The sequence below is a fragment of the Elephas maximus genome, chromosome 22, assembly GCF_024166365.1.
Source record: "Elephas maximus indicus isolate mEleMax1 chromosome 22, mEleMax1 primary haplotype, whole genome shotgun sequence".
NCBI classification, from domain to species: domain Eukaryota; kingdom Metazoa; phylum Chordata; class Mammalia; order Proboscidea; family Elephantidae; genus Elephas; species Elephas maximus.
In genome coordinates, this window is record NC_064840.1 from 32,449,777 (window position 1) to 32,510,724 (window position 60,948).

The window sequence follows — 60,948 nt, forward strand, 5'->3', positions numbered from 1 at the left end:
TGAACTCTATGTAGTCTTTCCTATCTACAAAAAAAAAAAAAAAACCTAAGGGTGTCGAGTCGATTCCAACTCATAGCGACCCTATACTCAGTGGTTAAGAGCTACGGCTGCCAACCAAAAGATTGGCAGTTTGAATCCATCAGCTGCTCCTTGGAAACCCCATGTATGGGCAGTTCCTACCTACACTTCTTCCCAATTCTCCTGCCACCCTTCATTCTGGCTCTTATTGAAAAGTCCTGACCAGTGTCTTGGTCTCCAGCCTCTGCACCTACAAAATTCATGGTAAGGAAGTGTTATGATTCAAAACCTGGCAGTCTGGCCCCAGATCCCCTGCTCTTAATTACTATCTTGTGCTATCCCCCTGCATGTTCAACAGTGGCTTCCAAATGCCAGAATGCAAATCCTACTCCTACCCCTTGCTGTGTGACTAAAGGCAAGTTATCTGACCTCTCTGTACCTGTTTCCTGATCTCTAAGAGAGAATGTTAATGATAACCCCTTAATAGGACTGTGAGGGTTGGGTGAGTTAATATGTACAAATTAGAATAATGTCTGGCAATGCTCAGAAAATGCTAGCTATTTTGAATGTTGTTATTCAAAACTCAGAACCAGTTTCTTTCAAGTCTACATTGACTCATGGTGTCCCCATGTGTGTCACAGTAGAACTGTGTTCCATAGGGTTTTCAATGGCTGATTTTTGGACGTAGATCACCAGGCCCTTATTTCGAGGTAACTCTGGATGGACTCAAATCTTCAGCCTTCAGTTAGCAGGCAAGCACATTAATCATTTCCACCTCCAGAGATTCTAAAACCCTACCTACAAGGCAGGTGTTATTAACTCCGTTTCACGGGTGGGGAAAGTTAGAGCTTTGAGGGGCTTAACAATTGCTCAGTGATAAAGGGTTAACCTCACCACAGCAAGCCAATTTGTTTGTCAGAATTAGAAAAGCCTGAAACAATAGCAAACTACATCAAAGAAGTGAAACAGAGTGCTCCAGTAGTTTCAATGGACAGTGGACATGCCTACCAAAAACTAACCATTTACTCAATGAAGGAGTTAAAGATCTACCCCCGGAGCCCACATAACAAATCAAAAAACAACCACCATATGACAGACCCGGGACCCCTGTGTAAAAAGACTAAATTGTTAGAAAAGAAAAACAAGGAAAGGTCACCCAATCATGATCTCAGTTCTTTGTCTTTAACCAATCTCAGCCTCTAAGTAATTTACTCATAACGAATCAGCACCTGTCAAAATTGTCTAAAAAGCGCTTGTAGATTGTACTTCTTTGGATTTTGGTCTGTTAAATAGCCTGAATGCTTGCAGTCAGTTTCCCATTCTGTTCTTGACATGTCACAATTTTTGTTGTAGAAGGCTTTGGTGAAAGTTGTTTCTCTGCAACCAAGTTTATACAGACATTTTACTCACTGTTCGCTCTTTCTAGTATATCCTTCCTATGTCTCTCAACTCCCTCCACAGGCCTTCCCCCACCCCTAATCCAGCCATTAAATGTCTATTCATTTAAAGCCTTTCTCAAATACCCACTTCACTCCAAAGACGCGTTTTTTACTTCCCTGGAGTTCTTGTTTACCTTGTTCATGATTCCGCGGTAGTACCATCTGGTGCCACTTCTCTCACTTCCAGACCAGACGGCAAGGTCTTTGAGGACAAGACGAGTGTCTAGTTTGTTCTTTACCCCCAGGATCTGTGCATGTCCCTAACACATAATCCCCATAGGTGTTAACTGAGATTCTAGTGGCCACTTCTGATTCCAAAACAGGTACTGCTACATCTTCAGGCAAATGAGCAAACAGGTGTTGGCTGTGTTACCATTAGGATTAATAGCCAATCCCTTAAAACTGTACTTCTCAAAGTGTGGTCCACAGAGTTGTAGCAGCCCATGAACTGTTACCCTTTGGTAAGAAGACAATACAGAGATTGGGAGTAAGCGATCAGACAGTGTGCCTTATTGTCTCTAAGTTTAAACATTGGGCTTGTAGTTTACACGTCTTCCTTTTCCTTATTGTTCCAGAAATTTATTTTCCTTGTGTTTCACAAAAGTAGCAGGCAGTAGCACATTGGAAGTAAACAACAACAACAAAACTGGACCTTCCCCACTGACAGTGTGGGAAGCATAGCTTTAAAGAGTCTTTGCATCTCATCTTCACAGAACCCCAAACAGTTCTACAGATGAAACATGCGACAAAGTGGAGACCAGCAGACGGTCCATGGATCATGGCAGTGAGAAAGGACTGTGCTCACATGAAGTGCCTGTTGTGTGCCAGGATCTTTACATATGAAGGACCTACACAATCTAACCAATGTGCGCATAACAAACTGAGGCTCAGAATGCTGAATAAACCACCCAAGGACTCAGATATGGGAAGCAGCAATGACAAAATTAAAACTGGAGGCTTCTAAACCCAGACACCCACACTCTTCCCATGTGACAGTGAACTTTGGGGGAGGAACACGAGATTGGGGGGGCTGTCTTGCTTACCAATGAGCACATCCTGCTCTCTCCACCCCTCACAAAGCACATATGTAGTCCAATCACAGTGAGCTCACAGATGCCATTTATTTATTTATTTATTTATTTTTAAACCAGGGCACCCTCTCAAATGTTAAGTATGAGAAATTGAAACATTCCAACAGCCACTAAGCAACTAACCAGAACTAGGCTAGCTAGAGGAGCCTTGGTGGTGCGGTGATTAAGCACTCAGCTGCTAACTGAAAGGTTGGCAGTTTGAACCCACCAGCCACTCCATGGGAGAAAATGTGGTAGTCTGCTTCCATAAAGATTACAGCCTTGGAAACCCTATGGGGCAGTTCTACTCTGTCCTGTAGAGTCACTATGAGTTAGAATCTACTCGATGACAATGGGTAGGGTAGCTAGAAAAGTCAGCTTTTTAAACCTTGCCCAAAGATGCCAGTCATCTTTCATTTTTTGAAAGTGACAAAATGTAGCACAGAAATCCAGGGCTTGGGAAGCCTGGACTCATCCTGAACAGCAAGATGGCATTTTCCCCAACCCAAGCCCATCTGTGGATTAAAGGAAACCATTTCAAAAAATATTCCACTTCTTAAGGAAACATACTTCAACAATTACTGTTTTCTTTTCCGTGTAACCAAATTCACTACACATTACAACTGAAAGCCAAGATCTAAGGTTCAGATCAGTTCTTTAATCCTGTCTGTGGCTTTGGGTACTTCCTGCTCTTTATGAGAGGGGCTCCAGGTTTGAAGTTGCCTGTGAACAATAAAAGGAGGAGAAAAGGAAAAGAAGAACTTAGCTAGCTGGGAACAAAGCTCTACAGCATCAGGAAGGTTAAGCTATGGCATTTTAAAAAGCCTGACACTCGAGGAATACATAACTTAATGACTCAGCTCAACCTTCGTGCTCTTCAAAGCTTTAGGTCAAATCAAATAACTCAGGAGAGAAGTGGCATTTAATCTCCTTGACAAGTATTTAGCTTGATAAATCTATTCCATACCAGGAGCCCCTAACCTTGTTTTTGTTTTTAATTGTTTTACTGTGATAAAAATATACATAACAAAACATTTGCCAATTCGACAGTTTATACATGTACAATTCAGTGACATAGGTTCTGTTCATTATTTTGTACGACTATTACCACTATGCACTTCCAAATTATTTCACCACCAGTAACAGAAACTCAGTGCCCCGAAGCAATGACTCCTCCTTTCCCCCTCCCTTTCACCCCAGATAACCACTAATAAACTTTGGTCTCCATGCATTTGCCTATTCTAGGTTTTTCATATAAGTGTGACATATGTGTCCTAAAGTTGAATCCATTTTTGTCTTAATTTAGCATACATGTAGTCCCCAGCTTATGATGGGGTTCTGTTCCAATGACCCCATTGTACGTCAGTTCTGACATAAGTCAAATGCCTCATTTTTTTTTTTTTTTTTTTAGTTTTCATTATTTTTTCCTTTTATTATCCATATCTTTATAAATTCAATCTTTCTTTGTCTTTGGGGGCTGGAAACATTACATATGAGCTTACAGATTTCATGACAGCAGCAAATTACACACTACAACATTGTCTGCAGTACATATTACTAATGATAAGATGTACGAAAACAAAAAAAGAATGATTTTAAGTGTGGTTTGTCTTAACTCAAATAACATCGTAATTTGGGGAGACTTTTTTTACCTATACTACTTTCCAGATTCAGCCAACTTTTTTCATTCATTGGTGTTCTGTATCACCTTAGATTTACTCTGTTGTTAGTTGCTATCAAGTCAGCTCCAACTCATAGCAACCCCATGTACAACCGAATGAAGTGTTACCCAGTCCTTCACCATCCTCACAATTGTTGGTATGCTTGAGTCCATTGTTGCAACCACTGTGTCAGTCCATCTCATTGAGGGTCTCACTCTTTTTTTTCTGACCATCCACTTTACTAAGCATGATGTCCTTCTCCAGGGACTGGTCCCTCCTGATAACATGTCCAAAGTAAGGGAGACAAAGTCTAGTCATCATCGCTTCCAAGGAGTATTATGGCTGTACTTCCTCCAAGACAGATTGGTTCATTTTCCTGGCAGTCTGTGGTATGTTCAACATTCTTCACCAACACCATAATTCAAATGCATCAATTATGCTTCTGTCCTTCATTGTCCAGCTTTTGCATGCATATGAGGTGAGCGAAAAGACCATAGCTTGAGTCAGGTACACCTTAGTTTTAATCTACAGTACATTAAAATCAGATGATATAGTTGCAGAGGAAAGTCCAGCAGACATTGCTAACCCCGGAATCATACTTCGTGATTCAGTACAGAATCTTTGTGAAACACAGGCTCATGCACATAGATTTGAATTATGACTCTGAAACTTACTAGCATGCGACCTGGAGCAAGTTACTTAATCTCTTTGGTTCTCAGCGTTGGCATCTATAGATACTACAAGAAAATCTACTTTGGTAGATTATTATGTGAAAGAAGTGAGATAATAAAAGCAAACACCTTGAAACAACACTTGGCACAGAGACTTTGCTTATTAAATCATATCATGTAGACCACCACTCCATAATTCAACATGCTGTACCTAACTCGGAAACCCTGGTGGCATAGTGGTTAAGTGCTACGGCTGCTAACCAAAAGGCCAGCAGTTCAAATCCACCAGGCACTCCTTGGAAACTCTACGGGGCAGTTCTACTCTGTTTTATAGGGCCGCTAGGAGTCAGAATCTACTTGACAGCAGTGGGTTTGGGGTACCTAACTCTGTTATCCCACCACCCATCTGTCAGCTTGTTGCACTGTGGTGGCTTGTGTGTTGCTACCATGCTGGAAGCTATGTCATTGGTATTTCAAATATCAGCCGGGTCACCCTTGGTGGACATACTTCCTCGGAGCTTGCAGACTAAGACAGACTAGGAAGAAAGCAATACTCAAGCCTCCTCTGACAGATGGTGGCTAGACATGAGGTGCATTGGCCAGGAATTGAACTTAAGTCTCCCACGTGAAAGGTGAGAATTCTACTACTGAACCATCAATTGTTGTTAGTTGCTGTTGAGTCACTTCCAACTCATGGCAACTCCACGTGTGCAGAGCAGAGCTGTTCCATAGGTTTTTCAAGGCTGTGACCATTCAGAGGCAGATCACCAAGCCTGTCTTCTGAGGCGCCTCTCGGTGGGTTCAAATTCAAATTGCTAACCTTTCCACTAATAGTTAAGTGATTAAGGGTTAGTGCCACCCTATGCAAATGTCTGTTATTACACAGTGAGCTAACTCCTACTGCTAAAGCTGGATAAATCATATACTTACTTCTGCTAGCAGACATGTAACTTAAAATAGCAAGAGAAAGCAGAATTTTTCTTTGACACTCTCCTTGTACACTCTACAACTTCACCAACTAATCTATCTCCCCAAATGCTATGGACAACATGCACTAACAGCTGTCCATTGGAGCAATTCCAGCCTCCACAGGAATCTCTTTCCTGTTTACACTTGTACATCAAATCATCAAATGTGCCTTTGGAAAATTCCCTGATTTCTTTTGTCCTGTTTTCTTTGTTCTGCTTCCATGCAGGCTTTGCTCTGTTTAGGGATGGCATGTATGGGAAACAGCTAATTGCAACAACTGGAGATGATAAGAAAGGGAGCTGAACTAGGAAAGAAGCAGGGCTCCGAGAAAGCAAACCTCAAAGCTTTCCCAACTAGCCACCGTCCACTGCTGCTCACATGAGGTCAGGTATGGTGGGTTATGGGTTTCTTTGGGAAATTTTTGTGAAAAACCTCACGTTACAAGCAATTCTAGAACTTTCAGCTAAAACACTGCTTCATTTCCTAATACCACTGAAAACCAAACCCATTGCAATGGAGGTGATTCTAACACATGGCAACTTCATGTATTACAGGGTAGAACTGTGCTCCACAGGGTTTTCTTGGCCATAATCTTTACTGAAGCAGATAGCCAGGCCTTTCTTCTGCAGTGCCACTGGATAGGCTCAAGCCATCAACCTTTCAGTTAGTAGTCGAGAGCAAACCGTTTGCACCGCCCATGTACCTTGATTACCACCAGGTAGACTTAAATATCAAGCTGATTGCCTCTTGGCATTCCCTGAAGATGCTGACTTCAGATCTCTCTGGAAGCACCGCTTGTGATAAGAAGACCTGAGGTTACATCATTCAGAAATAAGTGGTGCTCAACAATCAGGACGGAGGTAGAACTTAGTACCCTCCAAGCCACCCTAAAGGAGCAGAGAATGGAAGTCAAAGGGCTTGATTGATATGCACAGGGTAGCCTTACTCTCCCCAAACCCATGCCCCCTTAATCCCCTCAAGGACAACCTGGAGCTGTCGCTGTTTGCCCCAGTGCTGTGACAAATGAAATACCTAAGAAGAACAACATTCATAAGCATCTATTTCACCTTTAGCATGTAACAGAGGGGGGAGTGAGGCCATGAGAAAACAACTTGAACAGTTCCAAACTGAGAATAATTCGTGTTTGTTTGGCAACCAATGTCACAAAACAATATATGTATTAATTGTTTAATGAGAAGCGAGTTTGCTCTGTAAACCTTCATCCAAAGTACAATTTTAAAAAGTAAAAATAATTCAAATCTATAAATGCAACTTGGTGGGAGGGGCGGGCCTTAAAAAAATCCCTTAACATTTCAAGAAAGTGATGCTGGTGTTTACAGGTTTGGATTTGATTAGATTCTCTAGCCCTGTTCCTCACTCCTCCCTCACGGCAGGGCATTTTTAAAAAGGCTTTAATAATCCTTCTGTTTATCTTTTCAACAAAACTGAGCTCCTGTGATTCTCAAATCCTTTTCCTGTAGCTTTAACCCTCTGACCTACAGGAGGGCTCAGCAGGCTACTATATAATAAAATTCCCCAGCCTGGGTAAAACCACCCAGGGCAAGTACAGTGCTAAGCAGGAGAGGGCATGCTTTGCATAATTGTGCTCTGTTTTGATGAAATATTCATCTACATTGACATTATGGCAATAAAAACTAGGGCTGGAAAATTCTGTAGCCTCTCAGTGAGCTCAGTCTTGGCATGTTAAATGTCATTCTTTCAAAGGGTCACAGAGATTTTGATTTGTCAGGATCCGTTCCACCCTTTACAATGAAAAGGAAAACACATTTGAAATCTTTGATCCAATAGGGCTAATACCAAGAGCATATATTCTTTTCTTTTTTAAGGGAAATAAGCTGTTTGTATCATTTTTGAAGTTATGTATACTCAAATGATACAAAAATGTATAAAGAAAGAAATTTTTTTAAATGACTAAAATGGTCACTGTGCAGAATATCTGTCTTTCCAGATCTGTAGACTCAGGTGCAGTAAACACACACCAACAGCGAGAGAGAAGACAACAAGAGCATTCTAAATACGTGGAGAAAGAGAGCTAAAGGGAAGGAAAAGGGGGTGGGGGGGAGGGGAAGGAAAGAAGAGAGAAGGGAAAGGAAAGAAGGGAAGAACAGAAAGAAAGGGGAAGGGATGGGGAGGGGGAGGGAGAGAAGGCAGGAATCCTAAAAAGAGATCATATTATACAGGCTAGTTTGCAACTAGCCTTTTCCAATAAAACAATGAATTATTTGCTTTTTGTATGCCAATAAATAGACCTACACAAGAGTTTTTAATGACTGCATAGACGCCTACTCTATATTCCACATTTATTTAAACTTTCTCCTACTCTGGACATTTCTTTTATATTTACACTGCATATATTTTAATGACATTTTCTCTTAATATTTTTTAACTAAAGATTGACTCATATGCAGTCATCCTTAGACTGAATTAATAGGAGTCAGATTTGAATAGTATTAATAGTTAACTAAGGGGCCGTAGTGGCAAAACTGTTAAGCACCCAGTTGCTAACCAAAAGGTTGGTGGTTCAATTCCACCCAGCAGCTCTACAGGTGAAAGACCTGGTCATCTGTTTCCGTAAAGATTACAGCCAAGAAAAACCTATGGAGCAGTTCTACTCTGTCACATGGGGTCAATACATGTTGAAAATGTCAGTACCCAACAACAACAAAAATAGTTACCTAATTCTGAAATGTCATCAACTTAGTTTTTAAGAATGCATCTCCTTAATTCAATACATTAAATCCCCTTGGGAAAAAAAAAAGGATAGAGATATATAAGAAATGAACTCAATCCAAAGAAGAAGAAAAGAGTAACTATGAGAATTAATAAAAAAAAAAATAAGGTCACATTTATTCTAAGATCCCAATAGGAGTTGTATATATGATAATACAATTACATATAGCTAAAATTAGCATATTTTACATATGTTGATAACTTCCACTTTCAACAAATGGCATATTTTCTTCATTATGGTATCATATATCTCAAAAGTGTTATTTTTTAAAATTGCACCAAATTAAAAATCCAGCCATTTGTCATGGAAGCCAAGAAGTAAATATCAGCAACATTAATTGCTTTATGCCAATCTACAAATATTTCATTGTATTAATAGATTCATACAGAATACAACACTCATCAAACTATTAAGCTGAGAATTTTGTTAACATAGTTGCAACGGATTGATTTATGTGCACTGAAATACTGTATATATATATAAAAATATATATATATTTAAATAAAGACAAACATGCAGGCTCTTTGCACTCAGAAGGACTGTTGTTGCTGTTATTGTTGTTAGGTGCCGTCAAGTTGGTTCTGACTCGTAGTGCCCCATGCACAAGAGAATGAAACACTGCCCCGTACTGCGCCGTCCTCACAATTGTTGCTATGCTTGAGCCCATTGTTGCAGCCAGTGTCAGTCCATCTCATTGAGGGTCTTCTGCTTTTTCACTGACCCTCTACTTTACCAAGCATGATGTCTTTCTCCAGGGACTGATCCCGCCTGAAAACATGTCCCAAGTATGTGAGAGACAGACTCGCCATCCTTGCTTCCAGGGAGCATTCTGGTTGTACTTCTTCCAAGACTCATTTGTTCGTACTTTTGGCAGTACATGGTATATTCAGTTTTCCTCATCAACACCACAATTCCAAGGTGTCAATTCTTCTTCAGTCTTCCTTATTCGTTGTCCAGCTTTCATATGCATCTGAGGTGATTGAAAACACCATGGCGTGGGTCAGGTGCAAACTTGGTCCTCAAAGTGACAACTTTGCTTTTTAGCTCTTTAAAGAGATCTCTTGCTGCAGATTTGCCCAATGTGATGTGTCTTGATTTCTTGACTGCTGCTTCCATGGGTGCTGATTCTGGATTGTGCCCATGGAAAGTTTCAAAATTGCAACTTGAGGCTTGAATTTTTTCTTAAGTTCTTTCAACTTGAGAAATACCAAGTGTGTTCTTCCCTTTTGGTTTTCTAACTCCAGGTCTTTGCACATTTCATTATAATACTTTGTCTTCTTGAGCCACTCTTTGAAATCTTCTCTTCAGCGCTTTTACTTCATCATTTCTTCCATTCGCTTTAGCTAGTCTATGTTTAAAAACAAGTTTCACAGTCTCTTCCGACATCCATTTTGGTCTTTTCTTTCTTTACTGTCTTTTTAATGACCTCTTGCTTTCTTCATGTATGACATCCTTGATGGTATTCCACAACTTGTCTGGTCTTCAATCATTAATGTTCAATGTGTCAAATCTATTCCTGAGATGGTATCTAAATTCAGGTGGGATATACTCAAGGTCGTATTTTGGCTCTCATGAACTTGCTGTTATTTTCTTCAGCTTCAACTTGAACTTGCACGTGAGCAATTGATGTTCTGTTCCTCAGTAGGCCTTGTTCTGACTAATGATATTGAGCTTCTCCAGCATCTCTTTCCACAAACGTAGTTGATTTGATTCCTGTGTGTTCTATCTGGTGAGGTCCACATGTTTGATCACCATTTATGTTATTGAAAAAAGGTATTTTCAATGAAGAAGTCATTGCTCTTGCAAAATTCTATCATGCAATCTCCAGTGTCGCTGCTGTCACCAAGGCCATATTTTCCAACTACCAATTCTTCTTCGTTTCCAACTTTTGCATTCCAACCACCAGTAATTATCAATGTATCTTTATTGCAAGTTTGATAAATTTCAGACTGTGGAAGTTGGTAAAAGTCTTTGATTTTTTCATCTTTGGCATCAGTGGTTGGTGTGTAAATGTGAATAGTAGTGGTATTAACTGGGCCTCCCTGTAGGCATATGGATATTTTACTATCACTGACAGCATTGTACTTCAGGATAGACCTTGACAGGTTCTTTTTGATGATGAATGCGACACCATTTCTCCTCAGTTGTTTTGTTTGTGTTGATATTGCCTCAGTGAAGAAAATACTCCTGACGAAGGCATCTAGCTCAGTGGCTTATATCTGTGTGGACCCCGGACCAGTAGCATCAGCATCACCTGCACCTTGTCAGAAATGCAAATTTTGAGCCCCACCTCAGACCTGCTGAATCAGAATTTATGGGGGTAGAGGCTGGCAATCTGGTTTCAACCAGTCAGCCAGGTAAGGCTGATGTGACTCAAGTTTGAGAACTACTTTTAGCACCTTACACATTAGCATATATGACAAATAGATGATTTGTTGACTTAAAAAGTTAAACGTTTAGGTATACAGCCAGCTGACACCCTGGCCTTAGCATGCATTTTTATTTTCTTCGGGGACAAAATGCAAATCTCCTTTCTAGATATCATCGTGAAATGGGTTCTAATGCTAAGGGCCAGCCAGAGATCAAGTCAACTTTTTTAAGTAGGGTGCTCCAAGCCCACCTGTCACAATTTCGATGTTTACGAAGTGCCTGTTCGAGCCTGCCCTGCTCCACGTGTTGGGAATGGAACTACCAGTCCCAGCTGCCTGTGGGTCACACTCCAGAAACATCTCGGCGGTGAGGCGGGGCTTCTGTGGCCCCGCCCCGTCGTAAGAGCCTCTCCGTGTGGCAGCCAATCAGAGCGCAGCGCGCATCTGCCCGCCATCGCTATTAGTGCAATTTGACTAACTCATTAGATCCTGACCTACAGTGTTCATCCGCCGAGAAAGAAAAGGCCGCGCCCACTTCCGTCTTGCGTCCGCGTCCTCCATCCCGCACGGGTTACAGCCCAACCTGCAGGCAGCGAGACAGCCAGCGGCAGCTCTGTCGGGCAGAGGAATGCGGGGGCCGTAGGGGGCGGTATTAGAAGGCTCGAAGTCGCAGCGCGGAGGGATCCCGCGGTTACTTGACCCTTGGGGCTGCGGGGACTGTATAAGCATCAGGCGGCGAGGGGCGATGTCTGTAGGTGTGCGGGCTGCAGAGGCTGCGAGCGGCGGGATCCAGGCGCTCACCCTAGAGGTTACCTGTGCCTCTGAGGAAGCGGGTCTCTCATTAAACGTTTGCTTCTGTCGCCTGCCTGGTGAGGCTGAGGCCGCGGAGGTGTGGACTGGTGGGGAGGTGGGCTAGTTAAACAGATCCCCACTTTCAGTTCTCGGAGACATAAAAGGCTTTTGGTGGTATTTCAGAACGTATGGCACAATGAAGCTCCAGCTTCTGTGCACTTTCACCTCCGTGAGGCTCTGGTGCCTGGTCGCTGTGCGTGAGTTCAACACCAGGTGGGCCAGGTTGCTATGCGGGAAGCAAATCACTTCACTTGGGTGGACAGGGCAGCGGGCGAACGATAAAATAGGCCGAGTAGATAATGTAATGACAGCGAAAGAGAAAAAAGGTAAGGGGGGTGACATTTCAGAGATTGGCAGGGAAGGCCTTGCTGGGTGAATTTTTTTTAGAGTAAAGAAGGAGGGAGCCAGTCCTGTGGTTTGGGGAGCTGGGGACTTACCAGGCAAAGAGGTGAGCGTCTATGCGGAAGGGCATTCCTGGGATGATGCAGGACTAGAGAGGAAGTTGTTGTGGCTGGGACAAGGGAAAGAAGATTCACACCATGAATTTTAGCCATCTTTTTATTTGCACGGGTGCTGTCTAAAGCTAGTTGCAGTAGTATGCAGCCTCATTTTGTTTTGTGTGGGTTTTTGTTTTTGCTACATAGCTGGAAGTCATTTTGGTATAAATCATTTCCATTTAGTGTGATTACTGGAAGCACAAATTTATATTCTTACATAATCTACATAATCTGTCAGCTAAACTGGGATGCTTTTGAAATTTAAAGGGGACAGTAATGATTACATGTAGACAAAGCTGAAAACCACATTTATATTGGCTAAGCCAGGACATAACAGTCATCACACCCTCAAAATGTGTTTGATTCTATGAATAGTGTACTACAGTGGTTGTCAGACTTTACCTGCAAAGAATCACCTGGAGGGTGCTCTACTCCGTTCTGATTCAGTAGGGGGTTGGGAGTGGGACCATCACTCATTTGCTTTTCTGTCAAGCTCCAGGTGCTGCTGATGCTGCCCATCAGAGACCACATTTTGAGAACAGCTGTGCTTCCTCTAAAGTATTACCTATTGGAGATGGCAGTTCAGTTTATGACTCGGTTTTGTTGTCTTCCCAGAGTTATTGCCATGGTGCTAAGCACGCTGAGCACGGGGCTAGGTGCTCTGGGCCCGGGGCTAGGTGCTCTGGGCCCGGGGCTAGGTGCTCTGGGCCCGGGGCTAGGTGCTCTGGGCCCGGGGCTAGGTGCTCTGGGCCCGGGGCTAGGTGCTCTGGGCCCGGGGCTAGGTGCTCTGGGCCCGGGGCTAGGTGCTCTGGGCCCGGGGCTAGGTGCTCTGGGCCCGGGGCTAGGTGCTCTGGGCCCGGGGCTAGGTGCTCTGGGCCCGGGGCTAGGTGCTCTGGGCCCGGGGCTAGGTGCTCTGGGCCCGGGGCTAGGTGCTCTGGGCCCGGGGCTAGGTGCTCTGGGCCCGGGGCTAGGTGCTCTGGGCCCGGGGCTAGGTGCTCTGGGCCCGGGGCTAGGTGCTCTGGGCCCGGGGCTAGGTGCTCTGGGCCCGGGGCTAGGTGCTCTGGGCCCGGGGCTAGGTGCTCTGGGCCCGGGGCTAGGTGCTCTGGGCCCGGGGCTAGGTGCTCTGGGCCCGGGGCTAGGTGCTCTGGGCCCGGGGCTAGGTGCTCTGGGCCCGGGGCTAGGTGCTCTGGGCCCGGGGCTAGGTGCTCTGGGCCCGGGGCTAGGTGCTCTGGGCCCGGGGCTAGGTGCTCTGGGCCCGGGGCTAGGTGCTCTGGGCCCGGGGCTAGGTGCTCTGGGCCCGGGGCTAGGTGCTCTGGGCCCGGGGCTAGGTGCTCTGGGCCCGGGGCTAGGTGCTCTGGGCCCGGGGCTAGGTGCTCTGGGCCCGGGGCTAGGTGCTCTGGGCCCGGGGCTAGGTGCTCTGGGCCCGGGGCTAGGTGCTCTGGGCCCGGGGCTAGGTGCTCTGGGCCCGGGGCTAGGTGCTCTGGGCCCGGGGCTAGGTGCTCTGGGCCCGGGGCTAGGTGCTCTGGGCCCGGGGCTAGGTGCTCTGGGCCCGGGGCTAGGTGCTAAGGACTAAACTGATTAGCAGTGTAGTGTGGAGGAGTTCTTAAGTGTGTGTGAGAGAAACTAATTACCATGCAGTGTGATAATGACAGTCATATAGGTAGAAACAAAGCTTTGTAGAAAAGGTGAAAGAATGGCATTTGGGCTTGTCTTTAAAGAATAAACTGAATTCTTCTGGCTTAGGAAGGTAAGGCATTTTAAACAAAGGTTGTGCCATGGTATATGGTGAATCATGAAATTGATTGTGGTTGGTGAAGTGGAAGGATGTAATGTTTGCTGGGTTCTAAAGTGGAGATCTCCAGATTTGATTTTGTATACCACCAGTGAGAGACTTTTGAGCATATAGAGCAATATGTCTAATATGTAAGTTAAGTATGCATGTATGTATAGCCTTGTCCAATATACATATTATGAAGCAAAGTCATTTAAAATGAGATTAAATATATTAATTGTAATATTCTGGCACCTCAGTGGATTATCTTGTGTATTTTACTTTGGAAATTCCTCTTACATGGTAACAGGCAGATTAACCAGTAAGCAAGTGAGAAACGTACAAGTGGGCTTAATTGCATTAATTTACTAATCTTAGTGAAGAATTTTCACGAGTCTCCCAACAGGTGAACTTTTGTGCTACAAATCAGTGAGAAAGCACAAGTAAGCCCATGTATACCTTGGTTATTGAGTAATCCAGCCCTGTATGGTAAGTTAACATGTTTGCTTTTGATCCTGTAAGACGCTGGCGTCAAAGAGGCCTTTAAAACGGGAAAATATCATTAGACTTGTTTTTCTAGGGAGATTACCAGGGAGCAAAGATTTTTAGAAGCTGTTAAAACTCAGGAAAGAACCTGATTTAAAGTGGAGTGATCGTAAATGTAAATGATGTCCTGTATTTCCCTATTTAAAATCTTCAATGGCTTCTCATTGCACTGAATGTCAAATCCAAGGTCCTTACTGTTGTCTCTAGGGCCTGGATAGTATGATCCTTTCATACTTTAAAGTTTGTCAGCTCCCTTCACTCATTATAAGTTAGTCACACTGGACGGTTTTCAGTTCCACAGATGAGCCAGGCTCTTAGCATTTAGGCACGAGTTGTTCCCACTTGTCTAGAGGACTCCTTGGCCCCTACCTTCTAATTCCTAATCCTTCTACATCTCAAAAGCTAGCTTCCTCACAGGCAGTCCTCTTCAGCGTGTCAATTAGTTCCTGCTTTGTTTTTGGTAAGAACATTCTGCTTGCTCATTACACTTTTTTAAAATTTGTTATAATTTTATTTGCATTTTCCACTGGGGATAATAATTGTTGAACGGTCACTATGTGCTTGTGTGTGTGTGTGTGTGTGTGTGTGTTTTTTAGTGCCTTACATGTGTTCTCCTCTGTTCCTCACAACTGCCATGTGTGGTAGGTTATAACTCCATGTTACATGTGAAGACATGCGTCACAGTTTATGTAGCTTGCTCGAGGTCACTCATGTAAAATGTAAAGAACTTGGGTCAGGCAATCTAGCTCTAAGACCTCTACCTAAAGTAAAACCTGATGATACTGCTTTCACCGCTTGGGGGAGGGAAGAAGGGCACTTTTATACACAGCGGTATACCTGATACCTAACAGCCTGGCTTATAGTAGGCACTTAACAGATGTTGAAGAGATGAGAGAATTGTTGAATCAGGTGTATGGGGCAGTAAAGGAGTAGTTTAGAGATAAATGACACAGTCCTTTGCTTTAGAGACAGTGGGTAGTGATGCCACTAATTTAAGAATGAAACTATGAGAGATGAATGACAAGGTAGGAAAATATTAGTTTTGGTATGTTGAAGTACACATGAAACTATGGGGAGATCCAGGAGGAATACATATGTATGTATCAGAATTATGTAAAGGGCCTCATACGATGTCTGAATTAAATGCCCAATTTAGTAGTAGCTTTTATATATATCAAATATAAAAGAAAAGCCAGTTATCAACATCTTAGTTCCCTAACAGTTTTCATTCCTGGATCTGTTTATAATAAATCAATTGAAAAAAGCTTCTATTTAATTTTATCGTTTTAGCCCTACCACCTAGCACAGTGCCTGGCCCACAGTAAACGCTTATTTTGTTGAGTGTAGGAACATTGCCTTAAGAAACTGTGTGTGGGTTGAGAGATCAGAAAATATGTAATTGTCCAGGGGTTGCATAGTGGTTAAGTTCTACAGCTGCTAACTAAAAGGTCAGCAGTTCAAATCCACCAGGGCACTGCATGGAAACTCTATAGGGCAGTTCTAGTCTGTCCTGTAGGGTTGCTGTGAGTCAGAATCAACTCGATGGCAGAGAGGTTGTGTTTTGGTTTTTTTGGGGGGAGGGGCTTATTTTGGATTTTTGGGGGGGAGGGGGGTAAGGGGCTTATTTTGGAATCTTAAGTAAATAATTTTAAAGGTAGCATTATAACCATGGTTTCAGGCGGCATCTAGGTCAATTGGCGTAATAACATCTGTTAAGAAAACATCCTGCATCCCACTTTGGAGGGTGGCCTCTGGGGTCTAAACGCTAGCAAGCAGCCATCTAAGGTGCATCAGTTGGTCTCAACCCACCTGGAACAAAGGAGAATGAAGAACACCAAAGACACAAGGTAATTATGAGCCCAAGAGACAGAAAGGGGCACATAAATCAGAGACAACATCAGCCTGAGACCAGAAGAACTAGATGGTACCCAGCTACCACTGATGACTGCCCCGACAGGGAACAAAGCAGAGAATCCCTGATGGAGCAGGAGAGCAGTGGGATGCAGACCTCAAATTCTCATTAAAAGACCAGACTTAATGTCTGACTGAGACTAGAAGGACCCTGGAGGTCATGGTCCCCAGACCTTCTGTTGGCACAAGACTGGAACCATTCCCAAAGCAAGCTCTTCAGACAGGGATTGGACTGGACTGTGGGATAGAAAGTGATAGTGGTGAGGGGTGAGCTTCTTGGCTCAAGTGGACACATGAGACTATATGGGAAGCTCCTGTCTGGAGGAGTGATGAGAAGGCAGAAGGGGACAGAGGCTAGCTGAATGATCAGGGAATACAGTGTGGAGCAAAGGAGTGTGCTGTCTCATTGGGGGGAGAGCAACTAGGAGTACATAACAAGGTATATACCAATTATTGTATGAGAGACTAACTTGATTTGTGAACTTTCACTTAAGGCACAACAAAAAATCATATTGATTATAACGCAAAGTATAAAATAAATACCCATGAGTCTATACTGATATAAATAAGCGATTGTATAAATAAATGCATACATAGAGACCTGGGGTAGAAGTGACAAATCTCCTGTGCAAAAGAATTCCAAATTTATGTAGATACTCTGGAAAAGGTGGTGGACAAGTCCTTCCTTAGGTGTGGGCTGGGCCTAGGGACTTCCATCCAATGAGTAAAGCATGAAAAGGGAGATACAAAGAGTGACTTCACAGTGGAGAAACCTGACAGTTAATCACGGTTCACGCTGACCTTGACAAGTCACATTGGTGATAGCATGATGCTCTTGCTATGGTATAATGAACATGGCATTTTGCCTCTGTGGTCTTTCTCCTCAAAACTCATCTTAGTCTAATGATGAGCAGAATATGAGATAAATTGAGGGACATCCTACAAAATACCTAACTGATACTCTTCAATACTGTCAAGGTCATGGAAAACAAGGAAAAACAGGAACTGTCATAGCCAAGGAGACATGACAACTAAATGTAATGTTGTATTGTGGATGGGACCCTAGAACAGTAAAGGATGTTAGGTAAAAACCATGACCTATGAAGGAGATAAAAACTGAGCAAGGAAGATAATGTTCTCTTCCCTGAGGAGATTAGAAGCTGTCAAAATTCTTGACTTTAATTGATGACTCTTCTCTTGAAGAAATTTCTTTATAAAGAATAAAATATTTAAAGGCAAGACTAATTTAGATCAGTGTTGGTTGAATGCCTTAGACTTGTTTAAGACTAGTTATTTCCTCTTTGTGACCTTGTGAAATAAAAAGAATGTTATTTATTTGCAAGTAACTACACAGTCAGCCACCTGGTTATATTCAGCCTAGACCTCAGTAGCCACCAGCAGAGGGGGAATTAGTTTGCTGGGGACTCCAGAGATGACCAGTAGGAGTAAGAGCCAAGTCACAAGGTGAAAGAAAGACTATGTATGTGGTATTAAACATGAGAAGATAGTAACTAATATACAAACTCTAGACAAGAGGTGAAGAGTCCTGTTGGTGCAGTGGTTTAAACACTCAGCTGCTAACCAAAAAGGTCAGCAGTTCAAACCAACCAGTAGCTCCATGGAAGAAGAAAACTAGCAATGTGCTCCTGTCAAGATTACAGCCTAGGAAACCTGATAGGGCAATTCTACTCTGTCGTTAATAAGGTAGCTATGAGTCAGAATAGACTCCACAGTACATAATGACAACAGCAACAGACAAGGGGACCTCCAGCAGCCTTTTCAAGTGTAAAAGGATCACTCTCAAACTGCATTGCCTACTCCTGAGTGAAGTGCCATGGAATTTTCCTTCCCCCTATAAATGAAAAAGAGCATATCCTTGCCAGGGTCCCACATTAAAAAAATTAAAAAGTGATTAAATTTCAAATTAGTCATAAATTTGTCTATTATGCATTAATAAAACATTTTAGAAAGTTTTCCTTGGCACCTTTCGTGGCTTCATCAAAAGCTGGACCAACTTGAACATTTGTAACTTTGATTTATAAAATAAAATTTTGCATGTGTTACATTGGTTAGTCGGTTTCTCAGATGTAAAAAACTGAGGCCAAAGTTGTAACAACTGGTAGAGTCAGTGTAATCATTAAGGTTGTGTGTCACATTGGCTGGGCCATGACTCTCACTGGTTTGGCAGTTGTTTGGCAGTCGTATAATGATGTGATCACCCCCATGATGGGATCTGCTGTGAGTAGCCAATCAGTTGAAAGGGCATTTCCTTGGGGGTGTGGCCTGCATTGACTATAAGTGGACTTCCTGGCAAGGCTCGAGGGCTTTTGTTTGCACTGGATCCTGCAGCTGGCTCCTGTTCAACTGACCTCGGCTTCCTGGGCCTTGGACTAGCAGCTTCCCAGTTGTCTTGCCTGCCAACTTTGGGATTCCTTGGTCTTCTGTAGCCTGTGAGCCAGAGCCCTGCTGTCTGACTTGCCAATCTTGGGTTCACCAGCCCCTGCGGCTACATGAATAAGGAGAAGCCTCCAGCCTCACCCACGTTCCAGCCTCTACAACTGTGTAATATAAATCTCTATATATTTATACACTTCATACTAGTTTTGCTTCTCTAGAGAACCCAGGCTAGGACAGAGCACCAGCTTATGGGTTTATTTTTTAATATTGCATTTAGGTAAAAGTTTACAGAGCAAATTCATTTCTCATTCAACAAATTGTACCCATGGTGTTCTATTACATGGGTTGAATCCCCACAATGTGGCAGCACTCTCCCCATTTCTACCCGGGTTCCCCGTTTCCTTTCCTCTGGTTTTCCTATCCCTTGCATCCTTCTCATCTTTACTTTTGAGCAAATTTTGCCGTTTTGGTTTTGTATAATTGTGTGTTCTACAGAGCATGTTCTTTTCAGGTGTTATTTTATAGGCCTGTCTGTTGCTTGGCTAGAAGGTGGTTTCCAGGAATGGCAGTAGCTCCAAGTCATGGGATATCTTAGGGCTGTAGTCTAGGGGGGTTCTTTCAGTCTCTATCAGGTCAGTAAGTCTGGTCTTTTTTTATGAATTTGATTTTTTCCTACATTTTTTTCTGCTCCATCTGGGACCCTCTATTGTGATACCAGTCAGAGCAGTTGGTAGTGGTAGCTGGGCACCATGTAGTTCTTTTGGTCCTCAGGGTCATGTAGACTGTGGTATATGTGCTCCACTAGTCCTTTCGGGTAATTGCTCCCTGGGGTCTTCGGTTATCTTCACTCTCCTTTACTCTGGATGGAAAGAGACCACTAGTTGTATCTTAGATGGCTGCTCAAGAGTGCCAGTTTTTATTCCAAAAATTGTGCTTTTTCATTGCATTTTTGCAAAAATGGATTATTCAGGTGCCTGATATAAGATTCTTCTACAGTTAACAAGTTTGGTTTTGGTATAGGAAAAAACTAAACAACCCGCAAACACATGGCAAATAAATGTAATAAAGTTGACATTTCAATTCTGGGGTGTGCCTGGGAAATGGGCTGTTCACGACATAGTGTTTGGGCAACTGGCTAACTATTTAGAAAACAAAGTTGGCTTCCTGGTTTATTCCTTACATTAAATTCCATGTATTCCAGATATTTAACCATAACCAGTGGAGCCCATAAGCAGTAGAAGAAACCATGGATGAATGCTAAAATAATCTTGAAGTAAAATAAATTGAATTATGACATACTATTTGATGTCAAAAGACAAAAAGAAAACTTAAAATGACCAAGAGCTAATTTCTCTTATTGACATTCTTATAAATCCATGTTATTAACAAGCTGGTAGAATAGTGAACAAAAATGAAAATACAGTGCACTGAAAATAACAAAGGCCAATGAAACATTAAGCCTCACATTGTTAGGTGCCATTGAGTCAGTTCTGACTTAAAGCAACCTTATGTACTATAGAACAAAATACTGTCCTCTCATGCGCCATGCTTGCAATCCTTGGGATGCTTGAGCCCATTGTTGCAGCCACTGTGTCAGTCCATCTCGTTGAGGGTCTTCCTCTTATTCACTGACCCTCTACTTTACCAAGCCACTATGTCCTTCTCCAGGGACTGATCCCTCCTGATATCATGTCCAAAGTATGTAAGATGTGGTCTCACCATCTTTGCTTCTAAGAAGCATTCTGGTTGTACTTCTTCCAAGACAGATTTGTTCTTTGAGCGGTCCGTGGTATAGTCAGTATTCCTCACTGACACCACAATTCAAAGGTGTCGGTTCTTCAGTCTTCCTTTTCCTTGTCCAGATTTGTATGCATAGGAGGCAATTGAAAATACCATGGCTTGGGTCAGGCACACCTTATTCTTCAAGGTGACATTTTTGCTTTTCAACACTTTAAAGAGGTCTTCGCAGCAGATTTGCCCAACGTAGTGCATCTTTTGATTTCTTGACTGCTACTTCCACAGCTGTTGATTGTGGATCTAAGTAAAATGAAATCCTTGACAACTTCAGTCTTTTCTCCGTTTATCACAGTGTTGCTTATTGGTCTAGTTGGGAGGATTTTTGTTTTCTTATGCTGAGGTGTAATCCATAGTGAAGGCTGTAATCTTTAGTTTTCATCATAAGTGCTTCGAGCCCTCTTCACTTTGAGCAAGCAAGGTTGTGTCATCTGCATTTCACAGGTTGTTATGAGTCTTCTTCCAATCCTGATGCCCCATTCTTCATATAGTCCAGCTTCTTGGATTATTTGCTCAGCATACAGATTGAATAGTTATGGTGAAAGGATACAACTCTGACACACCTTTCCTGACTTTAAACCATGCAGTATCCCTTTGTTCTGTTCGAACAACTGCCTCTTGATCTAGGCACAGGTTCCTCATGAGCACAACTAAGTGTTCTGGAATTCCCATTCTTTACAATGTTATCCATAATTTATTATGATCCACACAGTTAAATGCCTTTGCATAGTCAATAAAGCACAGATAAACATCTTTCCAGTATTTGCTTTCTGCCAGGATCCATCTGACATCAGTGATATCCTGGTTCCACGTCCTCTTCTGAATCCGGCCTGAATTTCTGGCAGTTCTGTGGCAATAAAGTGCTGCAGCTGCTTTTGAATGATCTTCAACAGAATTTTACTTGCTTGTGATATTAATGATATTGTTCGATAATTTCCACATTGAGTTGGATTGCCTTTCTTGGGAATAGGCATAAATATGGGTCTCTTCAGTTGGTTGGCCAGGTAGCTGTCTTCTAAATTTCTTGACAGAGAGTGAGCGCTTCCAGTGCTGCATCCTTTCGTCGAAACATCTTAGTTGATATTCTGTCAATTCCTGGAGCCTTGTTTTTCACCAGTGCTTTTACTGCAGCTTGGACTTCTTCCTTCAGTACCATCAGTTCCTGATCATATGCCACCTCTTGAAATGGCTGAACATTGATCAGTTCTTTTTGGTATAATGATGGTGTAGTCCTTCCATCTTTTGGTGCTTTCTGTGTCACTTAATATTTTCCGCATAGAATCCTTCACTATTGCAACTTGAGGCTTGAATTTTTTCTTCAGTTCTTTCAGCTTGAGACATGCCGAGCGTGTTCTTCCCTTTTGGTTTTCTATCTCCAGCTCTTTGCACATGTCATTATAATACTTCTACTTTGTCTTCTTGAGCCACCCTTTGAGATTTTCTGTTCAGTTCTTCTACTGCATCATTTCTTCCTTTTGCTTTAGTTACTCGATATTCAAGAGCAAGTTTCAGAATCTCTTCTGACATCATTTTGGTCTTTCTTTCCTATCTTTTTAATGACCTTTTTTTATGCCTCATAATTAAATATAAATTTAAAAAACATATTTTACCTGCTTATTCTCTATAGTTTTATTTTTTGGCTAGTGTTGGTAACTTGTGTTAAAATTGGCACTTGCCTTCCTATGGCTTGTATAATTGGACTAACATTTGGATGGGATTTGGTATAGTCTATAGCAACTGGAGTGGTACCCTTTTATCAGAAATTCTACTCATGGGAAAGTGTCTAACAGATGCTGCATAAGTACAACATGATTATATATGGAGGCTAACTACATTTTTAGTACCAAGACACTGGAAACACCTAACCAATAAGAGGCAATACTACTGAACTGAAACAATAGAGTACCATTTAGCTATTTTCTAGAATGTAAGAACCCATCTGAGTGGCATTAAATGTAAAAAAAAAATTGTAAAACGGCATTATCCTTGTGTTTTTAATAAATGTGTATATATTGCCTATCCTCATAGAAATTTTGCAGAAAAATATGTCGGAGAAGTAATTTATGTACCCAGTTACATATATTTTCTGCTACAAGATGTTTTATTTTTTAAGTCAAAGTGCCTGTGAATATTTATGGGCATTATTCTCTTCATAGGATTTTATTTTACCCTCTAAGCTTGATACCACAAGTTGCTGGAAATTTAGAATATTTGATTTGTTGATCATTTATATTCAGCATATACAACAAGATCTCTTTGAAATAAACTTTATGCTAAAAGATATCCTGAAGCTGTTTAAGAAACATTTCCTTGTAATGCCACCTTAAAATGCAAATAACATTGTAGGAAATTCCAAAAACTGATTTCTTAAACATTCTATATACCAGTCTTCACTAATGTGTTTTTTTTTTAATACCAGTTATTCATGCGTTTATATTTAATTCTATGAAACTCAGTTTCCCACCTGTAAAAAAGGTAGTATCTACCTTTATAGGTAACGGCCATTACAAGGGTTAAATAATATGTTGTTAGGTGCTGTCAAGTCAATTTCAACTCATTGCAACCCTACGTGACAGAGTAGACATGCCCCATAGGGTTTCCTAGGCTGTAATCCTTACAGGAGCAGATCACCAGGTCTTTCTCCTGCAGAGCCACGGGTGTGTTTGAACTACACACCTTTTGGTTAGCAGCTGAGTGCTTAGTGGTTAACAGCTGAGTGCTCCAACTAAATGTCAAGGGCAGCAAAATGGAGGGCCCTATATGATGTTTCACTGCTCTTGTGAGGATTATATCTGAGAAGTGCTTGTCACAATGAAGTATCTACTATGTTTTAGAAATTAATATGACAAGTTTAACAGATTTATTGTTAAGGGCCTTGATTTTCATTCTGTGAAAGCGGGGAAGTAGGTACATTGAAGAAATTTTAAAAATAAAATAGTGGCAAAGGTGAAACCAGCAAAGCTTCTGATCTTATCCATTCGGAAATCTCTCATCTTTGCGGATTGACAGTTACTCAAGCTTCAGCTAAATATAATAATAGCAGTATGAACTTCATCATTGTGTATATTCAGAAACTAGGAGATTTTTGTATCCAGAACTGAATTTTTTTTTTCAAAGCAAATTCACATTTTTCAGGAAAAAAAAATTAAACTATTCATACTTTGTGCTAGTATAGTTACCCACAGAAATGGAAATCTCTGGAATAAAAAGTTGACTAAGGGGGACATATGAACAGCACCTATTTATTAGAGGATTTAAAAATGGAGAGTCTTCAAATCATGAGGTGCAGGAGCCAATGGATTTAGCACCTTCAAAGTGCTTTTTAAGCTGTATTCTCATTTAAGACTCATTACATGCCTATAACAACTTATTACGTGCCTGTGACAATTATCTTCAGTTTTTCAGGTGAGGAATTGAAGTTCCTAACTTATTTCCAAGGCATATCAGGAATAGGAAATATCTTGTTTAAGCCACTATCCTTTAATGAAGTCCAGACATAGGCCATTCTGGGCTGGTTCTGTTGTTTGTGGTTACAAGAGAACCCATTCTTTGAAATAGGCCACGGCTTTCATCATTCATATTTACCTCTCGTTCAGATTGGCTGATTGAGCTACCACCATCCTAACCAGAGGTCAGGCAAGATTGGCAGGGCAAGGCGCGTAAAGGCCATAAAAGGCACGAGCCAGCTAGTGACTCTTCCTCTTAAGTAGTTTTCCCAGAAGCTTCACCCGGTAATTACTGCTTAAACCTCTTGGGCCACCCGAGCTACAGGCAAAGTAGAAATTCTGATCTGTTAGATACATTACTCCCAAAATAAAAAAAAAAAAAATTTTTCAATTTTTTTGAAGAAAAATGAGATTGGTCATTAGGTAGGCAGCTAACAGTCTCTTCAACACAGAATTTTAATATTTTAAAAGCCCATATTCTTTGTCTTGCATCATACCATTGCTCTGAGAGTCTTATTGTATACTTTATGCAAATCGAATGACTTAATTTTGGTGGTTGTAGCGTGAACTAATTAATAAAATAATTACATTATTACCTATCCTAGCATTTCAGGAATTATTACCAGAGGAGGTCATAGAGACTTTCATGATTTGGAGTGAATATGAGACAGAACCTCACCCATATTAAAGAATCATGGCCCATATGTCCCTTCTTCTGGCTCTTAAGAGCTTTAAATAGTGTGGACTTTACATTTTAAATCCCAGTTTTAGATTTAAATTTCATAAAATGCTGATTTCTGTGGCTGTCAGCGCATCCTAGCACACTGTGGAAAGTGCTGAGGTTTAGACTTGCTCTCGACCCTGATCAGGTTTCAAAATACAGAGAGTAATTTCCCAGTCAACAGACCTAATGTTCCTGAGTTCTTGAATCATGGTTCTGTTGTCTTGATCTTTTAAAGAAGGTCTGAATTTAGGGCTAGGTGCCAGACAAAGAGACAGTTTCTGATTTCCTAAAGAGTTCCTGAGTTGTCAACAAATAACTGATGGAGTGTGGTAAATGCTGCAGTAAAGGTGTACATGTCTTGTAAGGTAGCACTGAATTTGCTTAGGGCAGTGACAATAAAGACTTTATGGAAATTGTATTTAGTAAAGGGAGCTCTTCTCCCTTTTTGGTCAGCAAATACCTGGAACATTCTGATGACATTGTTACGCATTATCTATAGTACCTAGGTAGCCTTTGGGCTTTATATAGTAGCACTGTGGGAACTAATATTGTTGACCTGTATTTCGTGTTTCTTTTATCGTTTAGGTGTATGCTTTTTGTGATTTTTTTTTTTTTTTAATAACTCCAGGTGCCTGCTGGATTTCAGGAGTTAAAGTTAGCGAAGAGAGGAGGTCATTGCCAAGGCTTTCCCAATCTTGGAATGAATACCAGAAAGAACCTCGGTCATGTTGAAGAGTCAAAAACAGGTGGGTTATTGAGAATGCAGTTTTATGAGATTATTTCTCAAGTACACAGGACATTAAATTGAGGTATTTTACCTACTTATATATTATCAGGTAGAAAAAGCATATTTGGTCAAGAATCTTAGATGTCTTCTCTATTTTCCTCTTTCCCTGCTGGCTTTGATGAAACAGGTTATAAATGTCTTTGTTGTTGTTAGGTGCTCTCAAGACACTTATGACTCATTGAGACCCTATGTACAACAGAACAAAATACTGCTCAGTTCTGTGCCATCCTCACAGTTGTTGCTATGTGTACCCATTGTTGCAACCACTGTGTCAGTCCATTTCGTTGAGGGTCTTCCTTTTTCTCGGTGACCTTCTACTTCACCAAGTATGATGTCCTTTTCCAGGGACTGGTACCTCATGATAACATATCGAAAGTACATGAGATGTAGTCTTGCTATCCAGGCTTCTAAGGACCATTCTGGCTGTACTTCTTCCAAGACAGGTTTATTCGTTCTTCTGGCAGTCCATGGTATATTCAGTATTCTTTGCCAACACCATAATCCGAAGGCATCAATTCTTATTCGGTCTTGTTATTCATTGTCCAGGTTTCACTTATATATGAAGTGATTGAAAACACCAAGGCTTGCCTCAGGCTCATCTTAGTCTTCATGGTGATGTCTTTGCTTTTTAACACTTTAAAGAGGTCTTTTGCAGCAGATTTGCCTAATGCGATACATCATTTAATTTCTTGGCTGCTGCTTCCCGTGGTATTGATTGTGGATCCAAGTAAAATGAAATCCTCAACAATTTCAATCTTTTCTCCACGTATCACAGGTGTTGCTTATTGGTCTAGTTGGGAGGATTTTTGTTTTCTTATGTTGAGGTGTAACCCATACTGAAGGCTGTGATCTTTCGTCTTGCATCGGTAAGTGCTTCGGGTCCTCTTCACTTTCACCAAGCAAGGTTGTGTCATCTGTGTATTGCAGGTTGGTAGTGAGTCTTCCTCCAATCCTGATGTCCTGTTCTTCTTCTTATAGTCCAGCTTCTTGGATTACTTGCTTAGCATACCGATTAAGTATGGTAAAGGATACAACCCTGACACACACGTTTCCTGATTTTAAACTAGGCAGCATCCCCTTATTCTGTTCAACTAACTGCCTTTTGGTTTACGTACAGGTTCTGCATTAGCATAATTAAGTGTTCTGGAATTCTCATACTTGGCAATGTTACGCATAATTTGTTAACGATACACACAGTCGAATGCCTTTGCATAGTCCATAAAACACAAACATCTTTCTGGTATTCTCTGCTTTCAGCCAGGATCCATCTGACATCAGCAATGATATCCCTGGTTCCACATCCTCTTCTGAATCCGGCTTCAATTTCTGGCAGTTCCCTGTTGATATACTGCTGCTGCTGTTTTTGAATAATCTTCAGCAAAATTTCATTTGCGTGTGATATCAATGATATTGTTTGATAATTTCCGCATTCTGTTGGATCATTTTTCTCAGGAATAGGCATAAATATGGATCTCTTCCAGTTGGCTGGCCAGGTAGCTATCTTCCAAATTTCTTGGCATGGATGAGTGATCACATCTATTGCTGCATCCGTTTGTTGAAACATCTCAATTGGTATTCTGTCAATTCCTGGAGCCTTATTTTTCACCAGTGCTTTCAGTGCAGCTTGGACTTCTTCCTTCAGTACCATCGGTTCCTGATCATATGCTACCTTCTGAAATGGTTGAACATCGACCAGTTCTTTTTGGTATAGTGACTCTGTGTATTCCTTCTATCTTCTTTTGATTGGCTTCTTGTGTCATTTAATATTTTCCCCATAGGCTCTTTCAGTATTGCAACTCGAGGCTTGAATTTTTTCTTCAGTTCTTTCAACCTGAGAAATGCCTGACTACATTATGCTTTGTTAAGTAACTCAGGTGGATTTGAGAATGATAACAATAATGCCAAAAGTACCCTCTGGGTTTAGTATAAGTCACATCAGACAGGAGAGTCCTGGGGTTTCTCTAAAAGCCATTATAACTACCCTATGGTATTGTAGCAGTTTTGTTTTGAAGTGGGAATCCTTCCCCTCTGTACCCATGCAGATATTTGAAATAACCTTGTGCTGTAGTTTTTTGGAGCCCTGGTGGCACAGTGGTTAAAAAGCTTGCTGCTAACCAAAAGGTCAGCAGTTCAAATGCACCAGCCTTTCCATGGAAGCCCTACAGGGCAGTTGTGCTCTGTCCTGTAGAGCCGCTATGAGTCAGAATCAACTCAACAGCAATGTGTTTTGTTTTGTTTTGGTAGCCTTTTAGGTAAAAACAATATTGTTTCATCAAAAGCATGACACCTTCTGATTAAATCTTCATGTTGAAAAAGAAGAGCTGACTGGAGTCCTCTGGCTTTCATCAGTGGGGCATCATAGTGAATGTGAAACTAATATGAAGATCACTGGAGACAGGATGTCAATTGAGAATGGTTAGTGATTAACCTTACTATTCTGCCTGAAGAAACTGTAAAAGTGAGTTGGAATCCATTAATGAAATATCACGTTTATTCCTACCATGACAATGCAGACAGTCTGGAAAGAAAAGGCTCAGGACAGCAGACTATATAAGAGCTCTAGACACCTGACTCTGGGACCACTATCCCGTCCTATCTATTTAGGTGAATGCCTAAAGCAACATGCGTTTAGGTATTAATCCCCCTCACAAGAAGTAATTTACAAAAACCAAACAAATCTCCTTATGGCAAAAAGCTTTAAAGAAACAATGATCTGTGTAATACTTAATAAAATAAGATTTCAGTGCAGCTAAAGACATCTCAGAATTAAAGACATCTCAGAATACCAGAAAAATGTTTACCAGTGGGTTTGTTTGAATTAATGTAATTGACAGATTGATTTTTTTTCTGAACAAGTGCTCGGCAAACTGTCCGGTGAAGGACCAGGTAGCATACATTTTAGGCTTGGCAGACAATACCATTTCTGTTGAAAGTACTTGATGCTTCTGCTGTATGGCATGAAAATAGCCGCAAACAGTATATAAATGATGAATCATGGTGTGTTTCAATAAAATTTTGATAGACATTGAAATTTGAATTTTATATAATTCACATGTCACGAAATAATCTTTTGATTTTTATTCAATCGGCTAAGGTGGTAAAAACCATCTTGGTTTATTGGCCATACATAAACAGCAAGCAGGCCAGATTTGGCATGTCATGGGCTCTAGTTTGCTGACCCTTGCTCTAAACAACATTCCATTCTAATTGTAGTATTAGAGGTACTTATATTCACTCCTCTTTAACTATTCTGACCTTTCAATTTCTAGGCTTTTGAAGATCATGAATTTGCAACAAATTAGAATTATTATAACCAATTGATATTCCAAATGATAGGTTTATAGGAAGTGGAACATTTCATAGTCCTTAGGCTTAATCCACACTTTGAAAGTGATGCTTTAATTTGAAATGATCAAATTTGCCAACATGGCTTCTGAATGGTTCCTGTCACATTAAGTAGACATTTAACTTAGCTTGAATAGTAAGGATACATTCCTGAAGATTCGGATTAAAAAAAATAAAATTACTTGATATTTATCTGTCACTGGGTAATCATGTATCAGCCCACACTAAGCTTGTGTTTTACTCTCAGGTAATAAAATATATCAGTAGCTCATAATGATTATTTCAAAAGTTACGGGGCTGTGTCCAGATTATAGCCCAAGTAATTTATTACAGTGATTGTAGGTGCTTCCAATTAGATTGGCAAGTATTTCAAGTTTTAGGCTAGTGTAAAGAATAGGTTAATAAAACCAATGAGTATCTTCATTTAAAATAAAAAAGAGGCTATAAATTAACAGGTGAATTCATTTGTTGAGGGTCTTCAACACAGATCTTTATCTGGAACCACATAAAACCTGGAAATAATTGACTCAATCACAAATATTTTAAATTTTACCCAGTTAATAAAGGTAAAAAACTCAACTTGGTACATGTAAGACATGTCTGGATATTTTCAGAGGTCTTGTCATAACTTCTGTCTTAATTGACAGGCTGGTGATTTGGCCTGGCTTCATAACTTCGATGCTTCAGTATGAAAATGACAACATGCTCTCCATTGATGTCACCCACAAAGTCCTTCGAAGTGAAACTGTTAGATTTCATCTTCAACTTATATCATCAAATGGAGGAACATAAATTTCAGGAATAAGTTTCTAAAGATCTATTAGGTTTAATCGTTCTTACAAAGTAAGACAGCTTTCTAAAATGAAAAGTAGTCGTTTTGCAAGTCTCAAGATAATATGGCAATCTAGCCCTATAACATTAGATAGGAAGTGGGTTTTAAAGTTGCATGTCGAGTACAGCATGAAAATGGGGGAGGGATACTTGCCACCTTTCTCAAGAACTGTGTTTTGGGGAACATAGTCATCTGGAAATGACAAGTATCTGATGATTTTTATTCCATTTATTTTTTATTTTCTAATAGTACTTGCTCAGTCACTTCCCCCACCCATCTAACGTAGTCTTAAGAAATTCTTTCACCTTCCTCTTTCCATTACATTGTATATTGCTAGGTGATTTGAAACCTTATTTTTAGGTACTACATACATTCTAGTTTCTCTTTATTATTACAGTATATGAACAGGGAACTGCCAGAAATTCAAACTGCCAGATTCAGAAGAGGACATGGAACACCAGGGATATCATTGCTGATGTCAGATGGATCCTGACTGAAAGCAGAGAATACCAGAAAGATGTTTACCTGTGTTTTATTGACCATGCAAAGGCATTTGACTGTTGTGGACCATAACAAATTATTGATAGCATTGCAAAGAATGGGAATCACAGAACGCTTACTTGTGTTCATGAGGGAACCTGTACAGAGATCAAGAGGCAGTTGTCCAAACAGCACAAGGGGACACTGCATGGTTTAAAGTAAGGAAAGGTGTGAGTCACGGTCGTATCCTTTCACCAGACCTATTTAATCGGTATGCTGAGCAAATAATCCGAGAAACAGGGCTATATGAAGAACCAGTGCATCAGGATTGGAGAAAGACTCATTAACAACCTGTGTTATGCAGATGACACAACCTTGCTTCTGAAAGTGAAGAGGACTTAAAGCACTTAACTGATGAAGATCAAGGACCACAGCCTTCAGTATGGATTACACCTCAACATAAAAATCCTCACAACTGGACCAATAAGCAATATGATAAACAGAAAAGATGGAAGTTGTCAAGGATTTCATTTTACTTGGATCCACAATCAACACCCATGGAAACAGCAGTCAAGAAATAAAAAGACGCATTGCACTGGGCAGATCTGCTGCAAAGGACCTCTTTAAAGTGTTGAAGAGCAAAGATGTCACCTTGAAGCCTGAGGTGTACCTGACCCAAGCTATGGTATTTTCAGTCACGTCATATGCATACAAAAGCTGGACACCAAAGACCAAAGAAGAATTGATGCCTTTGAATTGTGGTGTTGGTGAAGAATATTGAATATACCATGGACTGCCAAAAGAACGAACAAAACGAACATAATCGGTCTTGGGAAAAGTACAGCCAGAATGTTCTTTAGTAGTAAGGATGGCGAGACTGCGTCTTACATACTTTGGACATGTTCTCAGGAGGGATCAGTCCCTGGAGAAGGACGTTATGGCCTGGTAAAGTACAGGGTCAGTGGAAAAGAAGACCCTCGATGAGATGAATTGACACAGTAGCTGCAACAATGGGCTCAAGGAGCATGGCGCAGGACTGGGCAGTGTTTCATTCTGTGGTACATAGAGTTGCTGTGAGTCAGAACTGACTTGATGGCACCTAACAACAACATTATATCTGTACATTTTAATCAGAAATCAAATATTCTATAGGGATAACAATAAGACATATAGAGTGGATGATATTGACTGGGACCAGAATCCAAAGGGTACCTTTAAAAAAGGAGATGGCTCTGAAGTCAGCTTCTTAGAGCACTACGGAAAGGTATTGAAGTTCTCTTGTTTTTATCTTTTTAATATGAAATATGAAGCTCTTAATAGAATTCTGAGGTATTTTCAGTTGTTTACTAACACTTGTTGCACATTTGAAACAAACCAAAAATCTAACCTATTGCAGAGCCCAACTCATAGCAATCCTATAGGACAGAATAGAACTGCCTATAGGGTTTCTAAGCTCTGGACGCTCAGCTGAAACCTGTCTGCCATGGGTGACCCTGCTGGTATTTGATTACAGGTGGCATAGCTTACAGCATCACAGCAACACACAAGCCCCCACAGTACAACAAACTGACAGACTAAGACTAGGAAGAAGGACCCGTTGGTCTACTTCTGAAAAGAATTAGCCAGTGAAAACCTTATGAATAGCAGTGGAATATTGTCGGATATAGTGCTGGAAGATAAACCTCTCAGGGTCATCTGGGGAAGAGCTGCCTCCTCAAGGTAGCATGGATGGAGTCAAGCTTTTGGGACCTTCATTTGCTGTTGTGGCATGACTGAGAAATAAGAAATAGCTGCAAACGTCAATAGTAATCGGAACCTTGAATGTACAGAGTATGAATCTAGGAAAATTGGAAATCGTCACAGATGAAATTGAACACATAAAGATCGATATCCTAAACATTAGCTCAAAGTTGGACTGGTATTGGTCATTTTGAATCAGACAATCACATTGCCTGCTTTGCCAGGAATGACAGCTTGAAGAGGAATGGCATTACGTTCATTATCAAAAAAGAACGCTTCTAGATCCATCCTGAAGTACAACACTGTCAGTGATAGGATAATGTCCACATGCCTACGAGGAAGACCAGTTAATAGGACTATTATTCAAATTTACACACCAGCCACTACTGTTCAGTGTGTCAGATCTATTCTTGAGATGGTCTCAATTCAGGTGGGGTATATTCAAGGTCATACTTTGGCTCCAGTGGACTTGTTCTAATTTTCTTCAGTTTCAACTTTAACTTGCACATGAGTAATTGATGGTCTGATCTGCAGTCAGCCCCTGGCCTTGTTCTGACTGACAATATTGAGCTTTTCAATTGTCTCTTTCCACAGATACAGTCTATTTGATTCCTGTGTATTCCACCTGGCGAGGTCCATGTGTGTAGTCAAGCCAATTCCAACTCATAGCTACCCTATAGGACAGAATAGAATTGCCCCATAGGGTTTCCAGGGAATGCCTGTTGGATTTGAGCTGCCGACCTTTTGATTAGCAGCCCTAGCTCTTAACCACTGTGCCACCAGGGTTTCCAAGATGAGTTGTTGAAATGACATCAAGGACATGAAGGGCATGAAGAAACCAAAAAGTCATTAAAAAGACAAAGAAAAGACCAAAATGATGTCAAGAGACTTTGAAACTTGCTCTTGAACATCAAGTAGCTAAAGTTAAAGAAAATATGAAGCAAAAAAGCTGAACAGACGATTTCAAAGGGCAGCTTGAGAAGACAAAGTATTATGATGACATGTGCAAAGATCTGGAGATAGAAAACCAAAAGGGAAGAACACACTCAACATTTCTCAAGCTGAAAGAACTGAAGAAAAATTCAAGCCTCAAGTTGTAACACTGAAGGATTCTATGGGGAAGATACTAAATGACACAGGAAGCCTCAGAAGAAGATAGAAGGAATACACTGTCATTATACCAAAAAGAATTGGTCAATGTTCAACCATTTCAGGAGGTAGCATATGATCAGGAACTGATGGTACTGAAGGAAGAAGTCCAAGCTGCAATGAAGGCACTGGCAAAAAACAAGGCTCCAGGAATTGATGAAATACCAGTTGAAATGTTTCAACAAAGGGATGCAACAGATGTGATCACTTGTCTATGCCAAGAAATTTGGAAGACAGCTACCTGGTCAACCAACTGGAAGAGAACTATATTTATGCCTGTTCCCAAGAAAGGTGATCCAACTGAATGAGAAAGTATTGAGCAATATCATTAATATCATATGCAAGCAAAATTTTGCTGAAGATCATTCAAAAGCGCCTGCAGCAGTATATCGACAGGGAACTGCCAGAAATTCAAGCCGGATTTAGAAGAGGACATGGAACCAGGGATATCATTGCTGATGTCATATGGGTCCTGGCAGAAAGCAAAGAATACCAGGAAGATGTTTACCTATGTTTTATTGACTGTGCAAAGTATTCGACTGTGTGGGTTATAACAAATTGTGGATAACATTGCAGAGAATGTGAATTCTGCAACATTTTAACTGTGCTCATGAGGAATCTACATGGGTCAAGAGGCAGTCATTAGAACAGAACAAGGGGGTATTGCATGGTTTAAAGTCAGGAAAGGTGTGCGTCAGGGTTGCATCATTTCACCATACATATTCAATCTGTATGCTCAGCAAATAATTTGAGAAGCTGGAAGAACCAGGCATCAGGATTGGAAGAAGACTCATTGATCAACCTGCATTATGCAGGTGGCACAACCTTGCTTGCTGAAAGTAAAGAGGACTTGAAGCACTTAAGTGATGAAGATCAAAGACCACAACTGTCGGTATGGATTACACCTCAAGATAAAACAAAAATCCTCACAATTGGACCAATAAGCAACATCATGATAAATGGAGAAAAAACAGGTTATCAAGGATTTTATTTTGCTTGGATCCACAATCAACAACAGTGGAAGCGGCAGTCAAGAAATCAAAAGACACCGTACCCAAAGCCAACCCTTTAGACAGGGATTGGATTGGACTATAAGATAGAAAATGATACTGGTGAGGAGTGAGCTTTTTGGCTCAAGTAGACACTTGAGACTATATGGGCAACTCCTGTCTGGAGGCAAGATGAGAAGGCGAAAGGGGACAGGAGCTGGTTGAATGGACACAGGGAATACAGGGTGGAAAGGAGGAATGTGCTGTCTCATTAAGGGGAGAGCAGCTAGGAGTACATAGCAAGGTGTATATAACTTTTTGTATGAACAACTGACTTGTAAGCTTTCACTTAAAGCCCAACAAATATTAAAAAAAAAATCAAAAGACTCATTGCATTGGACAAATCTGCAAAAGGCCTCAAAGTGTTGAAAAGCAAAGATGTCATCTTGAAGACTAAGGTGCGCCTGACCCAAGCCATGGTGTTTTCAATTGCATCATATGCATGTGAAAGCTGGGCAGTGGATAAGGAAGACTGAAGAATTGACGCCTTTGAATTGTGGCGTTGGTGAAGAATATTGAATATACTATGGACTGCCAAAAGAATGATCATATCTGTCTTTGAAGAAGTACAACCAGAAAGCCTTAGAAGCAAGGATGGTGAGACTGCATCTCCCACACTTGGACATGTTATCAGGAGGGATCAGTCCCTGGAGAAGGATGTCATGCTTGGTGAAGTATAGGGTTAGCAAAAAAGAGGAAGACCCTCAATGAGATGGATTGACACAGTGGCTACAACAGTGGACTCAAGCATAGCAACAATTGTGAGGATGGCCCAGGACCTGGCAGTGTTTCGTTCTGTTGTGCACAGGGCAACTGTGAGTGGAAACTGACTCAAGGGCACCTAACAACATAGGGTTTCTAAGGAGCGGCTGGTGGATTCAAACTCCCAACCTTTTTATTAGCAGCTGAGCTCTTAACTACTGCACCACCAGGGCATTCGTTTGAAACAAGATGCTTTTTAAAATTGTATTAAGCTGTCTTTATTAGGGTAATCACAGCATAACTAAGTTTAGCTTGTTATGGGGTTATTAAAACGCCACTTTTCATTTGACAGGATTCCCATAATGAAACTTGCCCTGCCCTGGCTCCTTTTTGCGGTAGAATGAAAGGTTGCATTTGAATATAAGCATGTGAAGGACAAATAGGATAATGGGGTATACAGTAAGAGTCATCAGCTCAGCATACTGCCCCTCATCCTGTAATCAACACTTTCTTAGAAGGGGGTTAAACAACTTTGAACCTTGAGAACTAGATGTCCTGCATACTGGTTAACTCATAACTTTTGATCTACATGGAAACCCTGGTGGTATAGTGGTTAACAGCACGCCTGCTGACCAGAAGGTGGTAGGTAGTTCCAGTCTACCAGGTGCTCCTTGGAAACCCTGTGGGGCAGTTCTACTTTGTCCTATAGGGTCACTATGAGTCAGAATCCACTTGATGGCAGTGGTTTTCTTTTTTGTTTTGAACTACGCATTGCTGAAATTCAGACAGACTTATTTCACGTAGACTAGATCAGTTCACCGTATGATCTTCCAGCCTTAGTTTTACAAAGATATTTTTTGCTTTTGGCACAGTAATCACCAAGTTGAAAAGACCACCAAAGGCAAATAGCAGTAAGAACAACTACTAACCAGAAGGTGAAATGCCTATACAAAAATAAATATATTGTTTCAGTATTCAGAGAGAAGCAGATTGGCCCGTCAGTCCTCAGAAGGCCGTATTCCACTTCATAATGCACTGTTAAAAGTGCAGGAAAATTATTTCTAGAAAATGATGAAAATCTTAAAGCTTGTCCTTGAAGTGCTAACATATCACTTTTTCTACTTTCAGTAGAGTATTTCCAATTTCCAAAAAACAATAAATGAGCTGTCGTATGTTTGTGTCTGGTGTGAAAAGTATCATCTGACTAGTGACCTTTAGAATGTCTTGTTGTTGGTTGTCTAGTATATCCTGGTCTCTGGATGCTCAGCTATGAGTGAAAAATCAGATGCCACTCCGGAGGGAGGTGACTCTGAGAGGTTGCATTAGGGATAGTCTTATTCTGGGCAAACTGAAAGTAAGCCAATGTCATTTCAGCTTCATTTCCCTGCTGCTCATTCTACCTCTTAACTCCTTAAGGTCTCCTACCCTGCCTATCTAGATTCTTCTGCATGTCAAGACGGCTCTGAGAAGTGGGTGCTAGCATCGTTCTGTGGTTTATCTTAATAACCACTGTCTGGTGTATGTCAGCATAAAGGGGACTTGGATGAAAGTGTGATTTAAACCTGAAGCAAGGTCTAGGGAAGTTCTCCCTTCTGACTGGTGTTAAACCTCACGTCCCAGCATGGCCTCCTGTAAATGGCTTCTGCCTCAGGCCCATGTTGCTCTGTTTGCTCCTTAGGAGATCTCCAGTCTCCTGCACACTCAGGCTTCAGATTACAGTATGTTAAAACCAAAAAACCCATAGCCATCAAGTGGATTCCTACTCATAGCGACCCTATAGGACAGAGTAGAACTGCCCCATGGCGTTTCCAAAGAGCACCTGGTGGATTTGAACTGCTGACCTTTGGTTAGCAGCCATACCACTTTTCTACTACGCTACCAGGGTTTCCTTACAATGTGTTAGTGATTCTCAAATTTCCAGCTCTAGCCCAGACATCTCTAAGGTCACCTGCCTGTTTTAAGTGTTTGGCTATCTCAAAGATACCTCACATGTGCGCAGCTCTGAACATGTGATGTCCCCCAGGCCAGCCCCCTAGTTACTGCTCTTCATTGCTGTGCATGTGTGTCAGTTCCACAGAAGCAGGAATGTTGATGTTCATAAGTCACCAGTGCCTGGCACTCCATAGACACTCAGATGTTTGTGAAACGGATGAACAAATAATGAAGAACTCAAGCCTCAGGCGCCATTGTCTCTTCCTCACCTGTCAAATGCCATCACTCTACCTTATCAGAAATTCTTTCATTTTTCTCCTTTTCTAAGTGGCTGTCATCTTCTTTCAGGGCTCCATTTCTGACTCATCTGACTAGTCTCTTAGTGTTCATTTCTACTGTTTTCTGATGCATTTTCAAACTCATATAAATCTTGAGGTTACCCAAAACAGTTAAGTGGCTTCCCATTGCTCCTGTATCTTGTTAAGGGTATCAGTTTTTACCCAGAGAGACCCTGCCTGCTCCTCTATCCACATGTCTTGCTTGTCCCCCGCACTGGCCTTCTTTCCTAACCGTTGGGCTTTGCCCTCACTGCTCCCTCTCTCTGAAACACTTTGCACACTTCTATGCTGTAGGTCTCACCTGGATTCCTGCTGCAGGGAAGCCCCTTTGACAACAGGGGTGGCCAGGTGTTTTTAGTAGGTATAATTAACTGAAAGGGCTTGGGGTTGAGATAATTGGAATCAAGGCATTCTTAGAACTTCCTAGTACAAATGCAATTTTGGTAATAAGTGACTTGAGATTAAAGATAATATCTACAAAAGACTCGGCAGAAGAGAGATGGGCCTTTGCAAGGGAAGCTTATGGTTAATCAGTTTTAAAAAGGTTTAGCAGTAATGTTAAACAGAAGTGTGAGTGCAGGTATTCTAGATGTAGGGAAAATATTAAAGAATTGGTAGCCTTTTTGTTTAGGGCCTAAGAATATAGAAAGGAGGGTCCCAGAGTTGTCCATTTGGGAACTATGCATTTGAGGTGTTTTGGCGAGATAGGGTGAGAGTAGGGGCATTTCTGAAATTAATACCATGCTTCTGCCATGCGTGTATGCCCAAGTAACTGACGTGGTGTAAGGAGGGTGGCTGTTGACAATTAAATGCTTAATAAAGAGAACAACATTATAAAATACGTAATTGTAGTTGTTCGTTGCCATTGAGTTGATTCTGACCGATGGCAACCCCACGTGTGTCAGAGTAGAACTCCATGGTGCTTTCAAGGCTGTGACCTTTCAGAAGCAGGTTGCCAGGCCTGCCTCCTGAGGTGCTGCTGGTTGGGTTTGAATGGTCAGATAAGAGTGTCTTCCTTGAAATTTTCTTGTTTGAAATAAGAAAGCTAACCTTCTTCTTTGATAATTGGTAAAGAGCTCAGTATAGGACAAAACCAAGAATTTAAGATTTTTGGTATCATAATTCGTGAGACAAAGTAGCCAGGACCTTTCCATGTGACAGAAATAAGGAATAGGCAGGCACCTTTTCATCTGTTGATGACAGAATGAGACTAAAGAAATGGCCATGACGCTATTTTTTTTTTTTTGAATGTTCAGTGGAGATACGCATTTTTTACTATAATAAAAAGCTATACCAGAATTAAGAAGTTAGGATGTTGTTAAAATAATACAGGAGGAGATACTAAAGAGGGTCTTTCAAATACGGGGCCAGAAGCTCTAGTGAAGATAATTCAAGAGACATCTATGGTTCTAGAATGGCAGAGTGGTGCTGGAGGCCAGAGATTTCATTTTGTACATGCATTAAATCTTGGCCTTAAAAACTTATTTTAAGCAAGTGCTTAGGATTAAAGATAACATCTAGAAAAGACTTAGGAGGGAGAAGGGTCTTCGGAAGGGAAGCTTATGGTCAATCGGTTTTAAAAGGTTTAACGGCAATGTGAGGAATCTTAAGATAGGCTATCTTAGTATCACTTTTTTTTTCCACATGCTTTGGACATGTTATCCAGAGGGACCAGTCCCTGGACAAGGACATCGTGCTTGGTAAAGTAGAGGGCAAGAGAAAAAGAGGAAGACCCTCAGTGAGATGGATTGACACAGTGGCTGCAACAATGGGTGCAAGCGTAACAATGATTGTGAGGATGGCGCAGGACCGGGCATTGTTTTGTTCTGTTGTACACAGGGTCGGTGAGTCGGAACTAGCTCGACGGCACCTAATAACATCACTTAATTGAAATTGGGCTTCTTGGAAGTGTCAGGATTTTGTAAAAAGTTTTCCTAATTAAAAGTATCTTGTAGCATGGAAGGAAACCCTGGTGGCGTAGTGGTTAAGTGCTACGGCTGCTAACCAAGAGGTCAGCAGTCCGAATCTGCCAGGCACTCCTTGGAAACTCTATCGGGCAGTTCTACTGTGTTCTATAGGGTCGCTATAAGTCAGAATCAACTCAATGGCAGTGGGTTTGGTTTGGTTTTGGTAGTATGGAACCCTCTTGCCTCCCCCTGTTACTCTTAGAGTGAGACTCCTCTCACAAGTAAGCTTTCACTAGAGTACAAGTGGTTTTAGAGGAATGAGGCTGTGCAGAAGGACTGTTTTTGAAAAGAAGAAACTAATAGAACTGTGACAATAAGTCAAGACTTTTAGGGAAAAAGGGGAGATACTCAGCGCTTATGCATCACAGGCTGTTTTAGGGGGATTAAAAATGCGTTTTTAACCTGAAACTGATACCAGCCTAGCTGTTACATCAATCCTTAAATTAAAAACAAAACAGTAGCCCACTGGCCTGTTACTAAAGACGTTTATTCTGAATGGTGCCACGTTTCTGCCTTGAATAGCAATATAATCAAGAAATCACCGACTTGAAGCAACCCCTGCTGGTCAAAGAGGAGGAGTGGCCCTGGTGGCTCATTACCGGGATCCGCCATGCTCATGCCTGAGCTCTGCTGCCTGACAGGTACTCTGGGACTGTGTATGCTGGGAGTGATGCCACTGGACTGTTAACCCGTTCTGCCTGGCAGTCCTCAAACAGCCCTCTACTTCTGCTCTCCACCCCAACCCCCCCAAAAAAACTTAAAACTGCTTCATCTCCTTGGAATTGTTTTTCACTCATCACCATAAAAAAAAGGTACACCCCAAATATTACTAAATTTGATTCTTGTTTTTTTTTTTAACACACACAATGTTTTATTTAAAGGTCTAACTGATAAAATGTGGAATGATTTTAATGTAATGAAAGACTTGGCTCTTCATACAAGATTAACTTCAGGACAAAGGCAGCACAAAGTAGGAAGACTCATTGATTCTATTCATAAGTAAGTCGTGTACATTTCCCTGGGGTATGGTTTTTGTTTTCTGTTCAGCATTTTCTATGGGTTTTGGAGGTGACTCTTTTCTGGGGGGGGCGATGGAAAGTGTCTGGGCGGGTTTGTGGTTTGTGTTTCTCAGTGAGGCTACCGTTTGTCAGGGAGTAGCAAAGTTAGACCATGTAGTCCATGGCCTTCTAATTCTTCCGCTAGAAAAAAAAAAAGGAACAGAAAAGAAATGCTCTTGCACCAACCTGTTCTGCCTCTGTTATATCAAGGGGTTTACTTTGGGGGGACGAGTTGTTTGGGCATCAGCGTTTTAACTTAAAGACACCACGAAGGAAAGCAAACAGATTTGATGAGAGGAAAGTGGATTGTACTTGCATATTTCCTAGCACACTCACTAAGAGGAACGTGGACAAATTTTGTACACTGGAATAGATCTCTGTTAAAATACGCCTTAGTTTTTGCTGTTTCTTTGAGTTGAGCAGTGTGTAAATGTTAAATTTACAGGGATGACAGTGTTCAGTGGGAGCTTCAAGACCGGGGTTTGAGCTTTGACTCCAACTTCCTGTCCTCCCGAGAAAGAATTTTGCAAGCAGAAAAGATTTCACCAAGGTGGAAAAACAGTAAGGCACTTTTTGAAGTTGGCAAGTGAAATTTGGGTTAGATTTGCAATAAAGCAAGTAGGGATTACCTAGTTCATGCCAGCATAGTCCTGTTACCACCTTCCGCTTTTCCGCTACTGTCTCGGCTCTCTGTCAGCGAATGTGAGCAACCCAGGATTTCAGAAATGGGTCAGTTCCAGGAACAGATAATGTGGAAGCACTAGAGAAATACAGACCTTTGCCTTGGTCCTCAAAATAATCTGTAACACTTAGCTAAAAGGTGGCTTAGTTATCTTGTAATAACCTGAGTTATTTAAATTAAGGCATAGAAGAATTCTGACTGCCTGATTGGGTTGACAGTTTGCCTGCGGCTAACATGAAAAACTCTCAATTTATTTGGCTTCATTTTTGTCTGGACCATTTGTTTTGTAGGGATATGGATTAAAAACTATGCTGCCTTTTATATTTTATCTTTAGAAAAGGAAAAGCAAGTATGCTAAAAATAATTTTTGTATAACTGAAACTGCCTTCAAGTGCTAAAAATTATTTTTATAGGAAACTCTTGCTCTTCCTGCTTTCTTAAATGTTCAGGGAGTTAACAGTCTAATCACGTAACTTAGTATTTTAATGGTAATTGTTTTTATTAATCCCTGTAGAAATACTAAAACTATATGGCCCTACATAAACATGGTTGGGGAGGTGGGTAGAACGTGTGAAAATCACTAGGCCCTTTCCTCTGTGATAAATATCACCAGGTTGCTGTGCCCTGAGTTCGTGTTAGTTTTCTGCTTTGCCATCAGATGTCTTTGCCACTCACTTTCAGTATCTGATACCTCAGTCAAGTTCTTAATTTTCAAAGCCTTATTTTTTCTATCTTTATCATGAGGAAAAGAAAACCTATCTTTGTAAATTCTAGAGACAGTTATGGAGAGTGCAACTTAAGTACGTAGGAGAGTACCAGACACGTGAACATTCAAGTGGTAGCTGTGACCATGACTATATTTGAGTAAAATTGCATCATCCTGTGGACGAATTTTTTTATTTTCCCCCCCTCACTGTAATTCAGCTGTCAGAGTCATATTCTAAGGTTCAAAATATGCCATGGTGGAATTATTGAAGACATTTGGCTTTATCACTGAGAACTTAAAATGGAATTTACAGCGTGTCTGATCTCTCTTCTAGTTTAATTACAATCCACAATTTGCAGACTGGTCAAAAGAAACCAGCAGAGACCTGGAAGCAGGAGATGGTGGGGTGGGCTTCCTGGCCCACAGAGAGAGAAGGCTTGAGTGCTGAGGGCCAGTGAGAGGCATGCCTACAAGCATGGCTGGGAAGAGACTGTTCCGAAGAAAGAACTGTATCCTGAGTGTTCCTGAACTGGAATTGTAACCTGTTACTTCTCTAATAAACCCCATAATCGTGAGTATTGTCTTTGAGCTCTTTGTGGCCATTGCAATGAATTATTGAACCCAGCAGAGAAGTAGAGAGTACCATGGGAGGGATAGTTGGTGTCAGAATTAGTAAAGATGGTGGAGAGAGGAGGCATGTCTGACCTCTACCTCATAGGAGTCAACCTTGAGCTGTTGATCTTGTTTCTCTTTCCGCCTTATGAAGTTAGAGGTCAGACACTGCCCCCATGCCATTTTTATGGATGCTCCGCTAAATAGTGTCAAGCCACTAAATAACTGGCTGTTGGTCTATACTGGAAGGAATTATAAAACAGCTGATTCGTTGATACAAAACCTATTTAAGGTCACGCCAGTCATGGGAATACAAATGAAAAAATCAGTAATATAAGTTTATTGAGTGCTTTCTACCCTGCAAATTGACTTGTAGTCATACGGAGGGTTGGGAGAGCTCAAAGTGATGTTGGTTATTGTTGTCGTTAGGCTCTGTTGTGTCGCTTCTGACTCCTAGCAGCATTTGCTGTCCTTATAAGCATGGCTGTGTTTGAGCCTGTTGTTACAGTTGCTGTGTCAATCCATCTAGTCTAGAAGTCTAGAGTTTTCCTCTTTTTCGTTGACCCTCTACCTTACCAAGCATAATGTTCTTCTCCAGGGACTGGTTTCTCCTGATAACATGTCCAAATTATGTGAGACCAAGTCTCCCCATCCTCACTTCCAAGGAGCATTTAGGCTGTCCTCTTGGAAAAAAAAAAAAAAAAATTTTTTTTTTTTTCCAAGAGCACAGACAGACTTGTTCCTTCTTCTGGCAATCTATGGTATATTAATTCTTCTTCACCAATGCCATAATTCAAAGGTGCCGGTTCTTCTTTGGTCTTCCTTACTCATTGTCCAGCTTTTCCATGCATATGAGGCAATTGAAAATACCATAACTTGGGTCAGGCGTAGTCCTCAAAGTGACGTCTTTGCTTTTCAACACATTAAAAAAAAAAAAAACAACACATTAAAGAGGTCTTTTCCAGCAGGTTGGCCCAATGCAGTACATTGATTTCTTTACTGCCGCTTCCATGGCATTGATTGTGGATCCAGGTAAATGAAATCCTTAAACAACTTCAGTACGATCTCCATTTATCATGATGTTGCTTATATTGGTCCAGTCGTGAAGATTTTTGTTTTCTTAATGTTGAAGTGTAATCCATACTGAAGGCTGTAGCCTTTGATTTCATCAGTAAGTTCTTCAAGTCCTCTTAACTTTCAGCAAGCAAGAGTGTGTCATCTGCATATCACAGGTTGTTAATAAGTCTTCCACTAATCCTGATACCACATTCTTCATCATATAGTCCAGCATCTTGTATTATTTGCTCAGCGTACAGATTGAATAAGTATGGTGAAAGGATACAACCCTGACGCATACTTTTTCTGATTCTGAACCAAGCAGTATCTCCTTGTTCTGTTTGAACGACTGCCCTTGGTCTATGTATAGGTTCCACATGAGCACAATTAAGTGTTCTGGAATTCCTGTTCATTGTAATGTTATCCATAATTTGTTATGATCCACACAGTCAAATGCCTTTGTGTATAGTCAATAAAACACAGGTAAACATCTTTCTGGTGTTTTCTGCTTTCAGCCAAGATCCATCTGACATCCTCTTCTGAAGTTTCATGTCCTCTTCTGAAACCAGCTTGAAACTCTGGCAGCTCTGCTACAACTGCTTTGAATAATCTTCAAAATTTTACTTTCTTGTGATACTAGTAATGTTGTTCAATAATTTACACATTCTGTTGGATCTCCTTTCTTTGGAATGGGCACAAATATGGATCTTTTCCAGTTGGTTGGCAGGTAGCTGCCTTCCAAATTTCTTGGCATAGACAAGTGAGCACCTCCAGTGCTGCATCCGTTTGTTGAAACATCTCAATTGGTAGTCCGTCAACTCCTGAAGCTTTGTTTTTTTGCCAATGCCTTCAGTCCAAATTGGATCTCTTCCTGCAGTACCATCTGTTTTTGATCATATGCTACCTCCTGAAATGGTTGAATGTCAACAAATACTTTTTGGTACAGTTACTTTGTGTATTCCTTCCATCTTCTTTTGATGCTTTCTGCATCATTCAATATTTTGCCCATAGAATCCTTCAAAATTGCAACTCAAGGCTTGAATTTTTTCTCCAGTTCTTTCAGCTTGAGAAATGTTGAACGTGTTCTTCTGTTTTGGTTTTCTAATGCATTTCATTGTAATACTTTGTCTTTTCAAGCCACTTTTTGAAATCTTGCTTAGTTCTTTTACTTCGTCATTTCTTCCATTAACTACTCTACGTTCAAGAACAAGTTTCAGAGTTTCTTCTGACATCCATTTTGGTCTTTTCTTTCTTTCCTGTCTTTTTAATGACCTTTTGCTTTCTTCATGTGTGATGTACTTGATGTCATCCTGTAACTCGTCTGGTCATTTGTGTTCAATGTGTCAAGTCTATCCTTTGCATGGTCTCTAAATTCAGGTGGGATATACTAAGGGTGGTACTTTGGCTCTTGTGGACTTGTTTTAATTTTCTTCTGCTTCAACTTCGAACTTGAATATGAGCAATTGATGGTCTGTTCTGCAGTCAGTCCCTAGCCTTGTTCTAACTGATCATTTCTATTGTCTCTTTCCACAGATGTAGTTGAGTTGATTCCTGTGTTTTCCATCTGGCAAGGTCCATGTGTATAGTCACCATTTGTTATTGAAAAAAAAGGTATTTGCAATAAATAAGTTGTTGGTCTTTCAAAATTCTGTCACACAAGCTCCAATGTCATTTCTGTCTCCAAGGCCATTTTTTCCAACTACCGGTCTTTCTTTTTTGTTTCCAACTTTTGCATTCCAATCACTAGTAATTATCAATGCATCTTGATGGCATGTTTGATCAATGTCAGACTGCAGAACTTGGTGAAAGTCTTTGATTTTCCTTATCTTTGGCATTAGTGGTTGGTGCATAAATTTGAATAATAGTCGTATTAAGTGGTCTTCCTTGTAGGTGTATGGATATTATCCTATCACTGACAGTGTTGTACTTCAGGATAGATCTTGAAATGTTCTTTTTGACTATGAATGCAACACCATTCCTCTTCAATTTGTCATTCCCAGCATAGTGGACCATATGATTGTCTGATTCAAAATGACCAATACCAGTCCATTTCACCTTGCTAATGCCTCGGATATTGATCTTTATGTGGTCCATTTCATTTTGATGACTTCCATTTTTCCTAGTTTTGTAACTTCATACATTCCACATTCGGATTATTAGTGGATGTTTGCAGCTGTTTCTTCTCATTTTAAGTCATGCCACATCAGGAAATGAAGGTCCTGCAAGCTTTACTCCATTTACTAAGGTCGGCTCTACATTGAGGAGGCAGCTCTTCCCTGGTCAGATTTTGAGTGCCTTTCAACCTGAGGGGCTCATCTTCCAGCACTATACCAGACAATGTTCTGCTGCTATTCATAAGGTTTTCACTGGCCAATTTTTTTAGAAATAGACCACCAAGCCCTTCTTTCTCTAGTTTTACACTATATGAAAATATTCTGAAGTATCAGATGTTACATATTGATCAGAGAAAATGTACACTAGAGGTGAAATAGCAGAGCACAGAAGTCAGTCATTACCTGTAGGGCCAATTCCTAGAAAGGCCCCAAGTTATGTTCACCTAAGTCTGTCCTCTGCCTGTGTAGCTATGTAGCCAGTAAGTCCTGTAATCATACCCTTTGGGATTTCTCCACTTTGAAATCAAAATATGATTATTTTGATTCTGTTATTTAGGATATCCTACCAAGTTCACCAAAGGACAGAAATAGTCTGCATCTCATAGTTTACCTAAAAAGGCAGTATTACCTGTGAATTCAGATAAATATTAGAGCTGTGCCTAACTAACTTCTGTATATAATGTTGTTTATGCCAGAAAGTATCCCTGCAAGGTTCCAGGAATACTCTTCTCTCTGATTAGCACTTCCATTTTAAAAGATCCGTCTCATTATCTGGGTTCTTAATATGCAAATAATGAGCTTCTATGGTTGTGGTAAAGGGAGGGGTGAAGGTTGGTCCTGAAATTAGTTCCCTGTTTGTCTGGAATATGCTTTCTTAGTGTTAAATCTGTTAAACTCTAGGACAGGCCTCTTTTGCTTGCATTTGAAAACACAGGCAGTGACATATGTGGTGACCCCTAAGCTGTTGATGGGACCAAGGGAGAGGGGCAGAGTTTCCCTGCCCTGATGCTGCTCCTTTGAAACTTATAGATTCAGCTTACCTAGGTGTTGGTGCATGTGCGTGTCATATCAAACTATTTCCAAACTTTAACTTCTGCTCTGCAGGTTAACATGGCTGCAGGAAGGACCCCTCCTGTCCACAGATTGCTCTTCATGCGCTATCCCAGTGGAGGCTGTCTGCCACTAGTCCAATAATATGGACCACCACCTCCACCCTGGTGGCCTCTAGAAACTTGGCCACTACCACCACCTCCACCATTTGGTATGATGATCTGAAAAATATGAATTGACTTTTAAAGCATATTCAGCTTTTCTTTCATCCATTCCCTGCAGAAAATATTACAGTTGCTATTGCAGGGTTTTGTAATGCAAGGATAAACCTGACTGAGGACATAATCACTTTCCTCAGGTTTCTTAGGACACACAGTGGGCTGCATCATCTCACCACTGAGCTGCAGGTGTCTCTTGTAGACAAGAAAAGAAGAGGCTGTTTATACAAAACCAGGATATCAGTTCTATACATGTGTACTGAATATGAGCCAGGGTGGGATTAAGGTATGAGTCTCAACCCAGTAAGCAAGAGAAGCATGGGATTACTGCAGATTAGTAAGTAAGCACAAATAAGCCCGTGCTTCCCTTGCTTACTGGGTAATCCACCCCTGCTATCAGCCATGAGCTGGGCCCCGTAAGGGGTATAACACACCCCTAACTTCAAGATGTAAGATACCCTCGAGGAGAGAGGCCTACAGAATTAATGGCACAAAGCTTGTGGTCAGGCAACAGTGACTAGCCCTGGAGTCCATAAGAGGGAGAGTGTTGAAGAAAGGGATGATTGAGAAGGTGCCAAGTGGGTATTTGATGAATTTAACTAGATGGAGCTGGAAGTCAGTATACAGCAGGGCAAGCAGCTTTAGCAAGAAGTTTAAAGGCAAGTGTGATGTCCAGGCAGAGCTGCTGCATGAATGTTCCAGTGACACAATAGTGGACAATAGAATAATCTTCATTAATATTACTTTTTTACTGTAAAGACCTAAACTCATAATCTCAACTAAGGATTACTTTTTCTCCTTGGAATTCAGAAAGTCCCGGATCTGTGTGAAAGAATAACCTGTAGGTTTGAGAAGTTTAATTTGGTTCTAACAGAATACGTTGTCTGCCTGAGGATCTTATGCCCCAGGCAACTGAAAGTGAAGACAGGACCTAGTTCACAGGAGCAGCTGGCTTGGCCTTCACAATGTGTCCAGACTCTGTGTGGAACTCTAAAACCTTTCATGAGCTGCCCAGCTGGACCTCTCTCACTATATCCTACTATTCTCTAGTTACCAATACCTGACTCGACTATGTGTCCCCCAAAACTTCACACAATATCCAGATTCTTTGCCTGTGTTCTTGCTGCCTCAGCTCCTAATATCTACTATCTGTGGAGCCTACTCAGAACCTCAGCTTTGTTATCTGTGGAACAGGGATTATTATTTATAGAACCATCAAATCGGCTCTGCCTTATAGTGACCATATATATAACACAGTGTAACGTTCCTAGTCCTGCATAATCTTTATGATGGTTGCTAAATTTGAGTCCATCATTAAGCCTGTTGTGTCAGTCCATCTCATTGAAGATCTCCCTTGTTTTCACTGACCATCCACTTTGCCAAAAATGATGTCCTTTTCTCACAACTGGTCTTCCCTGATGATGTGTCCAAAGTAAGTGGGCCAAAGTCTCACCATCCTCACTTCTAAGGAACATTCGGGTGGTTTTCTTCTTGGATGGATTTGTTCATTCTCCTGGCAGTCTACAAGTATATCCAATTTCTTCACCAGTATCACAATTCAAATGCATCAATTCTTCCTCTGTCTTCCTTTTTCATTGTTCAGCTTTCCCATACATATGAAGCAATTGAAAAGCTGATGGAGTGGGTCAGGCACTCTTTAGTCATCAAAGCGACATGAAAACTTCATGGAACAGGGATAATATTGGCTTAATGAGGTCATCGTGAGGATGAAGAGATAAGGAACATAAAGCATCTGGAAAAATGTCTGGCTTATGTTGGATACATGCCTTCTCGCACTTTAAATGACAATGCTTGCCCATAGAAGATTATCAAAAAATGTTCATTGAATTATATTGAATGAAACTAAGCTGTGGGGCTCTGGGGGCCATGGTTTCAGGGGACATCTAGGTCAATGGGCATAACAAAGTTTATTAAGAAAATGTTCTGCATCCCACTTTGGTGAGTGGCATTTGGGGTCTTAAAAGCTAGCAAGGAGCCATCTAATATATGTCAATTGGTCCCAACTCACCTGAAGCAAAGGAAAATGAAGAACACCAAAGACACAAGGAAAATATGAGCCCAAGAAACAAAATGGGTCACATAAACCAGAGACTCCATCAGCCTGAGACCAGAAGAACTAGATGTACCCAGCTACCACCAGTGACTGCCCTGACAGGGAACACAACAGCATCCCTGGTGGAGCAGGAGAAAAGTAGGGTGCAGAACTCAAATTCTAATAAAAATACCAGACTTAATGGCCTGACTGTGACTGGAGGGACCTCAGAAGACATGGCCCCCAGACTGTCTGTTAGCCTAAAACTATTGCTGAAGCCAACTCTTCAGACAAAGATTAGACTGGACTGTAAGACACAAAGTGATACTTATGAAGAGTTTACTTCTTAGCTCAAGGAGATAAATGAGACTAAGCGGGCAGCTCCTGTCCAGAGGTGAGATGAAAAGGCAGAGAGGGACAGGAGCTGGTTGAATGGACACAGAAAATCCAGGGTGGAAAGGAGGAGTGTGCTGTTACATTATAGGGAGAGCAACTAGGGTCACATAACGTGTATAAATTTTTGTATGAGAAACAGACTTGAACTGTAAACGTTCACTTAAGATGCAATTAAAAAATTAAAAAATTAAGCTTGTGTATACTTTCGACCCAGAAATTCATCACCCCTGTTTCAAAAAGATAAGGAAAAGACCCTCTGTTCTATTAATATTTATCTCCTGCCAGATAAAGGATAATGATGACAGCGTGTGCAAAGTTGAATTCAGAGATCTATATCTGAGAAAGACAAGTTTGTTTTCATTACATGTAGACACTGATGCAGGGTCACACTAAAGTCATCACTGGCCACAGAAATATTATAGAAGTCAAAACAGATATAGGAAAATATGATCAGATTTTAATAAGCAAAACCTTTTTGCCTTGCAGGACAGCCGTCTTGAGATTGGGAAGAGGACCTTCAGCAGTGGTCAGCATGCTGGGCTCACGATGAGCCTTGGTGTAATGAGTCTGACTCCATTTTTGATGGTTGTTGACATCCTTTACATTTTACTCCTCCCTCTTCTCCTTGTGCCCCACATCAGGGCAAGCTGATACAAAAGCCTGGGTGCTGTTTCCTTTGGCACTAGGAGATTGAATCCACACAAGCCACTGCTCACTCAAGGAAATTCTGTCCCTGCCTCACCTCTTAACCACAATAAACACCCAGGCCAGTCTCCTATCCTTGCTGTCTTAAACCATTTCATATCTACTTGGAAGACCTTCCCAGCTCTCCCCAGGACCTAAATACTGTAGGAAATAAACCTTTTCAAAACTTGTGGTTTGTGTGTGATGTCATCAGTCTCAATATCCAGTTTTGGTGGGGTTACTGCCTGCCTTTAGAGAATGGCCACACGATATGTATAATAAATGGAGGTTCTAACACTTTTGTTACAAATGTACATCAACTGGAAATCACAACAGCTAAGGATGGACATAAGGCTTATTGTGTAATCTCATGAAAGTTCTTGGGACTTTTTTTCTTAAAGGCTTCCACTCATATAAGAAATTCTCCATCAGGATCTGCCGTATACTTTTGCCACCAATCTCACAAACTCAGTTTTGAAATTCTAATGATCGTACTGAAAATCTTCAACTGTGTTACATATAATGAAATTCAGTGGAGTGGAACCTTTTATTAAATCATGTATCTCTCCTGTTATGTGAATGCATAAGTTATATATTTTTCTTGTCAAAGTCACCACTCATGTAATATTGTCATGGTTCCTAAATTTGCTAAATACCTGTAATTTTGTTGATTAGCTGTAGCATATTCTCTGCAGCATTTGTTGAGTCACCATCAAATAGTCACTGATGTTTGGAATCCATGTATATTTGGCTGTCTGCAGTATAGGAACTCTCATTAGGAATCAGTTATAAAGGAACTCAATAAATGCAAAATAGTTGCTCAATTACATATGTGTGTCAAGATGGCTTCCTTAAAAATTTTCACTTTCAACCTAACTTCAGAGTTTGCAAGTTTTTTTATTTAGTAGCAGTTTATTGGGCTGAAACGTTAAAGATTATGGAGATGCCCCAGGACCAGGCAACATTTTATTCTGTTATACGTAAGGTTATCATGAATTGGACCAAATTCACTGCAACTAAAAACAACATTGAGATACAATTCACATACCGTGTTGTTGTCAGGTGCCGTTGAATTGATTCCAACTCATAGCGACCCTATATATAACAGAACAAAACACTGCTGGGTTCTACACCATCCTCACAATCTTTGCTATGCTTGAGCCCATTGTTGCAGCCACTGTGTCAATCCATCTCACCGAGGGTCTTCCTCTTTTTCATTGACCTTCTACCAAGCATGATGTCCTTCACCAGGGACTGGCCCCTTCTAACAACATGTCCAAAGTACTTTATACTAAGTTTCTCCATCCTTCTAAGGAGCATTCTGGCTATACTTCTTACAAGGCAGATTTGTTTGTTCTTCTGGCAGTCCATGGTATATTCAGTATTCTTTGCCAACACCTTAATTCAGAGGTGTCAATTCTTCTTTGGTCTCCCATATTCATCATCCAGCTTTCGCATGCATATGAGGTGATTGAAAAATACCATGGCATGGGCTAGGTGCGCCTTAGGCCTCAAAGTCATATCCTTGCTTTTCAACACTTTAAAGAGGTCTTCTGCACCAGATTTGCCCAATGCAATGTGTCGTTTGATTTCTTGACTGCTGCTTCCATGGGCATTGATTGTAGATCCAAGTAAAGTGAAATCCTTGACAACTTCAATATTTTCTCCATTTATCATGTTGCTTATTAGTCCAGTTACGTTGAAGTGCAATCCATACTGAAGGCTGTAGTCTTTGATCTTCATAAGTGCTTCAGGCCCTCTTCACTTTTAGCAACAAGGTTGTGTTACCTGCATAATAAGGGTTGTTAATCGAGTCTTGCTCCAGTCCTGATGCAGCGTTCTTCATATAGTCCAGCTTCTCGGATTATTTGCTCAGCATACAGATTGAATAATTATGGCGAAAGGATACAGCCCTGATGCACACCTTTCCTGCCTTTAAACCACACAGTATCCCTTGTTCTGTTCGAAGTACTGCCTCTCAGGCTGTGTACAGGTTCCTCATGAGCACAATTAGGTGTTCTGGAATTCCCGTTCTTCATAATGTTATCCATAATTTGTTATGATCCATGCAGTTGAATGCTTTTGCATAGTCAATAAAACAGGTAAACATCTTTCTGGTATTCTCTGCTTTCAGCCAAGATTCATCTGACATCAGCAATGACACCCCTCATTCCACATCCTCTTCTGAATCCAGCTTGAACTTCTAGCAGTTCCCTGTGGATGTACTGCTGCAACCGCTTTCAAATGCTCTTCAGCAAAATTTTACTTTTGTGTGATATTGATGACATTGATAATTTCTGCATTCTGTTGGATCACCTTTCTTTGGAATGGTCCCAAATATGGATTTCTTCCAGTCAGTTGGCCAGGAAACTGTCTTCCAAATCTCTTAACATAGACTAATGAGCAACTCCAGTGCTGCATGCACTTGTTGAAACATCTCAATTTGTATTCTGTCAATTTCAAGGGTGACTCTGCTCTTATTTGAAATACCGGTCGCATACCTTCCAGCATCACAGCAACTCCCAAGTCACCACAGTATGACAAACTAGCAGACACGTGGGGTCACATGCCATACAATTCTTCAATTTAAATTGTACAATTCAGATGTCTAGGGGGCAGGGCCAAGATGGCAAACTAGTCAGAGGCTTCCATTGATCCCTCTTACAACAAAGACCTGAAAAAAGTGTATTGATTATATATATGACAAGCTAAGAACCCTGAGCATCAAAGGAAAAATTAAGGAATCAGTCTGAGTGACAGGGGAGGGAGAGACAGTGCAGAAGTAGTAATGAGTTGCTGAGCCCACACATTGCCTCAGCTCTGATTCCTTGGTGCAACTATGGCGGGGCTAATGGTAGTTTCCTGGGACACGGCAGCTTCAGTGAAAGAAGAGTGGTGCACCCCTGACCCTGTGGCATGTCTACAGAAGGGCTGGCCACAGCATTTGGGAAGCGACTGCTTCAGTGAAAGAAGGCAAACTCAGGATACAGCCCTAATCCCCTGGGGCAATCTCAGTGGGGACCCAGCCAGCACACACAGGCTACACACGCCTCTGGAATCTGAGATAAAGCAGTGCTCTAGGCACAAGATAAGTGATTTTGTCTAATTTACTGCACGGATCTAATAGCTCCTTCTTTTGAAAGAACTCTCTCCTATCTATCTGATCCCTCCTCCCTCTGCCCCAACTGGCTTCATCAACAGATGATTTCCCTGGGCCTGAGATACGACCTGCTGCATTCCCTGAGCCTTTCTTCTGGAGTGGGAGAAGGAATAAATTAACAAACGGGGGGAAAATACTCTGCCAACTCCCCTAACCTGGAAGCTCAGAAGCAGAAGTGGCTCCAGTCCAGGCACAAGTGACCCACAGACTTTGTCTTTCACCCTGGCATGGATCCAGGTAGCTAATATACTGCAAGGGTGAATCTGTTTGACGTCTGACTGTAACTGTTTAAGCTGTGCAGTGGAGAGGCAGTTTTGGAGGTCTGACACCACTCTGCCTATAAAACAGAGCCTTCACATACCACAGCAGGGGCCTGAGGACTGGAGGCTCCATCCACGCCACCTAGCCACCCCCGAAAGGGGTCCAAGGATAGCGGTGCCCAACAGCCCTTACAGGTATAAGCATTGGGTGCCCAATGTACAGCTGCAGAGCCCACCCACCAGAGTGCTCTAGAGAACAGAGACATTCCTTCCTCAATGACACTTGGGGGAATGCTCTCAGCCCCCTGCCTCCCTCAGAGTGTGACCCCCTGCCACTACCAGAAACCAGTGCATACACGCATCACCACTGCTCCTCTAAGATAGTAGGTGAGAGCCTACACCACACACTAGGTGACCGACTATCAGGACACCTAAGCTGGATCTATACAAGAATAGTGAATGGTCTCCTAAGCTTATATACCTGGTAACAGCTCTAGCCATCTGGTAACAGGACATTAGTGCTTCAAAGGCTCCGATAATCAAGTCAGCTCACTATAGTAGCCTATTTGGGTATGTCAAAACAAAACAAAGCAAGAAACTAGGACACAGTGAGCAAGCATGAAATAAACTAATACACTAACTTATAGATGGCTTTTCATAGACAAGTGTTGATATCAAATCACATAAAGAAGCAGACCATGATTGCTTCAACAAACTCCCAAAACAGAGAATCAAGGACTGTCCTGGATGAAGATGTATTCCTGGAATTACCAGATGTAAAATACAAAAGGTGAATATACAGAATTCTTCAAGACATCAGGAACAAGATGAAGCAACACACAGAAAAAGCCAAGGAACACACAGATATAGCAGTTGAAGAAATTAAAAACATTATTCAAGAACGTAATGAAAAATTTAATAAACTCCAAGAATCCATAGAGAGACAGCAATCAGAAATTTGGAAGATTAACAATAAAATTACAGAATTAGACAACTCAATAGAAAGTCAATAGAGCAGAATTGAAGAACTGGAATGCAGAATTAGTGAGAATGAAGATAAAACACTTGGCAAAAATATATTTGAAGAAAAATCAGATAAAAGAATTTTTTAACAAATGAAGAAACTCTAAGAATCATGTGGGACTCTATCAAGAAGAATAACTTGTGAGTGATTGGAATACCAGAACAGGGAGGGATAACAGAAAATACAGGGAGAATTGTTGAAGATTTTTTGACAGAAAACTTCCCGGACATCGTGAAAGATGAAAAGATATCTATCCAAGATGCTCATTGAACCCCATACAAGGTAGATCCCAAAAGAAAGTCATCAAGACATATTAACATCAAACTTGCCAAAACCAAAGATAAAGAGAAAATTTTAAGAGCAGCCTGGGATAAGCGAAAAGTCACCTACAAAGGAGAATCAATAAGTTCAGACTGCTCGGCAGGAACCACGGAGGCAAGAAGGCAATGGGATGATATATATAAAGCACTGAAGGAGAAAAATTGCCAACCAAGAATCATATATCCAGCAAAATTGTCTTCTAAATATGAAGAAAAAATTAAGACATTTACAGATAAACAGCAGCTTAGGGAATATGCAAAAAACCAAACCAAAACTACAAGAAACACTAAAAGGAATTCTCTAGTTAGAAAATCAATAATCTCATATACAAACCCAATACTAGAACACAGAACAGGGCAACCAGATATCAACTTAGGGAAATCACAAAAATAAATCAAGATAAAAAAAAAAACACTCAAAACAGGGAATCAGTGATATCATTATGTAAAAGATGACATTAAATCGATAAAGAGGGACTAAATAAAGTAGGCATAGATCTTCCATATGGAGATAAAATCAAGGCAATATAAGGAGATACAAGCTAGGTTTAAACTTAGAAAAATAGGGGTAAATATTAAGGTAACCACAAAGAAGTCTAACAATCCTACACTTCGAAATAAACAAGATAAACATAAAGACTCAGCAAAAACAAATTCAACTACAATGAAAATGAGGAACACACAATTTATGAAGAAAAACTTCTCAGCACAAACAAGTGGAAAAATGAAACTGTCAACAGCACACAAAAAAAGGCATCAAAATGACAGCACTAAACACATACCTATCTATAATCACTCTGAATGTAAATGGCCTAAATGCACCAATAAAAAGACAGAGTTGCAGAATGGATTTAAAAAAAAAAACTCGATCCAGCTATATGCTGCCTAGAAGAGACAAACCTCAGATTTTAAGACACAAAACACGAAAATTCAAAAGATGGAAAAAAATATATCAGGCAAACAACAATCAAAAAACAGTAGGAGTGGCTATACTAATTTCTGACAAAACAGACTTCAAACTTAAATCTACCACAAAGAATAAGGAAGGACATTATCTAATGATTAAAGATACAATATACCAGGAGGATATAACCATATTAAAAATGTATGCACCCAATGACAGGGCTGCAAGATACATAAAACAAACTCTAACAGCACTGAAAAGTTAAAAAGCTCCACAATAATAGTAGGAGACTTCAACACACCACTTTCAGTGAGGGATGGAACATCCAGAAAGCTCAATAAAGACACAGAAGAGCTAAATGCCACAATTAACTAACTTGACCTTATGGAAAAAAAAAAAATTTTTTATAGACACATACAAAACGCCCTACCCCAAGAGCATCCAAGTATACTTTCTTTTCCAATGCACATGGAACATCCTCTAGAATAGACCACATATTAGGCCATAAAGCAAGCCTTAACAGAATCAAAATCATCGAAATATTACAAAGCAACTTTTCTAACCATAAAGCCATAAAACTAGAAGTCAATAACAGAAATATCAGGGAAAAGAAATCAAACATATGGAAAATGAACAACACTTTTCTCAAAAACAATTGGATTATAGAACGAATTAAGGATGGAATAAAGAAATTCATCAAATCCAATGAGAATATAAACACTTCCTGTCAGAACTTTTTTGTTTTTTTTTTATCAGAACCTTTGGGAAACAGTGAAAACAGTACTCAGAGGTTGATTTATATCAATAAATGCACACATACACAAAGAAGAAAGGGCCAAAATCAAATAATTATCCCCACAACTTGAACAAATGGAAACAGAGCAACAAAAGAAACCCTCAGGCTCAAGAAGAAAGCAAATAATAAGAATTAGAGCATAATTAAAGGAAATAGAAAACAGAAAAAAAAAATTGAAAGAGTTAACAAGACCAAAAGCTGGTTCTTTGAAAAGATTAACAAAATCAATAAACCACTGGCCAGACTGAAAAAAGAAAAACAGGAGACAAAGCAAATAACCCAAATAAGAAATGAGATGGGTGATATCACAACAGACCCAATTGAAATTAAAAGAATCATAACAGAGTACAATGAAAAGTTCTACTCTAAAAAATTTGAAAACCTAGAGGAAAAGGAAAAATTTCTAGAAACACTCTACCTACCTAAACTAACACAGAGACAGAACAACTAAAAAAAACTATAACAAAAGAAGAGATTGAAAAAACAATCAAAAAATTCCCAAAGAAGAAAAGCCCTGGCCCTGATGGCTTCACTGGAGAATTCCACCAAACTTTCAGAGAAAAATTAACACCACTACTACTAAAGGTATTTCAGAGCATAGAAAATGACAGAATACTCCCAAACACATTCTATGAAGCCAGCATAACACTGATACCAAAACCAAGTAAAGACTCCAAGAAAAAAGAAAATTACAGATCAATATCCCTTATGAACTTAGATGCAAAAATCCTCAACAAAATTCTAGCCAATAGAATTCAACAACATATCAAGAAAATAATTCACCATGACCACATGGGATTCATACCAGGTATGTAGGGGATGGTTCAACATTAGAAAAACAACCAATGTAATCCACCACATAAATAAAAGAGAAGAACCACATGATCTTATCAATTGATGCAGAAAAGGCACTTGACAAAGTCCAACACCGATTCATGATAAAAACTCTCAGCAAAATAGAAATAGAAGGGAAATTCCTAAACATTATAAAGGGCATTTATACAAAGCCAACAGCCAACATCATCCTAAACAGAGAAAGGCTGAAACCATTCCCAATGAGAACAGGAACTGGACAAGGATGCCCTTTATCACCACTCCTATTCAACATTGTGCTGGAAGTCCTAGCCAGAGCATTTAGGCTAGATAAAGAAAAAAAGGGCATCCAAATTGGCAAAAAAGAAGTAAAAGTATCTCTGTTTGCAGATGACATGATCTTTACACAGAAAAACCTAAAGAATCCTTAAGAAAACTACTGAAACTAATAGAAGAGTTCAGCAGAGTATCAGGATACAAGGTAAACATAAATAAATCAGTTGGATTCCTCTACATCAACAAAAAGGTCAATGAAGAGGAAATCATCAAATCAATACCATTTATAATAGCCCCAAAGATACTTAGGAAAAAATCTAACCAGAAACATAAAAGACCTACACAATGAAAACTGCAAGAAACCAAAAGAGACCTACATAAGTGGAAAAATACACCTTGCTCATGGATAGGAAGACTCAACATTGTAAAAATGTCTATTCTGCCCAAAGCGATCTATACATAGAATGCAATCCCAATCCAAATACCAGTGACATTTTTTAATGAGTTGGAGAAACAAATCACCAACTTCATATGGAAGGGAAAGAGGCCCCAGATAAGTAAAGCATTACTGAAAAAGAAGAACAAAGTGGAAGGCCTCACTCTACCTGATTTTAGAACATATTATACCACCACAGTAGTCAAAACAGCCTGGTACTGGTACAACAGATACATAGACCAATGGAACAGAATTGAGATCCAGACATAAATCCATCCACATATGAGCAGCTGATATTTGACAAAGGCCCCCAGGCAGTTAAATGGGGAAAAGACAGTCTCTTTAACAAATGGTGTGGTCATAACTGGATATCCATCTGCAAAAAAAGAAACAAGACCCATACCTCACACACAAAATGGATCAAAGACCTAAATGTAAAATCTAAAATGATAAAATTCATGGAAGAGAAAATAGGAACAACGTTAGGAGCCTTAATATATGGCATAAACAGTATATAAAACATTTCTAGAACTGCACAAAGAGCAAAAGAGAAATTAGATAACTGGGAGCTCCTATCAAACACCTATGCTCATCCAAAGACTTTACCAAAAGAGTAAAAAGATTGCCTACAGACTGGGAAAAAGTTTTTAGGTATGACATTTCCGATCAGTGCCTGATCCCTAAAATATACAGAACACTGCCAAAATTCAACTACAAAAAGACAAATAACCCAATTAAAAAATGGGCAAAGGATATGAACAGGCACTTCACTAAAGAAGACATTCCGGTAACTAACAGATACATGAGGAAATGCTCACGATCATTGGCCATTAGAGAAGTGCAAATCAAAACTACAATGAGATTCCATCTCACTGCAACAAGGCTGGCATTAATCCAAAAAACACAAAATAATAAATGTTGGAGAGGTTATAGAGAGACAGGAACACTTGTACACTGCAGGCAGGAATGTAAAATGGTACAACCACTTTGGAAATCGATTTGGTGCTTCCTTAAAAAGCTAGAAACAGAACTACCATACTATCCAGCAATCCCATTCCTCGGAATATATCCTAGAGAAGTAAGAGCCGTCACACGAACAGATATATGCACACCCATGTTCATTGCAGCACATTTTACAATAGCAAAAAATGGAAGCAACCAAGGTGCCCATCAATGAATGAATGGATAAGCAAATTATGGTATATTCACACAATGGAATACTACACATTGATAGAGAACAATGATGAATCTGTGAAATATTTCATAACATGGAGGAATCTGGAAGGCATTATGCTGAGTGAAATTAGTTGCAAAAGGACAAATATTATATGAGACCACAATTATAAGAACTCAGGAAATAGTTTAAACAGAGAAGAAAATATTCTTTGATGGTTACAAGAGTGAGAGAATAGATAGGGAGAGAGAGGGGGGATTCACTAATTAGATAGGAGACAAAACTAATTTAGGTGAAGGGAACGACAACACAAATACAGGAAAGGTCAGCCCAACTGGACTAAACCAAAAGCAAAGAAGTTCCCTGAATAACCCGAACACTTCAAAGGCCAGCATAGCAGACGCAGGAGTTTGGGGACCATGGTTTCAGGGGACATCTAGGTCAATTGGCATAATAAAAACTATTAAGAAAACATTCTGCATCCCATTTTCAAGAGTGGGGTCTGGGGTCTTAAACACTAGCAAGAGGCCATCTAAGATGCAACAATTGGTCTCAACCCACGTGGAGCAAAGGAGAATGAAAACACCAAAGACAAAACGTAATTACGAGCCCAAAAGTCAGGATGGGCCACATAAATCAGAGACTGCATCAGCCTGAGACCAGAAGAACTGAATGTTGCCCAGCTACAACCGATGGCTGCCATAACAGGGAACACACAGAGAATCCCTGAAGGAACAGGAGAGCAGTGGGATGCAGACCCCAAATTGTCATAAAAAGACCAGACTTAGGGGACCCCAGAGATCATGGTCCCCAGACTTTCTGTTAGCCCAAGACAGGAACCACTCCCAAAGCCAACTCTTCAGACAAGGATTGGACAGAAAATGATACTGGTAAGGAGTGGGCTAAGTAGACACATGAGACTATGGGTGCAGCTCCTGTCTGGAGCAGAGATGTGAAGGCTGAAGGGGACAAAAGCTGGCTGAATGGACACGGAAACACAGGGTGGAGAGAAGGAGTGTGCTGTCTCATTAGGGGAAGAGCAACTAGGAGTATACACCAAAGTGTATATAAGGTTTTGTATGAGAGACTGACTTGTAAACTTTCTCTTAAAGCACAATAAAAACATAAAAAGAAAAAAAGTTTTTAAAAAAGAATTATGTCTAAAAACATTGTAGATTCCCTAAATAAAAAATACTTTATTGTTAAAAAATGAAAATAAAATAAATTGTACAATTCAGTGTTTTTAGAAGATTCATTGTTGTTGTTACGTGCCGTTGAGTCAGCTCTGACTCATAGCGACCCTACGCACAACAGAACGAAACACTGCCTGGTCCTGCGCCATCCTTACAATCGTTGTTATGCTTGAGCTCATTGCTGCAGCCACTCTGTCAATCCACCTCGTTGAGGGTCTTGCTCTTTTCCACTGACCCTGTACTCTGCCAAGCATGATGTCCTTCTCCAGGGACTGATCCCTCCTGACAACATGTCCAAAGCATGTAAGACGCAGTCTCGCCATCCTTGCCTCTAAGGAGTATTCTGGCCGCTCTTCTTCCAAGACAGATTTGTTCGTTCTTTTGGCAGTCCACGGTATATTCAATATTCTTTGCAACACCACAGTTCAAAGGCGTCAACTCCTCTTCGGTCTTCCTTATTCATTGTCCAGCTTTCACATGCATATGATGTGATTGAAAATACCATGGCTTGGGTCGTCAGACACACCTTAGTCTTCAAGGTGACATCTTTGCCCTTCAACACTTAGAAGACGTCCTTTGCAGCAGATTTACCCAATGCAATGAGTCTTTTGATTTCTTGATTGCTGCTTCCATGGCTGTTGATTGTGGATCCAAGTAAAATTAAATCCTTGACAACTTCAGTCTTTTCTCCATTTATCATGATGTTGCTCATTGGTCCAGTTGTGAGGATTTTTGTTTTCTTTTTTTTTTTTTTA

At 40.7% G+C, this 60,948-nt stretch overlaps 1 long non-coding RNA gene across 8 annotated transcripts; it reads left to right on the forward strand.

The window, feature by feature from the left end:
• Positions 1-13,800: 13,800 nt before the first annotated feature.
• LOC126066141 (uncharacterized) lies at positions 13,801-50,234 on the forward strand. Of its 8 annotated transcripts, XR_007515007.1 has the most exons (13): positions 13,801-15,075; positions 16,294-16,462; positions 25,516-25,633; positions 27,919-28,089; positions 29,667-29,862; positions 30,249-31,595; positions 39,731-39,849; positions 40,090-40,207; positions 40,712-40,827; positions 41,989-42,225; positions 44,856-44,933; positions 46,541-46,697; positions 49,640-50,234. It is a non-coding gene; the product is annotated as an uncharacterized LOC126066141 (long non-coding RNA). The 8 variants fall into 8 exon arrangements; XR_007515004.1 differs by lacking the exon at positions 44,856-44,933; XR_007515011.1 differs by lacking the exon at positions 44,856-44,933 and having other exon boundaries at positions 40,712-40,816.
• The last annotated feature ends 10,714 nt before the right edge of the window (positions 50,235-60,948 follow it).